This window comes from Crocuta crocuta, unplaced genomic scaffold (assembly GCF_008692635.1).
Source record: "Crocuta crocuta isolate KB4526 unplaced genomic scaffold, BGI_CrCroc_1.0 scaffold124, whole genome shotgun sequence".
Lineage (NCBI taxonomy): Eukaryota > Metazoa > Chordata > Mammalia > Carnivora > Hyaenidae > Crocuta > Crocuta crocuta.
The window spans coordinates 11,319,507-11,383,567 of NW_027551573.1; the positions used below are offsets into that span (position 1 = coordinate 11,319,507).

Consider the following 64,061-nt stretch of genomic DNA (forward strand, 5'->3'; position numbering starts at 1 on the left):
GATTATTTTTAACTGTACAAGTCAGTGACATAAGCTACATTCACAGTATTGTGTTATAAATCTTATTTTTGAGAGAGAGAGCAAGTGGGGGAGGGGCAGAGAGTGAGCAAGAGAGAGAGGGAATCTGCAGCAGGCTTCAGGCTCTGAGCTGTCAGCACAGAGCCTGACACGGAGCTTGAACTCATGAACCATGAGATCATGACCTGAGCTGAAGTTGGATGCTTAAATGACTGAGCCATCTAGGCACCCCACTCTGTAATAATCACCACTATTTCCAGAAATTTTTTTATCATCCCAAATAGACTATCCACTAAATAATAATTCCCCATACCCTCCTCCCTTCAGCTATTAGTAACCTCTATTCTACTTTCTGTCTACACGAATTTGTCTAGTTTAAGTACCTCATATAAATGAACTCATACAATGTTTGTCCTTTATTATCTTGCTTATTTCACTTAGCATAATGCTTTCAAGTTTCATCCACATTGTAGCATGTATCAGAATTTCATTCCTTTTTAAGGTTGAGTAATATGCCATTGTATGTATATAATGCATTTTGTTTATTCGTCTGTTGATGGACACTTGGGTTGTTTCCACCTTTTGGCTATTGTGAATATACTGCTATGAACATTGGTGTACAGGTATCTGTCTGAGTCCCTCCTTTCAGTTCTTTTGCATAGGTGTGGAATTGCTCAATCATATGATAATTTTGTTTAACTTTTTGAGAAATCACCAAACTATTTTACATAGTGGCTGCACCATTTTATATTCCCACCAGCCATGCACAAAAGTTTCAGTTTCTCCAGTGTCACCAATAGTTATTATTTTCTGGGGTATGTGTGTGTGTTTTACTCTCTCTTTTTTTTCTTTTTATAATACCCATCGTAATGAGTGTGAGGTGATATCCTATAGTTTTGATTTACATTTCCCTAATGACTAGTGTGATTTTGAGCATTTTCTCATGTGCTCACTGGCTATTTATGTATCTTCTTTGAAGAAATGTCTATTCAAACCCTTTGCCCATTTTTGAATTGGGTTCTTTGTTTTAGGGGTCAAGTTTTGTTTTAATGCCCAAATCTTTCTGCTCTCCAAAAGATCTTCTAGGATTTTTTGATATTTATTTTGATACTTTATATCTGGCATTTCTAGAAAATGCTCCACAGAAAAATGTTTTCTGTTTCTATGATAATTGTGTGACATGTGTGAAAGATCTTTCTTTGTAATAGATGAAACAGATAGTGATTCCAAGTTGCTTCCCATGTATACGGGCTGTTTTTAGAGAGTGCTCTTGCTGTTTCTACATGGCAAACTTCCAGAAAAGGATGGTTGAATGGACTAATGGACATGATTTTGGGGTGAGTCTCTGCAAGGTTCCAGTGATAGACTATTAACCTTCACTTTTCTTTGGTTTGGAAAATTTTCTCTCTCAATCGAATATAAAACATAAAACGAACAAAAACACCTTCACTCTCATATATGGTTTCTAATTAGACCTGCAAATGAAAATGTCATTTTGTAAATTTCACATGTCATCATTAAGTGAATCTGCTTTAGCTCCAGTGACAGCAGCTTAGACACAAAATTTTTTGTGCACCTCTTCTGTGTTGAGAGATACATATATTTGGTGCTAAGATAAAATGGATAAATATAACTTCAGCCCTTCATCAAGAAGTTCAGAGTTAAAAGTTTTAAGTCTAATTTTGAAGTTATAAAAATATAAAACACATAAAAATGTCAGTCGTGTTTGTAACAAAAGAATCAGTGGAACATATCTGAGAACAATTATTGGTTTTTATGGTAATGCCAACATGTGAGTGTGATTAAAAAGAACAATAGTGAAAACAATAGAATAGAGCTACCATTTATGGAGTACTCACTTTGTCCCAGGTGCTATGCCACATAATTTAATAATTATAAATATTATAAATTATTATAAATCAGGAAAATGAATTGCAACTTAAGAAGTTGCTCAGGGTCACATCTGTGGAAAATGGCGGAGTCTGAACACAAAGCTAGGCTAGTGTGACCCCAGTCCCATAATAGAAGTATCATAGCTTGTAGGGTGGAGGACAAACAAGGAAATGCATTTAAAATAGCTTAATATTATTGCAACTGGCCAAGAAAGCAACATGGGCATCATCTGGAAAATAGGGGTTTTAAGTAGACAGAAAGACCTTTTTAAAAAAACTGTTATGGGAATATTACATAAAAGTGCAGAAAGCAAAGTGCTCATTTCACCTTCCTGATCCATGCAGGTGTCCTCTCCAAGTGTGTTGCAGGGTTTCTTTTCAGATGTAAATTTTGGATTAAAATATTTTGTTCATATTTTTACTAGCTTTTATTTTGATTACTATGGGCTCCTCATTGGCCTTACCATCCTTTCCTGAACAAAATACCTCCTGAAGAATCTCCTTCCCTAAGAGTTGTTACCATGCCCTCATCTCTCTACTCTATGCCTTGATTGTTTCCTAAAACCTGTCTTTAATAAATGTTACTTCTTCAGATGAGCTCTGAAAGTCTCCAGTGAATCTACCTTTGCGTACATCACAGTTTTTGTTTCTTGACAAATATACTTTTATGACTTTTGTCTTATACTTCATTTGTGGCTTTTTTTTTTAACCCTGTCTTTTTCAATTTATAGGAATTTATGGCCCTTTTCTGTAGGTTGAAGCCTAAAGACTGTTTCTAGAATCTCTCTTTTACTGGACCAATTTTCTTTTCTTTTTTTTTATTTTTTTATTTTTATTTTTTATTTTTTTTTAACAGTTTATTGTCAAATTAGTTTCCACATAACACTCAGTGCTCATCCCCACAAGTGTCCTCCTCCATGCCCATCCCCCCCCTCCCCCCACATCCATCAGTCCTCAGTTTTTGTCAGCATTCAAGAGTCTCTCATGGTTTGCCTCTCTCCCTTTCCCCCACCATTTCCACCCTTCTTCTCCCCCTTGTTCCTCCGTCAAGCTCCTCCTAATCCTCCTATACGTGCAAACATATGATATTTGTCCTTCTCTGCCTGACTTATTTCGCTCAGCATAACACCCTCAAGGTCCATCCATGTTGCTACACATGGCCAGATTTCATTGTTTCTCATTGCCATGTAGTATTTACTGGACCAATTTTCAATTTCTAGAATGGAAAATCCAGTTCTTTTGGATTTCTTTCCAGAAATCTACTCTTGGATTAGTCAATCATGACTAGTTGGGTGGTTACCAGAAACCCATGGTACAGACATGACTCCTGGGAGTCTACCAATGTAGACTGTGGTAGGGGCATTCCTGGAAGAGGCAGAATGTTTACTAACCAGGCACTCATCTGAGAGGTACCTGCTACATTCTGTAGACCAAGGCATTGGAGAAAGTCATGGCATCCTTGTAAACAAGATGGAGAAACATGAGCTGAATCTTGGGGAGTTGAGTGCAATTATAGGCAATTGAATAACCAGATCTAAAAAGGGTGGAGTGGTATTTGCCTGGAGGAATGTCATTAATGATGATCTCAGGGCTCTGCTCATCCTGTCCTGATTTTAGCATTTCTCTCAATGAGCGATCCTTACAGTCCAAGTACCTACATGAACAAAGGCCATGGTCCTGGCCTCCTTGGTACTATTAGGCTGGATTAATAAAGTTATAATCATATGTCACTTTTGGCCACACTCAACTTCCCTTCCTGAATATATCATCCCCCAGTCTTTTTTTTTTTTTTTTAATTTTTTTTAATGTTTTATTTATTTCTAGGAGAGAGAGAAAGACAGCGTGAGCAGGGGAGGGTCAGAGAGAGAGGGAGTCACAGACTCTGAAACAGGCTCCAGGCTCCGAGCTGGCAGTCAGCACAGAGCCCGACGCGGGGCTCGAACCCACGAACCGCGAGATCATGACCTAAGCGAAAGTTGGACGCTTAACCGCTTAACCGACTAAGCCACCCAGGCGCCCCTATCATCCCCCAGTCTTAATGGGAGGGCAGTCCAGGGGGTCCCTTGGAAATGAGTGGCGCAAAGAATGGGGAAATGGCTGGAGTTCATTCAGCTTTTCTCCTTGCTTCCAGCCCTTTCTCTCTTCCCTTCTGGGATTCCATTTGGTGAATATTGGTCTTCTGGATTTTATCTGTTCTTTCACACTTTCTTTCTTTTTACCCTATGATCTGGAAGATCTTTTTCATTTTATCTTATGTTTCTAATTTAGAACATTTCATTTTAGTTATTGTATTTTAAATCTCTAATTGCTTTTCTGATTTTTTTTAAATCAGCCTCTTCTGGTTTTATAAAATTTTTCTCAAATCTCTTTGAGTCAAGTTTTCTTCTATTCCCTAATTACATTTGTTTCCACCAGAATTTGTTTTTCACATTTAAATATCTTGGTCTTTCACTCTCAAGCTGCTAGATCTGCTAAATCTCAGTGATCTTTGTGTGTCTTGTCATATTTAAGAAAGAAGATCCATGCAACTGGGCTATATCTTTCCAGTGAGAAATCTGACTGGGTGCTCTGGGTGTGAGGTGCGGGAGGTGAGTGGGAACTTATTTTGAGACTGAAGGCACCTGACTGCCAGAATGAGGACTTTAATGTGGGACATCAAGTTGAGTGCTAAAAACCTTAGATTCTCCAATATGGATTGTTTAATTTCATTTTTAAATGTTTATTTATTTTTGAGAGAGAGACAGAGCATGGCCGAGAGAGAGAGGGAGACAAAGAATCTGAAGCAGGCTCCAGGCTCCGAGCTGTCAGCATAGAGCCCCATGCGGGGCTCAAACCCACCAACCGTGAGATTGTGATGTCAGTTGAAGTCAGACGCCCAACCCACCGAGCCACCCAGGTGCCCCTTATGTTTGTTTATTTTTGAGAGAGAGAGAAGGAGTGTGACCTGGAGAGGGACAGAGAGAAGAGGGAGACACAGAATCCGGAGCAGGCTCCAGGCTCTGAGCTGTCAACACAGCTGGTTGCAGGGCTTGAACCCACAACCGTGAGATCATGACCTGAGCCGAAGTTGGATGCTAATTCAACTGAGCATTGGGTACCTCTGATTGTTTAATTTCTTTAAAGAAGAGCTGTCAGGGATTTGTTTGTTTTTGCCTGAGGGTAAATGCCAGCTGCCTGCACTTGCTGGGTATGTGTACAAGGGACTGGGGGTGGAAGCAGGTGGTGGAGAAAAGCAGGTGGGTACAGTTGATCCACCATCAGAGCTTGCCCAGGTCCCCTCAGGCTGACTGGCTGCCCTTGTCTGCAGCCCTCACAGCACCACTCTCTACTGTGTCCCTTACCTATGAACCCTCTCTGATCAACTTCCTGGCTTTCAGATATGTGTCCACTCTCTCATCCTAACCGGATACTCCCTTACCCTAATCTCCCTCAGGTATGGGTTTATTCCTTTGTGTACTTCTGTTCCTTTAATACTGAGTCAAGGCAGAGAGAGCATGTCTGGTTTATTAATAAAGGTAAAAAAAAAAAAAACCCAAACATTTACTGTTTTTTATCTCACAAGTAATATTTCAGCAAAACCCCCTATAAATTAATGAGATACTTCCATTATAACATATCTTTTTATTGCTTAAAAAAGTAAACAAGTACTATACAAAAACATGCTCTTTATAAAAATGTGAATATAAAAGAATGTAGACTGTAAAGGGAAATTGGATATTCCCTTCTTTTTATTTCCCTAACCCAATTCTGCTCTCTGCCCAGGAATTAATTGCTGTTAATAATTGGGTGTATATCCTCAACTTTTCCTAATGGATTTACATATCTGGGTCCATCAGTTTGGTTGTCAGGGTATTTATCATTTTAATTTAGACAAGATCTGGTTTTATATGTTGTTCTGTGAATTTTAACTTGGCTATATGTCTTTTCATGACAGTGGATGTGGAGCTATCGTTCTTTCCCCTACTGGTTGACATTTAAGTAGTTTATAGTTTTTCTTTTTCTAAAAAGACAAAATCTATTACTTTCCCGTTTCACACTTTACACCCAAATTAAGAAACCCTTGTCATATCTGTAAAGAATCCCAGTAGATTAAACTAAAAAGCCTAATTGGATGAAATATAGCAAGTTGAACAGATCATACTATATGACAATATTTAGAAGTACAGTTTTAAAACTCCTTTGTTAAAATTCATGTTATCCTATCCCAGATAATAAATGGAACAGAATCAAATCACATTTATTTTGCTCAGAGTTGAGGCAAGTCAGCTTGCATTGTCATCTCTCAACCATACTAATAACTGACACCCAGATTCAAAATGTTCTTGTTTCCCCTCTACTTTTCTTTTCCTACTATTTCCTGCCTATTTTTCTTAGTTTATTCTCCATGCTCTAAACTCTTCATTTACTGGTCCTTGTTTTTATCATTGCTCTTGAAAGTGGAATCAGTTTAACTTCAAGAGGACCACCAGATTGTTAATTTCCAGATGAGTCCCATTTATAATAATGTATAAGAATATCTATTGACAAAATACACATTTTGGGGATCTCCAACCCCTACTCGCCTTGGAGAAAGGTCACATTCTCCACTTTTGAAGAGGTAGAAATCCTTTGATTGGCTAGTTCTGGCAGGTCTTTATATTATTCCATGACAAATAGTTTTGAAAGTTCTATGTTTGGCTAGCATTGACGTTCTTTGGCACTCTGGTAGAATTATATTTTTTCTTCATTTTCATATTTCTTTATCTATAGAAGCTGTTCACTGGTGTCCATCTGCAAGGTTGGGTCAGAACTCCAGCTTACACTCTACTTTTATCAAAAAGAACAAGAGTTACAATTATTTATGCTCTGAACTACAGGCAGGCACTGTTGTATGCATTTCACATTCACTATCTCATTTAATATTCAAAACAATCTCACACATTAGGTTTAGAGAGGTTAAGTTGCTTGCTGAAGTTACACAGTAATTAAGTGCTAGAACTGGGTGGTGCCTTGCACCAAAACCTGAGCTCTTGATCTCTGGGCTCCAACCCCCACTTCACTGATGAATCCTCATGAGCCCATGGGAAGGGATACCTGAAGGCACTACCTACTAGAAGAGTGATCATAGGCCAGATAATGGCCCCCCGAAAGGTAGTCACACTCTAATTCCTGTAACCTATGAATGTTACCTTAGATGGCAAAAAAAAAAAAAAAAAGACTTTGCAGATACGATTAAGTGAAGGACCTTGAGATGCAAAAATTATCCTGAATTATCCAGGTTGGCTCTAACTGTAATTACATATATCATCATAAAAGGGAGGCAGGAGATCTGACTCACACAGGGAGAAGCAGATTCGTGGAGGCAGAGAGTGAGTATTGTGGCCATTAACCAAAAAGTGCCATGAGCTACTAGAAACTGGATGAGGCAAAGGATAGATTTTACCCTGTACCCTCCAGAGGAAGCACAGCCCTGATGACACCTTGCTTTGGTCCACTGATACTGGTGTTGGACTTCTGACCTCCAGACCTGTGAGACAATAAATTACCCTTGGTTGGAGTCACTAAATTTGTGGTAATTAGTTATGACAGCCATAGGAAACTAACACGGTGATTTTGTAATCTTTCTAGGCCAGTTTCCTGATCTGCAAAATGAGGACATTAATGGCAATACCTAGGACTTGAAAAAACTAATGAATGCAAAACGTCTGACAGGGTGCCTAGTACAAAGGAAATGCTCAACAGAAATTAAGTATTCTTATTACCAATTGGCTCTGATAAGAACATGTATGGGGTGCTTTGGAAACATGGGATGGAAGGGCAACTAACCCAGTCTCTAGTTTGTATGATGTACATGACCATCCAAGTAAGGTTAACAAGAACAAGACATTTTAGACACAATGAAGTTGAAATTAATTAAAAGCTATGTGGCATTTATTGACCATTAAAAATCCTCCATCTTCAATTTTTAAGAGTAACTGCAACCATCAGAGAAATACTTTTCAGGTGGTCACTTGTCCCCTGATGGATTCCTCAGCAACTTTCCTATTTGTCTGGCTTGGATTCTGAATGGTCATTCCAGGACACATTAATTAATGAGACATAAGAATAAAAATTGTAAACTGGGACTTGGAAGTGTAAATTCAGTTGCCTGTTAGGAATGTAATCAACAACCATCACACTTTGCTATGCTGTCCACAGAAATGAGCAGAGGGCAGGCCCTACTGGTCTAAGTGCCTGGGGTCCCAGAGAGTGATGGATTATTTCTCCCTGAGGGCTGCCCTGGAGCAGGGCCAGAGCATTTGCCTTTGAGCTATTTCCATTTGTTCACCCAGCTCCCAGAGACGTCATCACCTGCACTGTGGGTTGTTGTGGGCTAGTGATGGAGGAGTTAGCAGCATGGCCTGGAGTGGCTCTCAGTGGGCTGGAGCCAGCTGACACACGCCACTTAGGTTTCCAAGGAGCCAAGCTGTCCCCACTCACGCACGGCTGATGCACTTGTGGCTAAATGCGTTGCAGCTGGGGCCCTGTGCCAGATTCAGGGCAGGAAATAGAATGCCACCTCCATCACCAGGGAAACAATGGTCTGCATGCATGATTTAAGCCAGGGCCAACGAGAAAGCTCAAAGGGAGGGTCCACAGAGGAAGGGAGACCAGAGGGCGGCTTGCAAGGGTTTTGTCTTGGGTTGTAACTGCTGACAAGCCACTAACTGCCCACATATTTAAGTTTATCTGAGTATAAGATGGAGGCAACAATATTTACACATCTCACTGGGGACTTATGAAAACAATATTTCTGACAGACCACTGGGGCTCCATGGATGGAAGGTGGTATGTAAGTGCAGATGATAAACTTACTGTGTGTTTGTGCTTTTAGCAGGTGCATTAGGGGCATGTAGACCCTCCAAAAAACACTTGTAGAGTCTGATCAAAAACAAGCAACAATAAAAGCTAATAGTTTTAGGTGCATGGATTTGTCTTTGGCTTTGTGCAGGTTTGGGGGAACTGCATGTATAATTCAGACCTCAGAACCGTTTTCAAACTTACTGCTGTGATTAGTGCTAATAGGTCCTTCTATCATCTGAGAAGCCTGTAGTTGGGGATTGTTCCCAAATGTTTGCCAACTTTTCTCTAAAAAATTCCCAAGTTAATTTTGCTGTGTAGTTTATGAGTTGCACGTGGCATCTGGGACATTTGGTTCCAAGTTGGAAGGGTCCAAAAATCTGTATAAAAAAGAAAGCACAAAGAGGACTTGTTTATCTTCCCCCTTGGGGTTTGCTACTTCTGAGGAATCCTTCTGAGTCTGTTTTACCTCCCTATGTTCTGTTCATTCAGGGCCAAGCAATTGATCTCAGACCTCCTGATAAGGTTATTAAATGTTGTTTTCTATCAGCCATGGACTCAAGGGAGTCTATTACTCTGTTCTTGGTTAATTAAACCTCTCTGGTGTATATTGTCTCTCTAGTAATTCCTGTGAGTTCAGGTAAATGGTGATTATTATAGGAAAACAAACTTGTTTAATTATACAAATAATGCACATTAAAAGATACAGAATAATTGTTTCAAAGCAATATGGAAAATAAAGATCATCTACAATTAACCATACTGACATATACGCATATTTCAGACAAACAGGTGATTCTAATGTATGTACTTGCTGTTGTCCGACCTACTTTTGGGATGAGGTCTTCACCTATTGAGTCTGAGGAGAACATCATAGATCCTCAGTCTCCTCATGGAAAGGGGTCCTGCTTCTATTGTATGCTGAAGGCTGCAGGGGGGCGGTGAGGACCTTAGAACTTCAGTCAGCACTGGCTTTCAAAGACTTTCAAAGACTTGTTCTCTCAGATGTCACTCCACTTCCTTAGCACTCCTGTGTTTTGGCAACGGCTGTACCCCAGAACTGGTAAACACTTGCTGATTTTAGCTTCAGTGTAGATGATGATCCTGCACCCTCCCAATCCATTTGCACCCTGTTGTCAGGTGCATTAGTCCCCCCCCGCCTCAGCCCCCCTTCATGCTAGCAGTACTTGATTAAGGCGTAGCTTACCTGCAGTACAATGCACAAATCTTAGAGCCTATTGAACACAGCAGACTTGTATCACACGTGCATACACCGATGTGACCACCACTTAGGATATAAAACATCTCCAGAATCCTCAAAGTGGCTTTGTGTCTCCTCTGAGTCAGTGCTCCCCACCCCTAGGTATATATTCCATACATTCTTAAACACTAATTTTACCATGTATTTCTTACCTAAAAACATTCCATAGGATTGTTGTCCCTATATCTTGCTGCTTTGGGTCCAAATGTTGCTGCCCAATTTTCTGGGTCCACTCTCTTTTGGGTCCTGCCTGCTGAATCATCTGGCCCTCCATCCACACCTCCTGGCCGGAGACCAGCCTATGCATTGTCTCTCCCACCTGCCAGGCTCCAGCTGAAACTCTATTCACACTGTGTCCTTTTGAGAATTGCCCTTTCCTTGGCCTCCCCAGATCTCACCTATCCACCAAGGCTCAACTTAAGTCCCATTTCCTCTAAATCTTCCCTTTTTGCCAAGTGTTTTGCATCCTTCTTACATCTGAATTAGTTAACACTGTATAACTGAGTTTCTGCAGAGACTTGGGGACATGGAAGCCCAGCCAATATGCCCTTCCTACTTGTGATCCCTGCTGAGCATTTCTGTCCTGCAGCACAAGGTTTCCCAAACCCTCCTTTCTTTTCTCTCCCATTCTCTCGCATTGTGGGACTGACCCAGTCTGCCACTCTACAACCCCAGTCCCTGCTCACTATCTATCTCTCCTCTTCTTTGCTTCCCTGCTTTTGGCACTATGCTCCCCAGCTCAGCCAAATCCTCTCTTCTAGACCTCAGCCCCTATCTTACCACCCATTCTTTGGATTTGACACAAAAAATTCCTGGAACCAGGCTCTCTTCACAGGGTAGGGATAGACTGAAAGGAGAGAATCTGAGCAGATGAAGAAAGAATTCTTTTTATCAGATATGGTAGGGCTGGAAACTCTGATATATCTTACAATTTTGCCCCATCACATCCGCAGCCTTTGAGTCTAGGAGTTAGTGACTACCTCACTTTCTCTGTTGTTCCAAGGAGTTATCTTTGCTCCTGCCCAGACTTTCTGAATTTCCCATGGCATATGGAGAGTTCTGAGCTCACAAGGATTAGCACAATCAAGGGATTTAAATAAGATATTGCAGCTGATTGCTTAGCACTGGTCTACCTTTGATAAGGCTCAGAAAAGTGAGCTCATATCAAAAGCCTACTCCCCCTTCTCTGACTCTTGTCAGTCAGGCCAATTGAGTCAGGGTCCCACAGTGATGAGGTGGGGGAGGGAAGAGGAGTTTAGAAACTCTGCCCACTGCTGCAAACACAGGCCCTAGAGCTATAGAGCCAGGTCCAAGGCCCAGCATTGCATAAACTCTCACCATGAGCTTCAGTCTCTCCCTGGGGAAAATGGGGAACATAATCCATCCACCTCAAATAAGTGTAAATGTGAACACGTGTCAGAGTATTTTGCAAGAGGAGACATCTTCCCCATGTGAACTTGTAGAAGGGCCAGCAATGTACCATGCTGGTATGAAACTGTTTGGCCTGATTCTAACTTGCATATATAATTGTGTTTTTGAACTGACAGTTGGCTAATGCAGCTCCCCAGAGACAAAGTCAGGTTCTAGATAGAAGATGTTTTAGTTAGATTCCTTTCAGTTGTAAGCTGACTCAGAGTCTGGCTGCCTGAATTTATATAGGGAGTCTTGCACTGACTTTGGAAAGTGGCTTTATTACTCCAAGCCTCAGTTTACTTGTCTGTGAAGTGGGGATAATAGTCCCTTCCTCCTATAATTGTTGAGGCACAAAAGGTAATTTATGCAAAGTTGTAGCATAATGCTGGACACATAGACATGCTCCGTAAATATTAGTGCTTTCGTTATTTCCTAATAAGTATTGCTTGGTAAGTGTTGAGTGAATGAACGAATGAATGAATGGTTTCTGGTCTGGATTTGGATCCTGAAAGTGCTTTTTTGTTCTTCTCTAGTATTTTCAGGCTGGTTCCATCTGAGTAGGCAGGGAACAATTTTCAGTAGGCATGGGGGAAAGGAATTGATGAAATACAGAAGCTTCAAGCAGAGGTTGGAATGTTGACCACAGAAGACAGTGACATCCTGGAGGTGAACCCACCAGCCACCTAAAAGCTGGTAGGGGATGTTCCCCAAGCTCAGGCCAGGTTTCCATATAGCTGTCATTTCTCTCTCTGCTTCTTCAGAGAGGCCAGCTTGACTTTGGTTTTATTCCCAAGCCCAGTTCCTAGATTCATCTTGGCAGGACTGTGGCTGTTGTTTTAGTATCTTTTTGGGTAGCCAGGTGACACCATTGGAGACATTATTCTATGAAGAAATAAGCAACCAATATTGTATCTGGGGGGTCCTAGACCCTTTGCCCCCTCCTCATCTACTCAGACAACTGTCAGAGCCAAGCCTGTGGGGCAGAGCCTAATCTGTCTACACACACACACACACACACACACACACACACACACACTTGTGCACGCACATACACAACCCTCTTAAACCCACATTGTGGGGCCAGAGTTCCATAGCTACTCTGAGGGCAACAGTTTTGCTATCTGGTCCTGTCTTTGCCATTGACTTCCTATATGACCTTCAGGAAGTCCCTTCCCCTCTGTGGGCTTCAGATTCTCCGTCTACAAAATGAGACCATTGACCTGAGGCAGCAGGAGTAGGTCATGCTTTCTCCCTCACTGCAGCTCTAGTCTCCAGGGCTCTGTATGTCTTTGTTGCTTCCTGAATAGTTTTACTTGAAGAGGGAAGAGCTGAACCCTCCCAACCTGGAGATAACTAACTGAACTCCTAGCCAGGGTGCAAGCAGCCCCTGCGAAGAAAAGAAGGGTCCCTTACTCTGGCTGATCAGGCCCTTCCTCTGTCTTGGAGGGCTGCCTGAAGGCAGTGATTCCCAGCTCCTCTCCTGGGCCCCTTGCACTAGGGTCCTGGGTTTTGAAATCAGGTCAGTTCTGCCCTAGGCTCCCTCCCTTTTTTCCTCCCTCCTCAGACCACACAGTGTTTGTTTCACAGCTGGACACTTCACTAAGTGATGCAGGAAGTAGGCCCCTGGGAAGCAGATACCACCCAGCAAACCAGATAACGGAGTGAAGCCTCTGGATGCCTCTGGGGCCTGGGGCAGGGTCAGAGATAAGCGGAAATGCCAGGCTTATCGCTGCAGGCTGAGTTCTAGAGAAATCATCCTGGCTGGCCAGCCCACCTCATTCTCAGCACTCCGAGGCGGTTGGGCATCTCTAGGCAGAGTAAACACTGAGTTGGCACAGGGGCCGCAGCCGCAGGATGGGGACTCTGTGCCCCACTAGGGCACTTCACAGCCCCAGCGCCAGAGGCCAGCAGCGGGCGTCAGATTACATCCAGATATTTGCGGTAAGGGCGCTCCAGGCCGGTCTGCTTTGAAGTAGAAGCCTGAGGGACAATTGTTAGGGTCATGCGACTAAGGAAGCCTTGGTGACAATTATCCCCCAGACGTAGGTCCTCTTGGACCAAGAAGCACAGTCAGCAGGAAGCTCTGGTTGATGGATACAGCCCAGGGATGGGTCAGCTTGGGCCTCCCCAAGTAAGGGTGTAGCGGGCAGACAAGACCTGGTGGCCGCTAACCCCAAATTTGTCCAGGTTGAACCTGTGAGACTTTCTGGGGTTCTGTTTCATTTCCGATTTCCTTTCCTGAATACGCTCAGCTTAATGGAGGACAGGTTTGCACTTTTTGAGTGCACATCAGCTAATGGTGCATGCAAGGGAGGTGGCCTGGGTGGGCTGGTACTTGGGGGAGCTGATTTAGGACTCGGAAGATGCTTCCTTTCCCTCCTGTCACCCCACAACGAGGTGGCTGGACACACTGCTGTCCTGTTGGCTGACCATCTGGAGGGAGGATGGTTGGGTGATGGTGAGTGGTAATCTCCACGGTTTTCATGGACTTACGTGTGCCAGGCACAGTGTGAAATGTTCATTTACATGAGTACTAGAACAGCCCTGTGCTTACGGCACTGCTCTGTGCCCTTTCACAGGTGAGGAAAGCTGCATTCAGAGAGGTTAAGTAAGTTCCAGTTATGCACTGGCCAGGAGGGGCACTTTTCTGTAAAGTAGAAAAGCATACCTTTCCTCAAGATATGTGGCCTCCATTTTTCAGAAAGCTGTCATATTTGATTACAAGACCCTTGCTAGACCCTTGCTGCAGCATGCTGCAACGCTTGTTATGAACATACACATCTGCAAAGTGTAGGACACGTTGTACATGTTGTACCCTGAGCTCTGCAAAACCTGCTTCCCAGAAGCAAACACAGGGGAGTCTTTCAGTGGTTTCTCCTGGTATTTGCCTCCACTTTCCTCCTTGTCAATTTTGTGCATTGTCTGTTCCTATTAAGAGAAATGATTCAGCTTTGTCACTCTTCCACTTCCCCTCTCCCATCCTTACAACATCACTGTTTTAACTTCATAAAGTGTTGACCTCATTATGGTATAGTAGTGTAAACAATATTATGTAAATGGTATTGAAAAATCAATCATGTACTTTAATGTCCTTCTTTCAAAGGGTGCTTAAATTTTTTACATCTCCACAAGTCTTTTTTTTTTTTTTTTTAATGTTTATGTATTTATTTTGAGAGCACGCAAGCAGGGGAGGGGCAGAGGGAGAAAGAATAAATCCCAAGCAGGCTCCATACTCAGTGTGGAGCCAATGAGGAGGCTCAGTCTCACAAAGGTGAGATCATTACCTGAGCTGAAATCAAGAGTCAGAGGCTTAACTGACTGAACCATGCAGGTGCCCCACGTTTCTGCAAGTCTTAAAAACGCTCCTTTCTGTCCTTTGACAATGTGCAATGTCTTCAAATTTCTAATCTAGAATATACTCCATTCAGCCTGTGTCCCAGTGTCCAGTTGTTTTAGGACTGAGAAGTCTGATGTCATCCTGATTCTGGTTCTTTGGTGCATGATTTTTTCTTTTACATTTTGGGGAGCTTTTATAATCTTTTATCCCTGTGTTAAAAATTGCATGATGACTGTACTATTTCTTTGATAAATTCCTACCCTCTTTCATTTCTCCTGAAACTCCAGTTAACTAGGTGTGGGGCCGGATCCATTATCTACTCTCTTTTCTTTCTCTACATAGGGCTCTTCATCTTTTAACTCTCCTTTCTGGGATATTATCTTAATTTCATTTTTTCATCTCCATATTGGATTTTAAAATTCTAACATTCATGGGGTGTCTGGGTGGCTCATTCAGTTAAGCATCTGACTCTTGATTTTGTCTCAGGTCATGATCTGACAGTTCATGGGTTAGAGCCCCAAATTGCGCTCCACCCTGACAGTGTGGAACCTGCTTGGAATTCCCTGTCTCTCTCTAGGCCCCCCACCCCCCCACCTCTCAAAATAAACAAATTAACTTAAAAAAATAAAAATTTAACATTTGTATTTTTAATTTCTAAGACCTGTCTTCTATTCTATGCCTGTGCTTTTCCCATAACATCTTCTTTTTTAATGGATGGAATAGCATTTCACACTTTTCTGTGGCAACTAATGAGAGCCTTTTTGAAACTTTCTTCTGTCTCTTGTTTTCTCTGTTTCCTCCATGATTACATTTCTGTTTTGGGGCACTTCCTTTTTCATCTTGGGGGCTTCTTTGAATATATGGTGATCTTTTTTTTTTTTTTTTTAATCTGTGCATATTTCAGAGTAGGGCACAAAAAACTGGCTGAGTGGTTGAGGCTTGTGGGCTGGCTGGCTTTGTTGAGGATGAGGAACTCTCAGGGAACGCCGGTGGCAGTACATAGAGCTATTGTATTATGGACTACTGAGTTTCTCCAGAAACAGACCTCTGATCTCCATGGAGGGTGGGGGCTTTCCTGGCTATGCCTGTTCTATGCAGAAGTGGAGAAGGAGGAGAGCAACTACTTTGAAATGGACTCCTTAGCCTTGCCTTTCTCCTCCCTTCTTATTCTACCTGGGGTCTCGGGGTCCACGGGGGTTGTACAGGGAATGTTGGCTGTCACCAGAAAGGCCAAGGACGAGTCTTGAGTTCAGTGCACATTGACCCCAGCCTATGGCAAACAGAGGTCAGTCTATGTTTTTCTGGGAGTGGATCTGCTGTCCCAGGAAAGATGAAGTGTCACTGGATTTGCTACTCTGTACCTATCCAGCATGGCTGCCTCTTCTCTGGTCTGTGTTGACTTGACTTGAGTGGTGGAATTGCCCCCTCCTCTGGTCAGGTGCCATCGTCCATAAAGAATTGTCCATGGCTCTGGCTGTGCCCTGTACATCAAGGAGAGTTGGAGAGAAGCCATGTCTCAGCCCTCACAGGTCTCATTTCTCCTCAAGGCAGAGAAATGACAGGGATTCAAAGCTGGCCCTCCTGGCTGCTCCTTTTCATCAAAGAACCCTCAAGGAGTTCACCTGTCGGCATATTCCAAGCTTTATCCCATGAAGTCCCAGAGCTTACTACTGGGAATTGTCAGGGCATCTTACCCTGTACTTTGTTGTGGGAAACCCCACCTGCTGTCTCGTTCCATAAGTCTCCGGATATTCAGCCCAGACTCCTACACAGCTGGGTCCCCCTTAGTTCACTCCTTCCATACGGTTGTGTTGAGTACCCACCACCTGCCAGGCATGTTGGTGCACCTGAGGATTGAGGCAGGCCCAAGGACTGTTCTTGCCCCACGGGACAGCGAGCTGGTTCTGGAACAGTAGCAGATGCAGCTGCCACATTTCTAGAGAACCAGCTGCCTTGTAATCACTTACTGCTTAAGGGAGACCTAGGGGTAAATTCTTTTGTAATTTAAATAATTAGCTTTTGATATAGACATCTGTCTGGGACATTTGTTTTCCTTTGGGTTCAACTGGACTTTCAAGATTGGTTTCGAGGTTTTTGTTGTTTTTTAATTTTTATTTTAAAATTTACATCCAAGTTAGTTAGCATACAGTGCAACAATGATTTCAGGAATAGATTCCTTAGTGCCCCTTATCCACTTAGCTCCCCCCACAACCATCTGTTTGTTCTCCATATTTAAGAGTCTCTTATGTGTTGTCCCCCTCCCAGTTTGTATATTATTTTTGCTTCCCTTCCCTTATGTTCATCTGTTTTGTATCTTAAAGTCCTCATATGAGTGAAGTCATATGATATTTGTCTTTCTCTGACTAATTTCGCTTAGCAATGTTTCCAGATTTTATTAAGCCAAGGATGTAGGCTGCTCTGAAGACCCCAGCAGTGGCCTGTGGTGCACATTGGTGGAAACTCCCTCCTGTAGTTAATAAACCTTCCATCCTTGTAAGTCACAATGCTTCATAGTACTTACTTAGTAAGATTTTCTTTGGATGAGGAATGCCTGAAAAGCATGCTCCTCCAGCTTTTGTAAGTTTGGCCCGGTCAACCCCTTCTGGAAGCTGGGTCTGTCTCTTTAGACTGGTGGGGACTATATCCCACAAAGATTATCCATACCTGCTGTAGGACAGACATTTGGTTGGTGTTAGATGCAGAGATTTCTCTAGGCAGCCACTTCCCAAAGCGTGATCCAGGGACCCCTAGCTCCATAGAGAAGTATGGGGTGGTAAGTGCAGGGGAAGGAGTGATTCTCTGGTCAGGTGCTGGTTTCTTTCTGTAGCATATGAGGTCCTGCTGAGGCACAGCATGAATCCCCAAGAGGAGCTGGAGCACAGGGGTCCCCAAATTTCTTTTCCCAAAGAGAGTTTATTTGGGTCTTTGCTTTAAATTACAGCGCTTTAACAGACCAGCGTTTTTATGAGCATGTTCCTGATCATTCTACCAATGACACCCAGGCCTGTGCTCCCCAGAAATGGGTCTGGATTTCTATGCTGGCTGCTTAGGGCAGCTATCTCGATGGAGGGACAGGTAGTGAGGGGTGTTATGGTCAAGCTGTACTTGCGCAGCAAGTGCACCCATAGCTTAAAATAGCAAAATGATCTAAAGGTGCTTTTAGATGTCAGGTTTCCAGGTCAAAGTTTATTCTCATGATTGCTTTTATTCAGGAGGAGGAAGTGTAGCAAGACACTACTGAGGCCCTCCCTGGGGCCAGCATTGGCTACAGCTGAGCTAGCCTCAGGATACCCTAGGCTGGCGCAGCCTTGAGGGCCTGGAAGAAAATGGTGTCGGTCACTCCCTCCCTGGCAGCTTAGGGACTCTCTGGTGGCTCCTGGTACCCCACCTCAGGGTCAGCCTGAGCTTCTTCTTTGCTTTATTTATTAATGCTTCTGTAACAGTTCCATTTGAACCAAGGGTTTTGAGGCTAAAATTTTTGGAATCTACAGGAAAAATAGGCCCCCTTGCTCTCTAGGCTGCTACTATGTTTGTTCTAGTGTATAGGGATTGGGCACCTGATGCCTGCATGGTCACTGCTGGAGGAGCAGGGGTGAGGGGGCACCACTGGCGGATGTGCCCCAAAGGGCTCTGTGAAAACTTGACCTGAGGAACAGCACTTGGCAAGTAGTCTAGGCCATTTTCCCTCACTTCTATTTTTAGGTACAAGTGGCCTTTTGTGGGGAAGGACCTACAGATTCACCCCATATGCAGCTTAAACACATATTTGGGGCATCTTCAAAGAAAGGGCACCAAAAATTGGTTTTAATTTGTGGAAGCATCAAAATTTTTATCATGGCAAAAATCAGAATGACCTCACATTTATTTTTAGTTTTGCTGTTCATTGTGAATTCCCTGTGTTTGTGGCAGGTAGGATACCATCTGCTCTTCAGTGCTTTGGGCCTCTAAAGGTCTTATTCTGCCCTGGGATCCCCGAGACCCCCTTGTAAAGTCCAGCTTTCTGGTTTATTACCTAAAGGACCCCCTTTCTTCTAACCTTTAGTTTCAACTATCCAAGCTCCAGGCGGCCTTGGGCAGATTCTTAAAATATTTGCCCATCAGCACCCTCTCAGAGAGGAATGTTAAATGCTGCCATGATGTCAAAGAGGCCCCAAGGAGAAGGGCCTTGCCAAAGCCAGCCTGTCACTCATGGCCACAGCAGAGTGGGAGATAAGCAAAGGCAAAGGCTCAGAGAGAACCTGGTCCTCTAGGCTCTCTAGACAACCCGGGCGATCTATGTGGGTTGGTGCTGTAGGGTGAGGCTGTTAACCATCAAGAGCAATGAACTTCCAGATACCACTGCCCAAGTGAAAACTAGGAGTCTGTGGATTTTCTGATTCCTCATCCTTGTCAAGCCTGCTTCAGGATGTCCGGAGCCTCCAAGGAGGGTTTGGAGACCCGGGGGCTGCTGGTGTCAGGCAAGGCCTGTTTAACCACCATGGACAGAAAGCTTAATGTGCTAAACGAGAAGGTTGACAAACTCTTGCATTTCCAGGAAGATGTCACGGAGAAACTGCAGTGTGTGTACCAAGGCATGGGCCACCTGGAGCAGGGTCTACACCGCCTGGAGGCCTCTCACATCCTGGGCCCAGGTGGGGCTGACCACACTCCTCCAGCTGAGTCTCAGGCTGGGTGGCCAGAGATCCTGGAGCTGGTGAGGGCTGTGCGGCAGGATGCTGCCCAGCACGGTGCCAGGCTTGAAGCCCTATTCAGGATGGTCGTGGCCGTGGACAAGGCCATAGCTTTGGTGGGGGCCGTGTTCCAGAACTCGAAGGTGGTGGATTTCATCATGCAAGGGAGTGTCCCCTGGAGGAAAGGAAGCCTGGCTGATGGCCCTTCGGAGGTTGGTTCCTGCTTCCCTATCCCAGTACCCTTCTGGCTGAAAGGGAGACCCAGTGGCTCTGGTGGGGACACTGGCTGGGCATCTAGTCTTAGGAGAAGTAGGAGCTGTTATTCCCTTCCTGTACCACCTGCACGACCTGTGGATGAGGAACGGAGAGGGTGAACCTGAGAGCTCATAGGTGGATTTCCACACAGGTCATCGATTGGCTGCTCTTCCCAGGGAAAGGAAGAAGCAGTGCCTCGGTGAGGTCTGTGAGGCCTTGGCCAGTATCAGAGCACCTAGTTGGGGTGGGGGTGGGGGGTGGCGGGAGAATGGTCCATTAGGGAAAGGACAGTGAAGCTTATTGGACATTCTCGTGACTTCTTTTTGCTCATTTCTGTCCTTCATACCTGGAGTAGGTGGAAGCCAGCTAACCTATTAGAACCCCCTTTTAGAACCCTCACCTTCCTGTCCCCAACCTTGTGCTGTATCCCAGAGTGGGCAGAGTATACAGCTGCTTGTTGGAAGATGAGTGTTGACAATGACCCCTGGGGGACACAGGCCATGAAGGAGCCGAAGGCTGGGGGTGGAGTGTGGCATTTCTCAGAGTGGCTGTTCCCGAAGATTGCATAATCAAACCCGCTGGCTAATGGAAGTTTGGCTGGGGTGGGGGTGTTTGTGTGTGTGAGGTGTGTAGAAGCAACACTCTGTTTGGGAACAGCTAAGAGTCAGCCACTTAGCAACACTCAGACGGCCTGGAGCCACCATCTCAGATCCCTGCTGTTATTATCCACAAGCCTCTGGCATGAGATAAGCAGAGGTCTGCAGGAGGCTGTGCTGGACTCTGTGTCAGCAGTGAGGATTTCAGGGGTGAGGCTGTAGGGTTTGCCTTCCTTCCTCATCCTCAGCCAGGCCAGAGCTCACCTGGCTGGCCCCTTCCCCTCCCTGCCCCTCAGCCTTTTCCAGAGGATGCCCCTCCCCCAGTAGCTCCTTGCTTCTTGCAGCTCCCCTGTGAGTCTGGCTTGCAGGGGAGAGGTGACCTTCCCCCTTTTCACTGATGACCAACCCCACCTTTAAAGAAGAAAATAACTCTAATAAATGCACATGGTGAGAACATTCACATGATAAAAACAGCATTGTGTCGGGGCACCTGGGTGGCTTAGTCGGTTAAGCATCCGACTTTCGCTTAGGTCATGATCTCACGGTTCCGTGGGTTCGAGCCCCGCGTCGGGCTCTGTGCTGACTGCCAGCTCAGAGCCTGGAGCCTGTTTCAGTCTGTGACTCCCTCTCTCTCTGACCCTCCCCTGCTCACGCTGTCTCTCTCTCTCCTAGAAATAAAACATTAAAAAAATTTAAAAAAAAAAAACCAGCATTGTGTCCCTTCTCCTCCATCCTCCAGCCCCCAGGTCACCCTCCTCCTCCAGCAGTGATAGGTGTCAGTTTCCTGCAAAACCTCACAGACGGAGTCTGTTTATCTATAACACACCTCTTTGTTCTATTTTAACTCAAATTATTCACATTATTCTGGCCTTCGTTTTTTTTTAACTTAATATATTTTGGGCATTGTTTCATATTAAAATTATTTTTTCAAAATTTATTTCTTTAAGAGAGAGAGAGAGAGCGCGTAGGGGAGGGGCAGAGAGAGAGGGAGAGAGAATCCCAAGCAGGTTCTGCACTGTCAGCACAGAACCCAACACGGGGCTTGAACCCATGAACCGTGAGATCGTGACCTGAGCCAAAATCAAGTCAGATGCTTAAACGACTGAGCCACCCAGGCACCCTGGGCCTTGTTTCATATTTATACATAGAAAGCTTCCTCTTTCTGAAAGTTGCAAAGTGCTCCAGTTGGGGGATGTGTCTTAATTTGTTAACCAGACCCACATCATTTTTTTATATTATTTCTCATTTTTAGCTATTATATCTAATGATGCAATGAATATCCATAGAAGTGTGAGTTATCTCTACAATACACTCCTAGACGTAGCAATGCCACTTACGTATACAAAGCAAAACTGGCCTTCAAAGGAGATTTTCCAATTTGGTCTCCTGTCAATAGCATATGGGAATGGTTGTGGCCTCCCCTTTGGCTGACAAAGCACACCAGCCAACTTGTCTATTCTTTGCCTGTGTGATGATTGAAAACTCAAATCTTATTGTGCATGTTTTTTTTTTTTAACATTTTTGAAAAATTTTGCGAAATACAAACTCTTTTATAGGAAAATGTTCAAACATTTATAATAGAGATTAGTATCTTGAACCTTGTGGACCCACAAGGGGAGGCTGATGTTGTTGCATCTATCCGCACCTACTTCCCTGTCTTTAGATTATTTTGAAGCAAATCTGAAACATTGGATCATTTCCTCCAAAAAATATTAGCAGTTATATCTAGAAGATAAGGGCTCTTTTAAAAAATGTAATCACAAGGGGTGCCTGGGGGACTCAATCATTTGAGCATCCGACTCTTGGTTTTGGCTCGGGTCATGATCCCACAATTGTGGGATTAAGCCCTGTGTCGATTTGTTAGTGCAGAGCCTCTTTGGAATTCTCTTTCTCCCTCTCCCTCTCCCTCTCCCCTCCTCACATGAGCTCTGTCTCAAATAAATAAATATTTAAAAAACAAACAAACAGGGGCGCCTGGGTGGCTCAATTGGTTGGGCGTCCGACTTCGGCTCAGGTCATGGTCTCACAGTTCATGGGTTCGAGCCCCACGTTGGGCTCTGTGCTGACAGCTAGCTCAGAGCCTGGAGCCTGCTTCGGATTCTGTGTCTCCCTCTCTCTCTGACCCTCCCCTGTTCATGCTGTCTCTCTCTCGGAAATAAATAAAACATTTGAAAAAAAAAAAGAATTCTTTAAAAAAAAATACATAATCATGACACTATTATCATGACCAAAAAGTACACAGTAATTTAATATTGCCAAAGTCAGTGTTCAAATTTTTCTAATTGTCTTATGTTTTTTTCCCCTTACAGTCTGTCTATCTGAATCAAGATTCAAATAATAAAACTGGTTATATGCCTCTTAAACTTAATTCTTTTTCTTTAATTCATTTAAAAAAATTAAAACTTTTTATTATGGAAAATTTCAAACATAACCAGAAGTAGATAGAGTAATATATGTCATTGTAGTTTTAATTTGTATTTGTTTTATTAGAAGTTTGAGCATCTTTCACAGATTTAAAACCTTTTATATTTTTCTGTGAGCTGTCTGCTCATGTCCTTTTCCTGCTTTTCTATTTTAGTTTTTTGTACTTATTGATTTGTAAGAGTTCTTCATATATTAGTGAAATGAGCTCTATATTATATATGTGGCAGATATTTAGGCATTTCTGAATAGTGAAAATCATAGAACATTTTCTTTGTTCATTTTCTTTGTTTCTGAGTTCTTGCAACATTTCTTGTCTGTTCTGTTCAACTCTCATGTGATTGATCCCTCTTGTGATCTTCATTATTTTTTATTTTTTTAATGTTTATTTATTTTTGAGAGAGAGAGAGACAGAGACCAAGCAGGGGAGGGGCGGAGAGAGAGGGAGACACAGAATCCGAAGCAGGCTCCAGGTTCTGCGTGGTCAGCACAGAGCCTGACACGGGGTTCAACCTCACGGATCATGAGATAATGACCTGAGCTGAAGTCAGACCTCTCTTCTGGTCCTTGTGTTTAATACAGCTGTTGGTAACCATCTATAGGCTTGGGTCCAGCACCCCAATCAGACTGTCGGCTCCTTGTTGATCCATGACAAGAGGCTTCTACTTCCTTCTGTGTACTCTGGCCAGAGCAGGTGTCATAGGAAGTGTCAGAGATGGGTAATGAACTGAGACGGAGCCCCAGCTATTTAACATATTGTTGGTGTTGAAAACAAGAGACTTTCTAGATACCCTGTTCATGTTTCCTTAAGAGGGTAGGGACATAGTAATAATTTGTGGAATTGAATTAAATCCTAGCATTGACTCCTAAGTTTGAAAATTGTGCCAGGACTACGGAATTTAAGAAACAAATGAGCAAAGAAGAAAAAGAGAGAGAGAGAGAAACGAAAAAATGGACTCTTAATTGTAGAGAACAAACTGATGGATACCAGAGGGGAGGGTGGCAGGGGGTAAAGAAGAAATAGGTGATGGGGATTAAGGGACGCACTTCGCCATGAGCACTGGGTATTGTATGGAAGTGTCAAATCACGGTATTGTACACCTAAAACTAATGTAACACTGTATGTTAACCATACTGGAATTAAAACATTTTTAAGTGTCCAAAAAAAAAAAAAAAAAGGGAAAATTGTGCCTGGACGTCAGGAAGGTCCTCCTTGGGTTTTCTGAAATGCCCAGTGGTATTTCATTTCGGTTGTAACAATGAATTAGATTATTTGTAGAAGCCATGTGCTCTCTCATGAAGGACAGGGCCAGGCTCAGCCAGGGGTGGGCCCAAATCATAGGCAAGCTGTTCAGAAGACACCGGTCCTCTAGGATGGTGTTTAGGGTTTCTTCTTCCTCTGGATGCACTGGAACCAAAAGCCCTGAAGACACATCTCAGCTGTGTGTGTGTGTTTGTATGCTTAGGTGTGTGTGCACTGCCTACACCAAGTGCAGAGGGAGGCAGAGGACACTCTGAGCCCATCAAGGTCTGCCAAAGGACAGTTTGTTCGAGTGCCTCTCCGCCAGGGTGAAACAGGAGGCATCCCGTGATAATGCTTCCTGTTCCCCCAGCTACGGGGGTGGAGGGACAGAGTCTGCAGGAGGCCAAGGGTGAGGCCTCTGCTGAGTAGGGGGCTCCGGTCACATTGATGTGCTGGCGCCAATCATGATGACAGCAGCTGGCATTTATTTATTAGATGCCTAGCACATGCCAGGGGCAGGGCTGGGTGTTCCCATGTGTTGTTACCCTCAAGGGGACAGAGCTTGGTGTCCTGGAATCCCAGAGTGATGAACACGTAGTAGGATTGAACAAAGTGGGTACAGTGTAGGAAAAACATGAAACCAACCCTCATTCTCCATGCCAGGGAGACATTCTGGAGAGGTAAGGACTGTGGTGTCCCAGTTAGAGGGAACTGCTCTAGCTGATTTTTCCCATGTGGGCCTAAAGGTGCAAGGTCTTTGGATTTTTTTTTTTTTTCAGGAGAATCTGGGAACTTAGACTTCTTTCTAATCAGTTTTATTAAGATACAATTTACATAGAATAAATGGCACATACACACACTATGTACATTTTACCTACACAGTTCAACAAGTGTGTACATCCAAATCAAAACACAGAGCAATTCTAAGCCTCAAAAAGGTACCTAGAATTTTAATATAAAAGTCTCCTAGATTTAAAGTGTTGATAACACATTAAAAGAATTAAAATGCTGTGCAGGCCAAACAAAATGTGTCTCAAGCTCTTTTTGGCTCCCAGTTCAGGTGTCTGTGGCCAAGGAAATGGAAAGGACCTTCAGCGGTGAGAGAAGCTCAGGGGCTCAGCCCAGGCTCGAGGCTGTACTGTGACCAGAACTGCTGCTGTGATAGAGACCAGTAGGAGACTTAGGAGCTGCACCAGTCAAAGGCTTGAAACCTCTAGAAGCACCCGGGGCACCCAGCAAGGGGTCAGGTCATCTAGAAATATTTGCACTTAGAAACTTGAGTGCTCCTACCATTTCAGGAGTAAGACCACTGGCCTGGTGCAGACCACTTAGAGTTAAAGGGAGAGCTGCCGAGGGCTTCTCTAGGTCAGATTCCAAGTGTCCTTACACAATTGATCCATCCATCCATCAATCTGGCTCATTGAAGACAGATAGCTCCCTGTCTCAGGCAGGATAAAATCACCAGAACTACTGAACATTTACCATGTGCTGGGCACACTTGTCAGGACATTCCACAAATTAACTCCCCAATCCTCTCACTAACTCTATGAGGCAGATAATATTATCATCCCCATTTCACAGATGAAGAAAGTGAGATATAGAGAAGTGAAGGATCTCCTCTGAGTGGTAAAGATGGGGTTTAAACCCAGCAGGTCTAACTCAAGAGTCTGAGAAGCTGTGCTTCCTGCCACGCTACTGTACTGTAAAGGGGTGACCACAGGATATGCCAACCCAGCTCCCTGTCAGACACTATTCATTGATCACAGCACTCTCCCTACCCTACTCCCCCCCACCACCTCATTCCAGCTCCCAAAAAAACATGGGTTAATCTGACTTTAGAATCCAAGCAATAGCCATGACTGACTGATCTGAATTATGGTTAAATTCTTTTAATTATTTAATTTAATTATGGTTAGTTTTCTTTTCCATTCCTTGTCTAAGTACTTTGAGGTCCAGTCTGTTTAGAAGCCCTTGTCAAGTCTGCTCCTTACTGAAAACATGAGACACATTAGAAAGAACTTGATGACCTTGGATAAGTGTCTTTGTCCCTACGATGACAATAGTGATATCTACCCTCTAGTATTACTGTGAGAGCACGTGAAATAACCTAAGTACTTCTACCTTTAGCACATGGTAGATGTTCCACAAATGTCTGTGGACTGAACAATGATGGTGATGATGATGGTGGTGGTTTTTATGCTTGTTCTTTCAGAACAAAGATCGAGTGGAAGAGAAAGGAGCAAAACCAAAGCATGCCCTGAGCACCAGAGCCGTGCAGGCTGAGATCAGGGGGCCTCGGGAAGGTAAGTGGAACCTTATTTGCTTTATTCCACATCACATACATAACAGTCTCAGAATAAAAACACCAATGGCAACAATGTGATCACTGAAAAATTGTTGAAGCTGTGGCTGCTTTTTTTTTTTTAAATATTTTGTCCTTTATGCATATCCTACTATGTATTGCTGTTTTATTTATTTATTTTATTTAAAACCTTTTTTTAATGTTTATTTATTTTTGAGAGAGAGGGAAATAGAGTGCAAGCAAGAGAGGGGCAGAGAGAGAGAGAGGGAGACACACAATTTGAAGCAAGCTCTGGGCTCTGAGCTGTCAGCACAGAGCCCAACACGGGGGCTTGTACCCATGGACTGAGAGATCATGACCTGAACCAAAGTCAGGTTCTTAACCAACTGAGCCACCCAAGTACCCCTTATTTATTTATTTTTAAAGTTAATTTATTTACTTTGAGAGAATGAGAGAGAGCAGGGGAGGAATGGTGGGGGGGAGGGGCAGAAAGAAGGAGAGGAAGAGAGAGCGAGAGAGAGAGAGAGAATTGAATCCTAAGCAGGCTTTGCACTGACAGTGCAAAGCCCAAAATGGGGCTCGATCTCATGACTGTGAGATGCTGCCCTCAGCCAAAATCAAGACTCAAGAGTCAGACATTTATCCGACTGAGCGACCCAGGCTCCCTCTGTAACTGTTTTAAAGTCACTTGAAATAGCTCCTTCCTGTGTAAGCTATATCACAAACCTCAGGTCTATTTCACTTTGCTTTAAATCTTTATGGATTGCTTTTTATTAAAGTTTCATTTTCTTTTACAGTTTTGTGTAATATTGATGTGGTTCTAAAGTCAAATAGACAAAACAAGGCATATTAAGAGAAGTCTAGCTTCTGTCCTTGTTCTCTGCATTGTGTTCCCTCCCTTGCATTTAAAAAAGTTTTTGTCTTTCTGCCTCTTTAGACCATGTTCTAAGTGGTTATGAACACGCACTCGCATATCCACCCTTCCTAGATAAACAGAAGCACATGCTTTTTTCCACCTAGCTTTTTTTCCCTTACAGTATATCCTGAGATCACTCCATAGCCACCACATAAGGAGATATTCGCATCCTTCTATTTTTTAAATTAAAAAAAAATTTTTTTTTTCTGAGAGGGAGAGAGAGAGACAAAGTGAGCAGGGGAGGGTCAGAGAGAAAGGGAGATACAGAATCTGAAACAGCCTCCAGGCTCTGAGCTAGCTGTCAGCACACAGCCTGACGTGGGGCTCGAACCCACCAACAGTGAGATCATAACCTGAACCGAAGTCGGACGCTTAACCGACTGAGCCATTCAGGCGTCTCTTCATCTTTCTATTTTCATGACTGTGTAGTGTCCTGTGTGATGGACCATGGTTTAGGCAACCAGCCTCCTACTGATGGTCACTTGAGTTATTTCCAGTCTGCCTAGTATAAAGATGCTGCACAGAACAACCTTTGCATATTTGTTACAATATCTTTAACATAGAGTCCTCCCTATAGGAACACATTTTTATGCTGCCTATTTTCCTGTAGAAAGCCAGAAGTCGAACCTGCCAGAGGGGACAGTGGAGAGGCCGACCCCCATCAATGCTTCAGGGATAGAATCTGACCTTCTCACCCAGGCAGAGGCCCCACCAGGGCAGGAAGAAGGAGTTCCTGGCCCAGCCCAAGTGCCCCCTGGCCACCTGCCGCTGCCCACAGAGTTGGAAGCCAAAGCTCCTGGAGCATTCACTGAGAATCCTGGGACTGACCTGGAATTGTCTGCGGCACCCAACAGGGTCAGGGAGGCCCCAACCAGCCAGGAGGCTTCACCCAGTACAGAACGAGGATCATCATTCAGCAGGCCTGACCCCCAGCCTTCAGAGGCAGGCATGAGGCTGACTCCAGGGCTGCCAGTCCAGGCCAAGGCAGCTTACAGTGGTGGAGAAATACCTCCGAGGTAAGGAGTGCTCCTCCACAGTGGGCAAGGGAAGGGGTTAACCACAGCCCCTCAGCTGGAGCAGGGCCAAAAGACTAGCTGCTGTGGCTGAGTGTTCACTGTCAGCATAGTGCTGGCTAGCTTCCTGGAGGGAAGGCAAGAGAAGGCACAGGCAATGCTTTTGGGGATTTAGAATACTATTTCTCACCTGGTGTCCATTAGACTTACCTGAAAGGAATTTTTAAAATACCAGTGCCCAGATAGTCTAATTTATTCAGTCTGGAGTGAGGCTCAGGCATTTTCTTGCCCTCCCTTCCTTCCTTCCTTCCTTCCTTCCTTCCTCCCCTCTTTCTCTCTTTTCCCTTTCTTTCTTCCTTCCTTTCTTTCTTTTCTTTCCTTCCTTCCTTCCTTCCTTCCTTTCTCTCTCTCTCTCTCTCTTTCTTTCTTTCTTTCTTTCTTTCTTTCTTTCTTTCTTTCTTTCTTTCTTTCTTTCTTTCTTTCTTTCTTTCTTTCTTTCTTTCTTTCTTTCTTATAAGCTCCTTGGGTAATTCCAATGAGGAGCAGGACTGAGAGCTACCAGCTCTTAGAGCAATTATAATAGCTACATGCTGGGGCCCACTGAACTCTCGTAGGTGCTGGCATTGGCCAAGTTTTTCACAGGCATCATATCTCTGTAGTCTCACAACATTCCCAGGAGGTGAGTGTGGTTGCCTTCCCATTTTATTGATAAGGAAATAGGCTGAGAGTGGCCAGCACACAGCTAGGAATTCACAAAGTTGAAATCTGAACCTAGGTTTTCAGACTCCAGAAATCTCCTAACTACTGCACCAGCCTCTGTCCTCAGGTCAGCATTTAATTAAGACACAAATACTAAGGTGGGGAGGAAAGGATGGGCTTTCAGAAGGAGGTTGGTATAGGCTGAATCAATCTAGATGGCTTTCAGGAGAATTATGCTTGGGGTCTTGAAGGTGGTGTTGTGTCCTCACGAGGTAGCCTCAGGACTAGCCCTCAGCCTTCAGCAGACACAGTGCAGAAAAAGCCAGAACCTAATGACTGCCAAGCTCACCCTAGCCTTGTGTTCCTCAACCCTGGGGAGCAGTACATTCTGGCCTCCGGGGTGGTCTGCTGAAGGGTACTTGTGCTTACCTGTCTTTTCTCAAGGGAGTCTGGTGCCGTCCTGCACCTGTCCTGGGTTGCCCTGACCTGTAACAGAGCCCCATCCCTTCCCTGGGCCTGGCACAGAGAGAGGAGCTGCTGTCTGTGTACTGTGGTGACTGGCAGAGAGGCCCAAATGATTTGTCTGCCTTTGTTCTGGAAGAAAATAAGAGCCTCTGGGAGACCTTAACCATCCAAAAGGAGGGAATCCTGGCAGGCATCCCTGGATCCTGGCCAGGGCTGTAAATATGCAATCTAGGGATAGGGATGAACTTGCCATGAACTTGTTAGAGGCCCCCAAAAAGATTCTGCCTAAGGGGGAAGGTTTCTATGTCAGTTTCAGCCTTGAGCTGAACTTTAGGCACACTAGACCTCCCTGGGGCTCAGGAAGTGAAGAGATCACTACCTGTTCTTCTTCAGCCAGCACGTGGGTATATTTTGAGAAAATAACTCAAGCATCAGCTCTGATCGGCAGTGGCTGCCTGTCTAGAGGATCCTGAGACCCTAGCTGGAGTTGGAGGGACACAGTGCTATAATTGATTAGCCACGCCTGCCCTCTGTCCTGGATGTGCAGTGAAGGAGGAGGGAAAGCCTTTAGATACTCAGTGGCATGGGAATGCATGTCAGTACATTTGGGACACCCCATGCCCTTCCAGGTATGAAGACCAAGTGGCCAACAGTGACTCATGGCCTTATCAGCTGGCCACCTGACCACCTGGATACTCTTCCAGCAACTGGCTTCCTGAAGTTTCCTGTGTCCTTCAGTTGAGATGAGGCCTGAGCTAGGCTTGAATGCCACCCTTCCCACCCTACCTTGTCATCACCGACCCATATTCACTCCCGAGGGCCACAGTGCTGGGGGGATTCTGCTGCCTCTTGCCCAAGGCTGGCTGTGGACAGGCTTGCACAGAGTCAGGTGCATCCAGGAATAGGCACTGCTTTCAGACGACCTGATGCAGCTCAGGGAGGGGCTGGGCCTTTGACTGCTAGGGAAAAGCCTTACTTTTTTTCTCATTATGGTAAAAAAACACATAATGTAAAATTTACCAACTTAACCATTTTTAAGGATGCAGTTCAGTAGTGTTAAGTGTATTCAGGTTGTTGTGACACAGATCTCCAGAACATTTTCATCTTGCAAATCTGATCTCCATCCTAGATCCTGGAAACCACCATTGTACTTTCTGTCTCTGAACTCGACTACTATTTACTTGAGTACCTCATATAAGTAGAATTATGTCAGTGGAATCAGGGTTTTTGTGCCTAGCTTATTTCACTTAGCATAATGTCCTTGAGGTTTATCCAGTAATAGCATGTAACAGGATTTCCTTCTTTAAGGCTGAATAATTTTCCACTGTATGGATATTACACATTTTGTGTATCCATTCACCTGTTGATGGACACCTGGGTGGCTTCCACCTTTGGCTGTTGTGAATAATGCTGCTATGAACATGGGTATATGAATATCTCTTTGGAACTTAAGAAGTAGGACTGCTGGGTCGTATGGTAGTTTTATTTCTAAATTTTTGAGGAACCATCATCCTGTTGTCCACAGTAGCTGGACCATCTTGGGTCTCACTTTGCGACCCTTTGAGTTTTCCCCCATTTGTGGAAACTCAGCACTTTTGTGAGGTATCAATGTCTCTGTTTGACAAAAGAGGCAGCTGATGCTGACCTTGTTCCAAAGTCATCCAGCAACATGGTCTAGAGCTAGGACTGGAAAGGAGGCTGCCTGGCTACCTCCTGAGACTTAGTTCATGCCAGACCTTCACTCCCTCACCCCCTCACCCCCACCTCAACACACATAGACCCTGGCAGTGGGGTTGTGAAGAACAGTCAGAGAAGGGGCAACTCTGAGAAGGAGGGTCCAAAGCCCTGAGGGTCATGGCTCCCGGGTTCAGGATCCTTCCTTCTGAATGTTTTCAGGGCTCAGAGGGCCTTCCTGACCTCCAGCTGGGCTCCCGAACCCCAATGCCACAAGGTCTGGGTAATGAAAATGGATAAAGTGGGCCCTGTGGCATCACCAGGGTGCAGCAGGGTCTGTGGGGAAGTGCAGCTGCTTCTCAGCTCTGCCAATGTGCCCAGCTCAGCCAGGCCTATTTGTTCAAGAGAAATGAGAAGTCTAGTCTCTATGAGCAGTTACCTGATTTTAATAAAATATGTCTGACTTGGGGCTTCCAGTGTGATATTTGACTTGCTTCACCCTTTCTTCATTTAATTGAAAGGGAAACTGAGACCTAGAGAGGGTGGGAAGAGCCCAGGTCTCCTGCCTCCAGGCCCTAGTGCTCCTGGGGCAGAAGCAGGTTTCCAAGGACTTCAGAGGCAGCTGGTGCCCACCATCCAACACAGGTTACATCAGCCTTCCTTGGACACTCATCCGTTGGAATTCTGAGAGCAGATGGTATCTTCTCACTGAATCCAACCTCTCTCAGGTGTCCTGTCTGTGCAGAGGTAGTCAGGGTATCTAGAGAGCCTGGGGTTGGGATGTTGTTGTTCCAAACACAGTCTACCTTACTATTACAACAACCCGAAGGACCCTTTTTATGGATGAGAAAACTGAAGCCAACAGGCCATGATCATTGAGTAGTAGCAGCAGGCCTTTGAGCCCAGGTCTGTGGTGACTCAAAAGTCCTTGCTTTTAAGGCCATATTTTATCTCTGCTCCAGGATCTCCATCCACGTGCAGGAAACAGACACCCCTGGGGAGCTGCTTGTGACACGAGGGGGCAGCCTCAGACACACACCCCCTGAGGAGGCTCCAGCAGCTGCCTATCCAAGTGAACAGGACACACCTGGGCCCAACCCCCAGACCCCGGCAACCAAGTCAGAAAAACAGATCCCAAAAGGAGCCAGCAAGATTTCTCCGCTGCGGAAGCAGAGCAGCAATGAGGGAGCAAAGGCAGAGGAGAAGCAGGGACCTGGGGTTGAGTCCACCATGGGACCAAGAGGGGCCAGGAGGAACACGGGAGACCATGCTGGAGCCCCGGGCCGGCATCAGGACAAAGTCCCAGGGACAGAACACCCTGAGCCTGGAAAGGACTGCGCAGCCGGAGGTGTGGGCAGAGCTGAAGCAGGAAGTAGGACCCCCCTGGGGGCCGAGGCTGGCAGTGTGGTTCTGGGTAAGTGAGCCCATTGCTGTGTGCCCAGTAAGTGGGTTTGGTGGGCCTGCACCCAGGGGGCCTTTCTGCAGCTTCTAGGATGAGGGAATGTGGGTCTGGGTGGGGCATGTGGGGTCCAAGACTTGGAATATCCTGCCAGTAACTGCTGGGGCTAAAGAGCAAGGCCTGGAGATGCAGCAGGCTGGATTTGGAATGACTGTAGCAGCTGGGGAGCCGTGTGACTCAACAGGGTGGATTTCTCCAAGCCACCAGCCCAGTTGAGCTCTCCACCCTTGGTGTCATACTAGATTGAGCCACAAAAGGCTCCTGTTAAAAAGAACTTCTATTAACTAGTGGACCCAATATCAGCCACCATGCCCAGTAGTGAGTACTCATCCTGGGGCATGGAAGGGTGTGGTAGGCTCCCAGTGGTGGTGGGAAGCATCCTTGTGTTCATGTGACCGAAATGCCCTCAACTCTTCCAGCATTAGGGTCCTACCTCCTTGGTCTGATCCCTCATCTCATGTGGCAGCAGGAAGGCCACACTTTGCTGGTTTCCTGCCCTGGAATTTCTGGAAGTCCCTGAGGAAGGGCTACAGGTCATCTGGGGCCTCTTGCCACTTCTGGGCTCTACAGTTGCCCTGTCATAGTGACATTTCTAGTTGCTTCCTCTCTACCTGTACAACTTGGTACAAATGTGTACAAGGGATTCCTTTAATTCTTGAAACACAGCTGAAGGCAAGCAGAGACTCCAGAATCTTTTCTGAGGCTTGGGTTGGTGATAAAGCCAATGTGAACTCAGGTCTGTCCGTGTGCCAAGATACATGCATTTGTGCTGGTGTTTACTCCCACAGGCCTGCTGAGTGGGGATAAATGGAAACACAGGAGTGGTCATGGAACGTGCTCAGGGCCACAGAGTCAGTGCTGACAGAACCAGGATCTAACCCTGACTGGCTCCAGAACCATGCATGCAAACCTCGTGGCTCTACAGCCACTCTGAACAAAAGGCACTTAGTGTGCAGCAAAAAACTGCAGACCAAATTCTAGATTTGGAATCCTTGTGACACACACTCAGAATCTAGGCTTCCCAGCTTTCCTTAGGGTCCCAGAAAAACAGCAGCTGCAGCAATAACAGCCCATACATATTACTGTTGTGGTCCCCAGCCCAGGGTTTGCCTTTGCAGATGCAAAAAAAGAATGAGCAATATTCTCTCAAGGCAAATTCAAAATTCTACTCTGGGGAGCAAAGGGCTGCTTTTACTAAGATAAACTAAGCTGTGTTTGCACTGCACCGGGTGTACGGTTTCAGAGGTATGAGAGTTGTGGGTGGAACACTCTGAGTGAACCATGTCAAGCCCAGACAAAATTTCAACCCAGGCCACTGACTTCCCACCACAGTCTTTACTGCACAAACCAACTTAAGTCATTGTGTATGCTGTTCTGTTTCATTCCTTTACTTAATTTCATGCAACGTTTCTAGATTCCTATTACCTCTGAAGGACAAGATTTTTAAAAAACTCTCAGACACTTTTATCTTTCTAAGTGCTGGTGTCCCGTTTCCCCCTTCATACCTCGGATACCACCAACCCACCCCCAGGAGCCCACCTGCTACAGGCTACATCACAGGCTACTTGCCCGGTCAGGAAATCAGAGGGTGCAAGCAGAGGAAGGGTGGGTGTTGGTCTCCAGCTGCCTCCCTGTCACACCATCCTTGCTGATGTCCACAGTCCTGCCTAGACCTTCAAACATAGTCCCATCATTAAACTCTCGATTACCCCATTCAGGTGTGCTTTCTGTTTCCTGCTGGCTATACTGATCCACCCTGGATCCGCTCTTAATTTCAATGAGCACACTGGATGTAACTTCAGTCTTTCAAAGAGCACTGTTGTAAGTGATGAGAGACCTGGGTTTGAATCCTATCTGTCACTGACTCACTGTGTGATCTTGGGCCAGTACCTCACATCTCTGAGACTCAGCTTGCTCCTCTGCTGAATAGGTGACTCCAATGAGGTGTTCCTTGAGAAGGGCAAAGGGCTTGTCTCCAATGACTTAGGAGGCTCACAAGCTGTTGTCTCCCAAACAGATGACAGTCCGGCCCCACCAGCCCCTTTTGAACACCGGGTAGTGAGTGTCAAGGAGACCTCGACATCAGCAGTTTACACAGTGTGCCAGCATGACGTCTTGGGAGGGTAGGTGGGCTTTCACCTTGATGAGGGGGTGGGAGCAAGAGGGTTGGGGGCAGAGACACTTGGAGACCTGAGCTGACATGTTGTTGGATGCTTCTCAGGAAGGGGTTGACCAGGAGCCAAGGCCAGGAATGGGATATATACCACACAGTGTACCAGTAAATGGATAGTCCTTAGAGAATGGGTAAAGAGAATACCCCTAGAGTGCAGGAGAGCCCACATGGTGTGAGATGAAGTATAGGGTGCAGGAGGCCCACACAGTATGGGCATGGGAACCATGCACTAGAGTTGGTAGGGCAGTCTGAGTGGTGTGGAATGAGGGTGATAGTCCCCAGGGTATAGATAGATACTTTATGAGAGGGCGAAGAAGATCTTCTGTAAGTTTCGGTTTAACCAATGTGGTGTTGGGGTGATGAATATAGTACCTCTGGGGTGCAGGGCAATTCCATGGTGATTATGGACAGAGGGCAGGACTAGAAACCCCAGGGTGCAGGATGGCCCACTATGTATGGAGTGAGCCTCTTGGGGCATCAGCCTGATTGTGTTTCTGCAGGGGCCGGTTTGGCCAGGTCCACAGGTGCACGGAGAAGTCCACAGGCCTCTCGCTGGCAGCCAAGATCATCAAAGTGAAGAGCGCCAAGGACCGGGTGGGGCATCTGCCCTGGGCCAGCTGGTGCCTTGGGCCAAGTTCAGGGCTCCTATAGTTCCTTACTGATCTCCCTGGCCCTACAATGCCCCAGGCCCCTGCATGCTTATCAGGAACACTGCCACCTTCCCTGCCTCTTTTCCATGACTCCCACACTCTGCTCAGCACATCACCTCACACTTTGGGCAGCAGGGTCCCTCTGGGCTTCCAGGCTTCCTTCTTGGGCTCAGGTTTCCTATCTGTGGAACGGTTGGGTCTGTTGTAAGAACCTGGTTTGGGTGCTGAGTTGGAAACCTGATATGAGAGTTTGAAAGGAGGAAACAGGGTGGGCATGCAACTTGGGTGGGCATGTGTCTTGGGAGGCATAGCCGGCTCATCTTCCTGACCCATTTCTTGGAAACTCCTTTCCCATCTGACTCTGCAAGGAGGATGTGAAGAATGAGGTCTACATCATGAACCAGCTCAGCCACGTGAACCTGATTCAGCTCTATGATGCCTTTGAGAGCAAGAACAGCTTTACCCTCATCATGGAGTAGTGAGTAACCCAGGACCTGGATCACTATCTTCTCTGTGGGCCCAGACTCAGAGCTAGGGCTTGGAGTCGTGGTTCTAGGCAAAGCTCTCCCTTTCCCCTCCCCTTTCTGGGACATCTAGGAAATATCATCACCTCCAGTATGGAGCATGGAGGACAAAGCTATTTGTCATAAATCAACAGTAAACCTAACTGACCTGTAGATGTATGTTGGTTTAGCATACACGGTTTGTAATAATTTTGATTTAGGTGTTAACAATTGGAAATTGGGAAATTTCACATTAAAACCCAGATGTCTTGCTTTTCTTACAAATGTGGACGATCTAGTAATGTTGGACTGCATTTCAGCTAGAACTGGTGTGCTGGAGCTCCTACTTGCTGATTCTGTAGACAGGGCAGCCAGTCTTCCATTTGACACAGTCCCCACCACTCCCAACCACCCTTGAAGCTGAGGCCAGGGCCTCAGAGGCCATTTATTTTTGTGCTTGTGTTGTTATTTTCCTTCTGGTAGGGTTTGTTGTGTCATGTCATGTCATGTCATGTCATGTCATGTCATGTCATGTCATGTCATTTCATGTCTCTACCAAGAGGGAAAAAATAACACTGTAGGCAAATGAGTTTATAATCTTGGCACAGAGTATCCAGAGTGAGACTGGATTATCAACATTGAAGACAATCCCAGACTTCCCTTTGGCCCATCAATTCCTTTTTATCACCTGCACTCTGAGCTGGGAACGGGCCAGAACAAAGATCTCTATAAAAACCCCAGATGGCAGTGGCACCCTCAGGCTTACATGAGTTGGCCTCTTTTGACCCTTGGTGATAAGAGTGGACAAGTCCTCTGGGAGCCTTGCTCAGGCCAGTGCCTGCCTCTCTCTTTGCCCTGGCAGTGTGGATGGAGGTGAACTCTTTGACCGGATCACAGAGGAGAAGTACCAGCTGACTGAACTGGATGTGATCTTGTTCACCAAGCAGATCTGCGAGGGTGTGCATTACCTCCATCAGCACTATATCCTGCACTTGGACCTCAAGGTCAGGCTCCACCTGGGCACAGGGCGGGTGGGCCCCCAGGCTCCTGAGCTTCTGCTGCTTTCTTACCTTAAATAACTCTATCAACAGATCATCCTGGCTTCCATTCCTGGCTCTCTGCCATTTCCTAGTTCTGGAGTAAATGAGTCATGCTGCCTCTCCGAACCTCAGTTCTCCCATCTGTAAAATGTGGATAATTGTAACTCTTTAAGTGTTATTTGAAGATTAAGTGATACAGTGACCTTCTTTTCTTTAAAAATATCTTTAGAGAGAGGCAAAGCAAGAAAAAACGATTAACTATACAGAAGAAAATGATGGTTACCAGACGGGAGATGGGTGGGGGATGGGTTAGATGGGGGATGAGGATTAAGGAGGGCACTTTTGATGGGTACCAAATGTTGTATGAAGTATTGAATCACTAAATTGTACACCTAAAACTAATCTTATACTGTATGTTGCCTAACTGAGGTTTAAATAAAAACTTAAAAACATTTAAGATTAGTTTTTTAAAAATTAAAATAGGAACATATGCTGTGGTAACAAATATAGACAGTATAGAAATGTATAAAATACACAGTAAAAGTTCTTCCTATCCAGTGTCCATGCTAAGAGGTCTTCTCTATTAGCACAAGTATATACAAAAGTGATCACGCTATATACATCCTGTTTTTAAACTTACCTTTTTTTTTAGTTAACAGTACATTGTAGACATCTTTTCTCATTCTCTTTAAAGGGCCATGTGATATTCCAATGAGTGAATGTGTTACACTCTTTTTTGTCTACTAGGAGCATCCTAGGAATGTCATGCCTGGCTGGTGGTAAGCACTTGATACATGGTGGCCATTTCTGTGGTTTCTTACTCTGCTGGGCCAACAGGAGGGTGTTTCTCTACCACTCCTTTCAGGAATTTCAGTGGCTCCCCACAGAAGGTGGGAAGTAGGTTGGCCAGAACTTTGTAGGTACACATGGCTTCTTCTGACCATCTTTTCTGATTGACACCAGCCTGTAAAGTTGGATTGCTTAGAAAAAATGATGGAGGGGCACCTGGGTGGCTCAGTCGGTTAAGCGTCCGACTTCAGCTCAGGTCATGATTTCACGGTTGGTGGGTTTGAGCCCCACGTCGGGCTCTGTGCTGACAGCTAGCTCAGAGCCTGGAGCCTGCTTCAGATTCTGTATCTCCCTCTCTCTCTGACCCTCCCCTGCTCACGCTGTCTCTCTCTCTCAGAAATAAATAAAACATTTAAAAAAAAATTTTTTAAATGATGGAGATAGTAGGAATTGACCTTTGGGTTCCTGGATCACTACAGCTAATTTCAGGGCATCTGGATTAGCTGCTTTGTGAGATTGGCAGTTGGGGGAAGCTCAGGCTTCTGCTCTGTGGTTCTGGGTCAAAGACCTGCCTTTGGGGCAACCCCTATGTCTCTGCAACAGGAGCTGATCATTGCAAAGGCCCAGCCAAGAGCAGGGCTTGTGTTGGTTCAGTCCCTACCTGGCCATAAGATCTTGCATAAGTTCCTTGATCGTATTGATTGATCTTGCATAAGCTCTTCAGTTGCAAAATGGGGAATAATAGTATCTTCCTCTTAGGAGTGTTGTATGAATTAAAGCCCCAGAGATGCTGTCTGATACGATAACCATAAGCTCACATGAGGCTATTAAACACTTGGAATGTGGCTAGTGTGACTGAGGAACTGAACTTTAAATTTAATTATTTTTAATTCATTTAAATTAAAAAAACTGGCACTTAGTTTAGTCATTAGTGAACTTTTAAGTATATTTGAGATGACATCACTATGTGAATTTACTTTTCACCTATAAGTTTCATGAAATCTCAATACTATTAATTCATGAAATCTAAATATCTAAATTATTTCTGATGAAAATTTAGTATCTGAATTGAAATGTGCTGTAAACATAAAAATCCACACTAGATTTCTAAGTCTTAATATGAAAAAACAATGGAAAATAGCTCAGCAATATTTTTCATACTGATAACCTATTTAAATGACAAAATATTGGACATATTGGGTTAAATAAGATATATTATTAAAGTTAAGTTTTAGAAAATATTTTAAGATGAATGAAAGTAAGAACACAACATACCAGAACTAGAACATATTAGGATGCATCCAAACCAGGAGGAAATTTGTAGCTACAAACACTGGTATTAAATACGAAGACATATCTCAAATCAATAATTTAACATCCCACCATAAGAAACCAAAAAAAGAAGAGCAAGTTAAACTCGAAGCAAGCAGAAGAAAGGAAATAATAAAGATTAGAGCAGAAATGAATGAAACAGAGAATAGATAGAGAAAATCAGAAGCACCTGATGGCTCAGTCATTTAAGCATCCAACTCTTGATTTTGGCTCAGATCCTGATCTCAGAGTTAGTGAGATAGAACCCAGCATTGGGCTCCATGCTGACAGGGTGAAGCCTGCTTGGGATTCTCACTCTCCTTCTCTCTGCTTCTACCCTGCTTACCTGCTCATTCTCTCTCTCTCAAAAACAATAAATAAACAACAACAACAACAACAAACCAATAGAGAAAAATCAATGAAACCAAAACATGGCTCTTTGAAAAGATCAATAAGCAAAAGATCGTCAAATCTTTAGCTATATTGGCCAAGACAAAAGGAGAAAATACTCAAATTACTAAAATCAGGATTGAAAGAGGAGACATCACTACTAGCTGTAGTGATGGAAATTGTAGAAAGAAAAAAGGATTCTAAAGGAATAATGTCAAAAATTGTATGCCAACAAGTTAGATAATTTAGATAAAATGAACAAATCCTAGGAAGACACAAACTACTGAAAACTGAAAAAAGTTAAAATCTGAATCAACCTGTAACAAGTAAAGAGTAGGAGTTAATATCAAAAACCATCCACAAAGAAGAGCATAGGCCCAGGTGGCTTCATTGGTGAATTCTACCAATTTAAAGAAGATCTAACTTATGTGTTTTTTCAATGTTTATTTACTTATTTAAAAAATTTTTTGTTTTATTTATTTTTGAGACAGAGAGAGACAGAGCACGAGTGGGGGAGGGCCAGAAAGGGGGGGAGACACAGAATCTGAAGCAGGCTCTGGGCACAGAGCCCAGTTTGGGGCTCAAACTCATAAACTGTGAGATCATGACCTGAGCTAAAGTCAGACACTTAACAGATTGAGCCACCCAGGCACGCCTGAAGAAGATCTAATTTAAAGAAGAATTACTATCAGTTCTTCACAAACTCTTCCAATAAAAATAGAAGATAAGGGAACACTTGTTAACTCATTTTATGAGGTGAGTCTCATCTTGATACCAAATTGGACAAAGATGTCACACACACAAAAATACTACAGACCTATATCCCTTATGAATATAGATGCAAAAACCTCAATAATATATTAGCAAACTGAATACAACAACATATAAAAAGGATTATACACATGACAAAGTGGGATTTATCCTAAGAATGCAAAGTTGGCTTAACATGAAAGTAATCAATGTAATATGCCATATCAATAGAATATAGGACAAAATCACATGATCATTACATAGATGTAGAAAAAGACTTGAAAAAATCAAATAACTTTTCATGATGAAAACACTAAATGAACTAGGTATAGAAGGGAACTTTCTCAGCTTGATAAAGGCCATCTATGGAAAACCCACAGCTAACATTATACTTAATGGTAAAAGGTTGAATGCTTTCCCCTTAAGATCAGAAACAAGACAAGGATATCTGCTCTTGCGCTGCTATTAAACATTGTATTTGAGGCTCTTACCAGTACAATTAGGCAAGAAAAGAAGTAGAGAGTATCCTGATTGGAAAGGCAGAAGTAAAACGGTCTCTATTCACAGATGACATGATTTTGCATACAAAAAATCCTAAGAAGGGTGGAGGGAAACTATTAGAACAAATATGCAGGTTCAGCAGAGTTAAAGGAAATAAGACAAATGTATAAATATCAATTGTATTTCTATATACTAGCAATCAACAATCTGTGATTAAAATTAAGAAAATGATTCCATTTACAATATCATAGTCCTCCCCTTATCCCTGGTTTCATTTTTTGTGGTTTTAGTCACCTGTGTTTGACCACAGTTCAGAAGCAGATGATTCTCTTTCTGACATACAGTTAGAAAGTCAATAGTTGCCTAACACTCTATCACAATGCCTACGTCATTCACCTCACTTCTTGTCATCACATAGACATTTTATTGTCTCATTTCATTCCAAGAAGGCTGAGTACAGTGCAATAATATATTTTGAGGGGGGGGCACATTCACATAACTTTTATTAGTAAGTACATTTTTATAGTTGTTCTGTTTTATTATTAGTTGTTTTTATCTCTTACTATACCTAATTTATAAGTTAAATTTTATCATAAATCTGTATATAGGAAGAAGCATAGCATATATAAGGTTTGGTACTATCTGTGGTCTCAGGTTTCCACGGAAGATCTTACAATGTATCCTCCATGATTAAGAGGGACTACTATAATATAAAGTCAAATAAAATACTTAGAAATAAATTTAACAGGTGACGTGCAAGATTTATGTTCTTAAAACCACAGAACATTATTATTTTTTTCTTATGTATTTTTTCTTTCATAGTTTATCGTCAAGTTGGTTTCCATATAGCACCCAGTACTCATCCCAACAAGTGCCCTCCCCAATGCCCATCACCCGTCTTCCTCTCTCCCCCACCTCCATCCGCCCTCAGTTTTTTCTCAGCATTCAAGAAATCTCTCATGGTTTGCCTCCCTCCCTCTCCCCCACTATTTTCTCCTCTTTTCCTCCCCCATGGTCCTCTGTTAAGTTTCTCCTCAACCACTTATAAGTGAAAACATATGGTATCTGTCCTTCTCTACCTGACTTATTTCACTCAGCATAGCACCCTCAAGTTCCATCCACATTGCTACAAATGTCCAGATTTCATTCTTTCTCATTGCCATATAGTATTCCATTATATAGATAAACCACATCTTCTTGATCCATTCATCAGTTGAAGGACATTTAAGCTGTTTCCATGATTTGGCTATTGTTGAAAGTGCTGCTATGAACATTGGGGTACATGTGCTCCTATGCATCAGCACTCCTGTATCCCTTGGGTAAATTCCTAGCAGTGCTACTACTGGGTCATAGGGGAGTTCTATTATTAAGTTTTTGAGGAACCTCCACACTGTTTTCCAGAGGGGCTGTACCAGTTTACATTCCCACCAACAGTGTAGGAGGGTGCCTGTTTCTCCACATCCTCGCCAGCATCTATAGTCTCCTGATTTGTTCATTCTAGCTACTCTGACTGGCATGAGGTAGTATCTCAGTGTGGTTTTGATCTGCATTTCCCTGATGATGAGGGACGCTGAGCAATGTTTCCTGTGTCTGTTGGCCATCTAGATCTCCTCTCTGAAGAAGTGTCTGTTCATGCCTTTGCCCATTTCTTCACTGGATTATTTGTTTTTTGGGAGTTTGGTGAGTTCCTTATAAATTTTGGATACTAGCCCTTTATCTGATATGTCATTTGCAACTATCTTTTCCCATTCTGTCGGTTGCCTATTAGTTTTATTGATTGTTTCCTTTGCTGTGCAGAAGCTTTTTACCTTGATGAAGACCCAAAAGTTTATTTTTGCTCTTGATTCCCTTGCCCTTGGGGATGTGTTAAGTAAGAAATTGCTGCGGTGGAGGTCAAGGAGTTTGCTTCCTGCTTTCTCCTCTAGGGTTTTGATAGTTTCCTGTCTCACATTAAAGTCCTTCATCCATTTTGAGTTTATTTTTGTGTATGGTGTGAGAAAGTGATCTAGTTTCATTCTTTTGCCTGTTGCTGTCCAGTTCTCCCAGCACCAACTGTTAAAGAGGCTGTCTTTTTTCCATTGGATTCTCTTTCCTGCTTTGTCAAAGATTAATTGGCCATACACTTGTGGGCCCAATTCTGAGTTCCACAGAACATTATTAAAAGAATTTAAAGAAGACCTAATAAATGGAAAGACATCCCATGGTCATGGATTGAAATACAATATTGTTAAGATGACAATACTCCCCAAATTGATCTATAGATTGAACACAATCTCTGTCAAAAGTGCAGAAATCAATGAACTGATCCTAAAATTGAGATGGAAATTCAAGAGATGCAGAATAGCAAAAACAATCTTGAAAAAGAAAAGCAAAGTTGAAGGATTCCCAATTTCAAAATTTACAGCTAAGCTAAAGAAATCAAAACAATGAGTTATGTGTATAAAGATGAATAGATAGTTCAATGGCATACAATTGAGAGTTCAAAACCAAACCCTTATATATTTGGTCAATTGATTTTTTTTTGATAACTGTGTCATGACAGTTCAATGGGGAAAGAATAATCCTTTCAACAGATGGTGCTAAGACCCCATGCTTGATATGCATATACAAAAGAATACACTCTATTATACACAAAAACTAAATAGATTGTAGACTTAAGTCTAAGACCTTAACTTATAAAATTCTTAGAAGGAACCCTAGGAGTAAATCTTCATGATCTTGGATTATTAGGTGATAATTTCTTAGATATGACTCAAAAGAAAAAGCTAGGAAAGAAAGATAAATTAGACTTTATAAAAATTAAAAAACCTTATGCTTCAAATGACATCATCATGAAAGCAAAATGATAGCCCACAAAATGGGAGAAATATTTCCAAACAATAAATTTCATAATGAACTTGAAATCTTATACATCAATAATTGAAAGACAAATTTTAAAATGGGCACAGGATTGGAACATTTATCCAATAAAGATATACAAATGGACAATAAGCACATGAAAAGTTCTCAACATCGTCAATCATTACAGAAACACAATTCAAAACTGCAGTGAGATACTTTGTCATATTCATTAGACCAGCTAAAATAAAAAAATAAAAGTGACAGACAATAAGAAGTGTTGGCTATGATGTGGAGAAATTAGAACTCTCATACATTGCTTGTGGGATTGTAAAATTGTGCATCCACTTAGAAAGCAGTTTGGTAGTTTTTAAAATGTTAATTGTAGCATCACCATATGACCCAGTAATTTGAACTTTAGGTATGTACTCAAGAGAACTGAAAACATAAGTTGACACCAAAACTTGTACATAAATGTTCTTAGCAACATTATGCATAATAGTTCCAAAGTGAAAACAGCCTGAATATTCACTAACAGATGAACAGATAAACAAATATGGTACCTCCATACAATGGAATATTATTCAGCTATGAAAAAGAATGAGGTACTGATACATACTACAACATGGATGAACCTTGAGGACATTATGCTGAGTGAAAGAAGCCAGATACAAAAGGCCTGCATTTGTATGATTCATTTATATGAAATGTCCAGAATAGACAAAGCCACAGAAACAGAAAACATGTTAGTGCTTGCCAAGATTTAAGAGTGAGGGAGATAGAGAGTGATTGCAGATAGGTATGTTGGGTTTTTTTTGATGTGATAAAAATGCTCTAAAGTTAGACAATGAGGATTATTACATAACTGTGAATATACTAAAATCCAGGGAATTTTACACTTTAAAATGGTGAATTTTATGATATCATCATTATTTATATTTATTATTTATATTCCAATAATGTTATAAATATTAAGTTCGCTTATTTCATTTTACTTTTTTAATGTGGCTGCTGGAAAAATTTTAAATTATACATGTAGTTCACATTATATTTCTATCAGACAGTATTTTTCCAGACCTCATGAAGAAGACGTGGAGACTCTAAATCTCTTGCTCCTATCTGAGGCATTGCCTAATTCCATTGCAAGATAAATAACAATAAAACCTTCTGTTGAGAGAAATAGTATCTGACATTTGCTTTGGAATCTATACAGTGTTTTCGTGCATATTATGTGATTCAATTGTCAAACGTCCAGGAAGAAGGCAGGAAGTGGTTCTTATTTCCATTTTATAGATGGAGAAACTGAGGTTTCAGGAGTGGGAAGGGAGTCACCTAAGGCCCACAGACCCAGGTAAAAGACCCCTAGACCTCAGGCACTGGGCCTTGGGTCTCCAGGGCCTTTCTACTATAACCTTCCCCCCCACTCCCGCCACGTGTACCAACCCCTACCCCTATCTAAATTTGTTTTGCACAAGCAGCAAGCATCGTTCCGGGCTTCCTCCAGGCCTCAGAGCTGATATGAAGGACTTAAGAGGAGAAGCATGCCAAGACCACCATCTCCATCCCATGGGCCACAGCTGTCACCATAAAATGGCAGACTGACATTGAGCATCTCTGATCTCCTTGACCAGAATTCTGAAGCTTTGGTTCACACCTCTAAGATTATGATATAATTGGTTGGGGTTGGGGCCTGGACACTGGGACTTTTGAGGGATCCCCTGATAATTCTAATGTGTATCCAGGCCTTGGAACCATGACCCCAAGCCAGCAGTCTCAAACAAGCATTTTGTGGGCCAAGTCTGCATCACAGAGGTGTTCTGTTTGATTCCCACACTTGGATATATGTTTAAATTTGAGTTGTCAATTAAAAGCATGGAGTTTTCTCATAAAAATATGTATTCTGGCTTCTCTTGAGGACTGAGAAACTCTGGCAACTGGGCTTGCATTCCTGCAACGTGACCAGTGGTTGGAGCTGCTTTTCACAGAGCAGGAGGCCACCAGTTCTCCACAGTCTACACAGCTCCTTAGCATCTCACACCAGCCTACTTTGTTTTCATGATCTATATGTCCCTGTAGGGCTGCCCTAGGCCATTCATTGTTTTGGAGGCTGGGAAACTGAGGCCTATTGATATAAGCATGGGAGTTGACCCCTTCTTAGCTGTTGGTTGAGCTAAGCAGATGTCTCTTTCTTTCCCAGCCGGAGAACATACTGTGTGTCAATCAGACAGGACATCAAATTAAGATCATTGACTTTGGGCTGGCCAGAAGGTAAGGGGGTTGTTTTGACACTTTGACAGAACTCCTTGGTGACTGCTTGTGGCTCTCTTGGATGTGGTTATTCACAGTTCAGACAACTTTTGAATTTTGGGACTGACACAGAAAACTCTTTCACTGAGAGGCTGGTGGCCTTCGTTGTGCAGATAGCCCTTGTGACTACCACAGAGGTGGCTTCATGAAGACTCTGCATGACTCTGCTTGTCCTTAAGAGGTTGTGGGATTAATTGTACTTCAAACCCCCAGTGTGAGCAGAGAGGGTGGGATGGTTCAAGGAGTACCGCTGGGTCAGGGTCCTCAGATCAGTTCTACTCATCCCCCAGGCCTCGGGCCAGGAAGTGCTGAGCTATGTGAGAGCACCTTCCCTGTCAAGGAAGTGAGTGGTTTAAATAGGAAGGTGCATATATAACAGTGTAGGGTGATGTTGGGGTACGTGGTTCGGGGCCACTCAAGACTGGGTTAAATTCTGGTAAAGTGACAATAAAATGAAATACCTGCTGACATGGGCAGTTAGGGAGGTTAAATGAAATAATACATGGACAGTGTAGACCCATCCTATGAAGGTGGTTAGGTTCTCAAGTTTGAGTGCATAAGGTAAACATCATATATCATTTAGAAAATATCTTAAAGTCCCTTCAAATGCCCAAAGCCTGGTGAAGGACAGTTTATCCATAGATAGTTTTACAAGCCTGTCCAGACCAATGTATGGTGAATACAGGGCCTCTGCAGGGTTCTGGTCCCTGGCATGCACACCCACTGGTGCAGGTTTTTAGCAGTGGCAGTAGCAGACCCTTGGCATTGGGGAGGAATGTCCCCCAAACCTTCAAGCACTCGTAGTCTACAAACATGGCAATAGTTGTATGCCCATATCCAGGACTCCTCTAGAATTCTATTTCCACCAAGAATGACATTTCTCTGGGAATCACATATTTTCTAGGTAGGTCTTCATACCACAGCTGAATTTTCAACTCTTTAAATTTTCTCTCACCCTGATGGTCATTTTCCACAAAGAACTTGTTTTTGTCACTTTATAAGCTTAATGGTGTCTTCCACTCCATCCACAAGGGGAAGAAAGCAAAGCCTTGTCACTGTGGAGACAGAGCCACTTGCCTGCGCTCAGCCTGTCCAGACCTGCCTCCCACAAGTAGCATTCAAAACCACAGTGGCAATCTTCCTGGGTCAAGTGGTAAAAGTTACCTCTTTCCAGGGGTGAAAGATGCATTTTCAGTGCTCACATGTTGGATAGGAGGCCACAGGTAATGTCATGAGAGTAACAGCAGAGGGAAGTTTGTATCATCCTACTGTACCTTCAGGATCTCCATTACACAATGTACTGCTTTTCATGAACAATACTAAATCCCCCAACCCAAATGCTTCAAAATCACATTTAATCCATAATGTAAACAATTGCTTAATATTTTCATAAATAATGTCTTATAAAGTCGGGATGCATCCTAAACACTTATGTGTCTTATATAGTAGAGCAATGTCTCTGAATCTATTTTGTATTATCACTGCCTGGCTTCCAAGGAGACTTTTAAGACATTTCTCTCCTAATTACCAGGCCCCTCCTCATGAAATTTAATGCTGCAATTGTCCTTTGTATCTTTTTATGTTCTGTGGCCCTTTGGAGAGCCACAAACCATTGTAATAGCTAAGGCTTTATTGCCTTTCCAAGAACCAGTGATCACCCCCTTGAGGCAATATTGTCTTCATCAGGAATGTACACCCTCCCAGATGTGTATGTAGTACCCTCCCAAATACCAGATGTCCAATTGCCAAATGAGTATTTACAGTGACACACTGTGAATTCAGAGCAAAGAGTAACCAGCTGAGGCTCCTGGGTTCTGGGAAGTCTTCTGTGAGCAGCTGGAAAGGAGGGATGGACAGAGTGTTGTTATCTGCAGACAGTAGGATACTTTAACAATCAGCTGTGGGGGTTAAGGGGATGGGAATGGGTTTGATTTGTAACCTTTACTAATTTTGACTGATTTCAACGTACTAACACCACGTCACTGAATACAGAGTTGGGAGGAGATGTGCACCCATGAGAAATGGCTCCAGCACAACACTGCAGGGGGTGAGGGTGGTGGGAGTAGGAAAGGATGGTGTCAGTATAGGATGTACACTGCACATGTTCAGGCTTCCCACGGGGAATGTGGGAGCAGGAGTGGTTAGGGGGAGGGAGATATAGTGAAGATGAGGGCCTTAATAGAGAGTCCTGAATTTCATGGCTAAGCTGGAACAATTTACTATAGGCCATCGAGTGTTACCTGGTGGGGAGATGGAAAAGGCTGTAGGTCGGGGTGCCTGGGTGGCTCAGTCGGTTGAATGTCTGACTTTGGGTCAGGTCATGATCTTGTGGTTTTTGGGTCAAGCCCTGCATCAGGCCCTGTGCTGACAGCTAGCTCAGAGCCTGGAGCTTGTTTCAGATTCTGTATCTCCCTCTCCCTCTGACCCTCCCCTGCTCATGCTATCTCTCTCTCTCAGAAATAAATAAACCATAAAAATTTTTTTAAATTGAAAAAAAAAGAAAGAAAAGGCTGTAGGCCAACTTACCAAACATCAGTTAGTCAAAATCTATCCCCAAACTCTGAGATGTCCATCCAAAACTGTCTGATAAATTCATTAACATGGTCAAAGGCATTGATGAAAATAATTTTGCTGAGGGACCAGAGGCGGAGGGCAAGTTCAAGAAAATAAACATGCGGAACCACATTTAAGAGAAGGCCACCCACATAAAACTGCTGGGTGCTGGGTAAGTGCAGGTGTCTGAAACACATGGTCCTCAGGAAACCACACTCAGCAAAGCTGTGCTGACAGTCACAGCCTCTGGCTGTAGGAAAAAGGAAAACATCAAAAACATCCTCAACAGTCCAGTAAACTGGCCATTGGGTGAAAGGATCATTTGGCAAATTGGGTTTTGCCAAATTGGCTTGCTTCCTGGGAAGCATGTCTATCTAAGAGGAACAATCTGGGGGGGGGGGGGAATGTGCAGGTTGAACATATTTTATATGTCACAGGAATTAAATGTTTGTAAAGAGGGAGGAAAAGCCAATTATTTTTCCTGTAATACAAACAATAGAAAGTAAAGTTATATTTTTGGGTGGAGCTATTGGAAGGTGCTGAGATTTTCAGTGGGGTCATGTAGGGGGCACATACGGATCTTCACAGGCTGTGACATCCAGCAAGAAGGACCAGCATTAACCCAGGTTGAGCAGTGAGAACCATCAGTAGGTCTAAGTAGGGACATGTCATGGGTCAAGGATAGGGACAGAATGGGGAAGTATCTTGTTTAAGCTTTGTCTCTAGAATGTTGCTCCAGTGCTCATATTGGAATCTAAGCCTATTTCATCAGATCCTTTGGCAGGCAAGAAGATGCCCACCCCATCCCCTGCGAGGCTGCAATCTCATAGGCGACCCTACGGTCACAGAGGGCCTTATGCTAGGAATTTGGAGAGGGGGTATTGGTGGATATTTTGGCATTTGGGCTTAGTTACTGCCACAGTACTGCTGTTTAACAAATGACCCCAAATTGCAGAGGCTTAAAACAATCATTTATTCTCATCTACACATTTGTGAGTCACTGGTGGTGGTATGGGGGAGGGGCATGATATTCTGGACCCAATTCACAGCAGCTCATGACAAGGAATCCTGTAAAGAGTTGTTAAAACACACCATTAATTAAAAAGTTTCTGTCTCTGAATTTGACCACTTTTGGTACTGTACCTAAGTGGAACTATATAACATTTGGGTTTTTTGCGACTGCTTTTACTTAGCATAATGTCCTGGAGGTTCACCCACATTGTAGCATGTGTCAGAATAGCCTTATATTTCAACACTGAATAATATTCCACTGTATTATTACCTACCACATCATTATCATGTATTATTATTTACCACATTTTACTTATGCAGTCCAGCGATAGTCATTTAACTTGGATTACTTAACTCCTTTTGTCTATTGTGAATAATGCAGATATGAACACAGGTGTATAAATATCTCCTCATGATTCTGCTTTCAATTTTTTTGGATATATACCCAGAAGTGGGATTGCTAGATCATATGGTACTTCTATTTTTAATTTTTTGAGGAACTGCCATACTGTTCTCCATAGCAACTGCACCATTTTGCATTCCCACCAGCAAGGATTCCAACTTCTCTACACCCGAGCCAATTCTTGCTATTTTCTTGTCTTTTGTTTGGTTGGATGTTTTATAGTAGCAATGATGTGCAGTGGTATCTCATTGTGGTTTTGATTTGCATTTTCCTGATGATTTGTGACATTAAGCATAATTGCTGGGGTGTCTGGGTTAGCGTCCGACTTCGGCTCAGGTTGTGGCTTTGAGCCCTGCATCAGGCTCTGTGCTGACAGCTAGCTCAGAGCCTGGAACCTGCTTCACATTCTGTATTTCCCTCTCTCTCTGACGCTCCTCTGCTTACGCTGCCTGCCTCTCTCTCTCTCTCTCAGAAATAAATAAAACATGAAAAAAAATTTTTTTAACTTAATTGCTTTTTCTAATTCTTACTGTCACCTCTCCAACAATAATGGTCACACCACCAGAGCAGACCTCCACAGACAGCTGCTATCCAATTTGTTTGTGTTTGCTCATGTGGCTGCATGCCAAATAAGATACATTGATCTTCTCTCCTTTGACATCATAATTACTTGGAGGAAGAGAACTGCGGTTTTCTGATTCTCCCTAGTGACTTAGGAAAGTCTGAAGTTGGGGCCTGAGGGTACGATGATTACCCAGTAAACCACATGTGGTGGGATGTGAGGTCCAGACAACATGGCAGAGAGGAAGGGTTGGAGATATGTAGCTCTGACCAGGAATTAGTCCCAGGAATTCTCTCAGGGCTCACTTCCATGGTCCTCTGCAACCCCTCTTCCCCAGGTACAAGCCTCGGGAGAAGCTTAAGGTGAACTTCGGCACTCCAGAGTTCCTGGCCCCAGAAGTCGTCAACTATGAATTTGTGTCCTTCCCTACAGACATGTGGAGTGTGGGGGTCATTACCTACATGCTGTAAGTGCCCAGGAGCCTGGCTCCCAGTGAGAATAGGGCCCATTGTTTTAGTTTGGGATCCTTAGAAGCAGTGAAAATTTGAGTGCAGAGTCATTTATTCAAGAAGTGTTCCCAGGAAACACCAACAGAGGAGTAGGGAAGTGAGAGGGGAGAAGACACCAGTAAAGCATGAGTTATTGAACCACTTACCATTGTGGGCAATTGGAGTTTAATCCTGTGGGAGAAGTCTGGGATCCATCATGGAACAGCCCCTCACAGTTATTCCATCTGAGGGGGGAGAGAGTAAGGGTGTTTATACCAACTCTTACCAGTTATTGCTTGTGAACTGGTCCTGAGAGCATTGGTTCCTTGAAACTTCTGGGTGGATAAAGCAGCTTCTACCAGAGAGAAAACTCTCCAGCAAGGAAATGCATTTGCTACGGTACAAGTGGGGCTGGAGTACACCAGAGTGGTGAGGAGAGGGAATGGACAGCGCAGAACACTTCTGCTGCATCATCTAACCTTGTCCCTCCTGCCCTGTGCTCCCTGTTTTCTATGGACTGAGGAAGCAGAGTTAGGATGGACTGAGAAGAGATATATGTACAAAGACTAAGAATCCTTGTCTGTGAATTCCCTTGGCCATTTCCTCAAAGGTCCAATCAAGTCACGCTTTGTTCCCAGACTTGTCATTATGGTATAATTGCTACCTTGTGTCCCTACACTTTGTATGTGTGTACTGTGCCACGTGGGAGAAATCTGAGGCCCGATGCCAGCCAGTTAAAGTGTCCTATGTCTCTATCCTCACTCTAGAGGGGCCTAATGAAGCCAATTTTCCTTTGGTCCCTGAGTCCTGGGGTAGTATTTAAACCAGCCAGGCTGTCTCAGAGACACACGAGGGTAGTTTTAAATTAAGTCAATATGTACTTCATAAATAGACATATTGGATTGGGTCTCAATTTATTCTTCACTTCAGTCTAAGGGGAAAATAGGTAAGTATGAATGGGGATATACTCAAACACTCTTCATGCCTCTAAATTTTTAGTCCCACCACTTCCCCCACAACAGAGCACACCGGACTATCTCCTATTGATAAGTATTGAGGGAACTTTTCTATTGAATTCTGGTTAGAGCTGCTTGTGCCTTGTAAGACCTCAATCCTGTCATTGCATGTTGGCAGATATGGCTTATACATACTGACAGTCCTTTCTTTCCTCTGTAGACTCAGTGGTTTATCCCCATTTCTAGGGGAAACAGATGCAGAGACCATGAATTTTATTGTGAACTGTAGCTGGGATTTTGACGCTGACACCTTTGAAGGGCTGTCGGAGGAGGCCAAGGACTTTGTTTCCCGTCTGCTGGTCAAAGAGAAGAGGTACCATTTATTGCTTGTAATTCATAGACCATTCTGATGGTAACCATCCACCTGGGTGCTATGAAGACCAGGCTGGTGCTGTGCTTTCTCTGGACCAGGTCTGTCCAAGATTTCTTAGTCTGCTATGTCTTTGGAACAAAAAAGGTAGCAGGGAAAGAGATGAAGGAAATTAAAAAATAAACAACAAGGAGCATAAGATCTAGATAGAGTTTTAGAGAGGACCACATATATGAATTAGTCCTTGGTAAGTTATCAAGTTATCACTTTAATAGGTTAATGTTGAAAAAACATTGAGATATGCAGATGTTATTCCCCAGAATAAAAGCAAGAAAACCTCATTTGTTGATAATGAAAACCTACTTAGTTTTCAGCAGGCATATCAAAGTCATGGGTGGAACCATGGAGTTTTCTGATACTCAGAGACTCAGACATGAAGAAATAATGGCAAATGACCCTAGGTGAGGCCCAAGAGTCTGGGCTCTGAGACAGCCCATAGTTCCCTGGCCTTGACTATTTTGTTCTTCTGAATTGTGAAAAGTTATGAGAGGTAAAATATTTCTAATTCAGATGAACAAAACTGACATTATTCTATGGAAGGAGAGACAAGCTTCTTTCAAGGCTCATGTTCTTTTTCTTCTTAAGAGCAATTCCAGGCCCTGCTGGCCTTCCTACTTCCTGCCTCAATTTCCCAGCTCTTTCTGGAGGAGGTGATTAAACACTGTGATACATTCCCTCTGTAGAGGGCAGGGAACATTTTTGCTGATGAGTTTCTTTTACTTTTAAGGAGGGGAATTTTAGACATAAGGAGTTCCTTTTTAGTATGTGGCATGAATCTGCCTGAATGATTAATTGGTTCCACTGACTCACGCTTCCTACCCAGCTGAACCAACTTCTGGACAACCAGAAAAGGCAACCCTAACTAAAAGTTTCAACTTCTGTTTGATTTCACAGCTGCAGAATGAGTGCTACACAGTGCTTGAAACATGAGTGGTTGAATAATTTGCCTGCCAAAGCTTCAAAATCCAAAGTTCGTCTCAAATCCCAATTATTACTACAGAAATACATGGCTCAGAGGAAATGGAAGGTATCTTTTATTTTCCTTAAACAAAAGTAGCATTTGTCTTTTTAATGTGTCCTTTGAAAGAAGTGTAGCTAAGTTTTCACTTACATTTTCATTCTAAATAGATTATTTGGGAGGAAAAAAAGTGTCTTATGTCAAAAGCTGTGATCTTGATTAAAGAATGCCACAGACCAAAACCAACTGGTATAAAAGTGGCATTTAGTTCATACTTATGTGGACACTTGAAAGGACAGAATGAAGTTTGAGCATATGTTCTCAGTGACAGTAGTAGGGAAGTGCTTGGAACTTACTGCTTGCAGCTTGAGATCTGATTCCTCCACATTTCAGCAAAAGGGGCTAGGAAAGCCCTATTGGTTTTAAAAGTTTCATCGTTTTGTTTACAACAGAATCCTTTGGTACCATGGACATAAAAAAAAAAAAATTGCCCTTCAGGAAAGTGGCTTTCCAACATTTTGATATCAACTCAGATCCTTGCTTAAAAAACAAAAATAAAAGCCTTTACCTAGAGAGCCAGTATAGAAAAATATATATACATACACACACACATATGAAACATATGATCCCAGCCTTTGCTAAACTGAGTGAAATGCACTCTGCTATTTTCTATTCTATGGTATTTGGTTTCATTCAAAAGAGTGCGGTCATAACCCACCAATTTGACTTCATGACCCACTGGTGGATTGTGAATACAATGTGAAAAATTCCATTCCAAGGGGCTCCATTTTTCATGAGAAAAGGGCAGGATGACATATTTTCTTCATAACTTGCTCCCAAATGCCGCAGAGTCATGGGGCTGTTCTACTAGAATTTTGCCACAAACTTGTTTCCCCATTAGGTTCTCAGTTTTGAACAAACCCAAATGGCTAAACTTGCTTAAGTCCTTGTGTTATTTCTTCTTAAAACAATTGGTCTTAAAATATACTTTTTTTCCTTTTTTTCTCTTTAACATCAAGAAACATTTCTACGTGGTGACTGCTGCCAACAGGCTAAGGAAATTTCCAACTTGTCCCTAATTCGCAACTTGGCTGCTTCCATGGGTCCCAGAAGTTATGGACTGGTGGTGAAGTGATGACTCAAGATTTTTTTTTTCTTAAACAGTTTATTGTCAAGTTGGTTTCCATATAACACCCAGTGTTCATCCCAACAAGTGCCCTCCTCCATGCCCAATCACCTTTCTTCCCCTCTCCCCCACCCCCATCAGCCCTGTTTGTTCTCAGCATTCAAGAGTCTCTCATGGTTTGCCTTCCTCCCTCTCCGCAACTATTTTTCCCCTTCTTCTTCCCCATGGTCCTCCATTAAGTTTCTCCTAATCCACCTATACGTGCAAACATATGGTATCTGTCCTTCTCTGCCTGACTTATTTCGCTCTCAAGATTTTTAATAATCCAGTCTTGTGATGCTATCAATTCCATTTATTTTGTAAAGAAAGCATATGGCTGTTGCCTTCCTTGTAGGTGAAAAGTGGCTGTAGGGAAAGTGACCCACAGACCTTTTTTTTCTGTCTTATAGGATCATACTAAGTTGAAATGCTGTGTTTACTTCTCAAGTACACCTACTTTTGGTGATAAATGTAGGCATGCTTTAGGTAGGTAGGAAAGCTTCCATTTTGTATATGTCAAATTTAAAGTCTAAGCTTACTCTGATTAAAGAACTCAGTAGACTTACACAGAGGTATGTTATGCAGCATTAATCTCCTCCAGTACAAAGAATTCCTAGAATTTTGATTTGCTCAAGTATGAGCTGACCTTTTGTTGTACTACCCTGCTCTAGTGGAAAGCAATGTGGATTTAGGGGTAGTGATCCTCAAATTTGTTTTAACTTGTGCTCTTTTGAGAATCAAACCATGCATCCTTTAATATTCTTTGAAACTTCAAAATATACCACCTGTCACGGATAAATCAGAACACTGATCATTTTGAATATGCTATTAAATCCATACACACCTCTACCCTCTCCTAAGTGGTCCTATTCTGGCATTGGTAGTCTTGTTTCTAATCTCCCTTCCATTATGAATTTATGGTCTAGGAAGTCTGGACACTGATTTGCAATATGTAAAAGAGAAGTAAGAGTGTAAAAATGGTTTTTAGCCTTCTGAGAGAAACACAGAATGATACTCATGAGACAATAAACTATTCTACTGTTTTATGGATAATACCATTTTCAATGCTGTCATTTAACTAACTTATAAAATGATTAACAAAACGTACTCTATTATTTGAAAGTAAAGAATGCCTTTAATTTCCTTGCTTGTAACCTGATTTTTGTGCTATTCCCACGAACTTCTCGAGTCAGCAGTTGTTTAAGTTCTAGAACACTTGAACAAGTGGACAGAGATTTATGCAAAATGTTTACTGTAGCACTGTTGCTAATGTCTGTGTGAAAACAATCTCATATGCCTATCAGTATGGATTTAGTTGAATAAATTTTGCCACATCTATACAGGGAAATAATTTGTGGCTGTTAAACATAGATCTAGATGGGGGCGCCTGGATGGCTTAGTCGGTTAAGCGTCCGACTTTCGCTTAGGTCATGATCTCACGGTTCGTGGGTTCGAGCCCCGCGTCGGGCTCTGTGCTGACTGCCAGCTCAGAGCCTGGAGCCTATTTCAGTCTGTGACTCCCTCTCTATGACCCTCCCCTGCTCACGCTCTCTCTCTCTCTAGAAATAAATTTAAAAAACCTTAAAAAAAAAATTAAAAAAAAAAAACATAGATCTAGATGTACTGACAGCTATCTTTCTGTTACAGGAAAATTATAGGATAGACAGATAGATAGCTATAGATAGATGCATCATCCCATTTGTGGAGAGACATGCATTAAAAATTTTTTTAATGTTTATTTATTTTGGAGAGAGACAGAGTGCAAGCGGGGAAGAGGCAGAGAGAGAGGGAGACACAGAATCTGAAGCAGGCTCCCGGCTCTGAGCTGTCACCACAGAGCCCAACTCGGGGCTGAATTGCAAAATCATGACCCAAGCCTAAGTTGGACACTTAACCAACTGAGCCACTCAGGTGCCCCTAAAATTTTCTAGGGGAATCTCCACTTTTCACTTAACAACTTTCTGAATAATTTGAATTTTTATTTTTACAATGAGCATGTATTGCTTTTATAAAAATTAGCAATGCAATGTCAAGTGTGGACTTTGGTTTAACACTGATTTGAGCTAACAATAAAAAGATATTTTTGAGACATCCAGAGAAATAAAATTCTAAATTTCATATTTAATAATACATACAATTTCTATTAATTTTGTGAGATATGATAATGGCAATGTGGTTATAATGCAGGTTAAATGATTTCAGGAAAAAACTAGATACAGTTAAGCAAGTGTGGCAAAAATCTTTGTTAACTATTGGGTCTGAATGATCTGTTGGGTTTCATTATACTGGTCTCTTTACTATTCTATACATTTGAAAATTTTCGTTATACTATTCTCCTTACTGTTCTATACATTTGATAAAAAGTTTTAAAATCAGTTAAATAAACACAATGAGAAGGTGTTAAAGAATGGAGCTTCTTTGGTTATGACGCCAGAAGAGTAGGATGACCCTAAGCTTACCTTCTCCTTTGAACACAGCTATATAAATATCAAATCATTCTGAATACCCAAGAAATCAATCTGAAGACGGAGAGAACAAAGCTGCACATCTACAAGCAGAAAATCACCCACCCTGTGGAAGGCAGGAACTGTGAGTTGATTTGGGAGTAAAAAGAGCTATGAGCCTATGAATGGGAGGGAACCCTGACTGTGCAAGTGTGTGTGTGTGTGTGTGTGTGTGTGTGTGTGTGTAAGAGAGAGAGAGAACACATGGGCAGGGATTACACAGGAAAAACTCTTCTTCAAAGTCAATGATAGGGAAAAAGGAGATGGCTTAAATAACATAATTTTTTTTATAAAAGTGAAGCACAGAGTCTGAAGTTTCAGAGGTCAGTGCCATGGCCGGGGTTATACCTGGCAGTGTTCCAGTCGGGGAGCAGGGAGGACACCAAGCAGTGGGCAGCATGGTCTGAGGATCACCTTGGTTTCATGGGGAGAGAGTTCCCTTGCTTGGAGTGCCTTTTGGGAGACGTGATACACGGCTTCTCCAGGGGCAAAATATCCTGCTGGGGTTTGAGCCACCCCATTCCCCAGCATAGGAACAAAGATGCGGATTGAGGGCAGTAAACTTTAGTGCTGGCTTTGTGCTGTGATTTACCAAACTCCTAACTGCTGCGTGGTTGCATGGCCATTTTCTGGGACAAGCTGTCACCAGCCACAGTGCAGTGAGACCCTCCTCCGGAGGATGACAGCAGGTCTGCACCATGGAGGTCTCTGAAATGTAAAGTTTTGAAACACAGCCATGTTTGAGTAAAACACAGGAGGGCTGTGCTGCCTGGCAAGCAGACAGCTTGGACACTGGGGTGACTGGGATCTTATGATACGGGAGGGGTGATTGCTTGTCTGAGAGCTTCCTGAAGGCATGAGCTTCCCACTCCAGAAATGAGAGTGGAGCAAAGCCATTTTCACCCCCTGCCCTCCAGCACTGACAGACCTCAGTGAGCTAAACAGTGCCACCAAGTGGAGACTAGAGCCGCTACACCAAGCCCTGCAGATGCATCTCCACTAGGGCAAATTGCCCTGAGAATAAGCCCAATAGGCCCTTCACCCAAGAGACCAGCACAAACCTCTGAGGCAAACCGAGTCTACTGATCAAAGTACTACAAAGCTTTAGTTCTAGGGGGAAATAGGATCTAGCTTCCTTTTTACTTATCTATTTTTATTTTAATTAAAGTTATTTATTCTTTAATACATTTTTAGAAAGTATATATTTTAAATATATATTACTAAATTATAAGTATATTTTATATATATAAAATATATATTTAAAAATATATTTTAAAAATTTTTAATGAAAACATTTCTTAATGTTTATTTATTCTTGAGAGAGAGACAGAGCATGAGTGAGGGAAGGGCAGAGAGAGAGAGGGAGACACAGAATTTGAAGCAGCCTCCAGGTTCCAAGCAATCAGCACAGAGCCCGACGCTGGGCTTGAACTCACAAACCATGAGATAATGACCTAAGCAGAAGTTGGGTTCTTAACCGACTGAGCCATCAAGGAACCCCCAAAATTTTAAAATTTTTATTCATCTTTATGAATGTAAGTATATATATTTGTTTAACTATTTTTTGGAGTTAGCTTCCTTTAACAAGCAGACCAAAATGCACATAGGATTTTTTTTCCCCAGGACAAAATGACAGGATGAAGGAATTCACTCCGAAAGAAAGAAGTAGAAATTACAACCAGAGATTTTAATCAATATAGATGTATTGAACTAAATATCTTAAACTTAAAACAACAATTATAAGGACACTACCTGGGCTTGAAAAAAAAAGCATAGAAGACACCAGAGAATCCCTTACTGCAGAGATAAAAGAACTAAAATCTAGTGGGTCAAAATTTAAAATGCTATAACCGAGATGCAAACCTAAATAGATGCCAAAACAAGGGTGGATGAAGCAGAGGAACGAATCAGTAATATAAAGATAAAATTATGGGGGAAAAAAAGGCTGGAAATAAAAGGGAAACAAATGTAATGGATCACAAAGGTAGACTTAAGGAACTCAGAGACTTTTTTTTTCCATAATTAGTATTACTTTACTATTGTTTTATTTATTGGTTTCAGGATAGACTTTAGTGACTCATTATTTACGTATAACACCCAGTGCTTGTCACAAGTGCCCTACTTAATTCCCATCACCCATTTAGGCCATCCCCCCAACTTCAGCAATTACTTAAATGTAATAAGATTCATATCATAGGAATACCAGAAGAGGAAAAGCAGGAAAAAGGGGCAGGTTTTTTTGAGTAAATTTTAGCTGAAAACTTCCTTATTCTGGGGAGGGTTACAGACATTTAAATCCAAGAAACGCAGAGAATTCCAATTAAATTCAACAAAAACCGGCCATCACCTAGATATATCATAGTGAAATTCACAAAATACACAGATAAGGAAAAAATCCTGAAAGCAGCAGGGGAAAAAAATCCTTAACCTACAAGGGAAGACAGATCAGATTTGCAGCAGATCTGTCCTTAGAAACTTGACAGGCCAGAATATATTCAACATGATGAATGGGGAAAATATGCAGCCAAATATACCCAGCAAGGCTGTCATTCAGTGTGGAAGAAGAAAGTTTCCCAGACAAAAATGAAAGGAGTTCACTAAACCAGCCCTGCAGGAAATACTAAAGGAGACTTTTTTTTTAATGTTTATTTTTGAGAGAAATAGAGTGGGAGGGGCAGAGAGAGAGGGGGACAGAGGTTCTGAAGTGGGCTCTATGCTGGCAGCAGATAGGCTGATGCAGGGCTTGATATCATGAACTATGAGAACATAAACTGAGCTGAAGTTGGAAACTTAACTGAGCCACCCAGGCACCCCAAAGGGGATTATTTGCATGGGAACAAAATACTAGAAAGGAATAGAGAACATCACCATAAACACCAGCATTACAGGTAATAGATGGCACTAAATTCATATCTTTCAATAATTGCTCTGAATGTAAATGAACTTAATGCTTCAATCAAAAGATACAGGGTATCAGAATGGATAATAAAACAAGACCCATATATATGTTGCTTACAAGAGACTCATTTTAGACCTGAGGATACCTGCAGATTGAAAGCAAGGGGATGGAGAACCATCATGCTAATGGTCATCAAAAGAAAGCTAGAGTAGCCATACTTATATCAGACAAACTAGATTTTAAAATAAAGACTGTAACAAGAGATGAAGAAAGGCATTATAATTAAGGGATCTATCCATCAAGAAGACCTAGCAATTGTAAATATTTATATCAGCTTGGAGTGTACAAATATACAAATCAATTAATCACAAAGAAACTCATTAATAATAATAGAATAATAGTAGGGAACTTGAACACCACACTTATAGAAATGGACAGATCATGTAAACAGAAAAATCACCAAGAAAACAAAGGCTTTGAATGATATCCTGGATCAGATGAGTTTAACAGATATATTCAGAACATTTTATCCAAAAGCAACAGAATATACATTCTTTTTGAGTACACACGGAACATTCTCCAGAATAAATCACATACTGGGTCACAAATCAGCCCTAAGCACAAAAAAACTGAGATCATATGATGCATATTTTCCAATCACAATGCTTAAGTCAAACACAAGAAAAAATTTGGAAAGACCAGATACATGGAAGTTAAAGAAGATCCTACTAATGAACCAGTGGGTTAACCAGGAAATTAAAGAAATTAAAAAGTATATGGAAACAAATGAAAATGAAAACATGACAATCCAAAACGTTTGGGGTGCAACAAAGACAGTCCCAAGAGGGAAGAATATTGCAATATAGGCCTAGCTCAAGAAGCAAAAAAAGTCTCAAATACATAATCTGATTGTTTCTTTACATCTAAAGGAACCAGAAAAGTAACAGCAAATAAAGCATAAAGGCAGAAGAGGGGATATAGTAAAGATTAAAGCAGAAATAAATGATATAGAAACAAAGAAACAAAATAATAGAACAGATGGGTAAAACTAAGAGCTCTTTCTTGGAAAGAATTAATAAAATTGATAAACCACTCTCCAGACTTATCAAAAAGAGAAAGGACCCAAATAAATAAAATCACAAATGAAAGAGGAGAGATCACAACTAATATCACAGCAATACAAATAATCATGAGAATATTATGAAAAATTATATGCCAGCAAACTGGGCAATCTAGAAGAAATGGACATATTCCTAAAAACAATACAAATAACCAAACCTGAAGCAATAGAAATAGAAAACATGGAACAACTCATAACCAGCAAAGAAATTGAATCAGTAATCAAAAATCTCCCAACAAACAAGTGTCTAGGGCCAGATGGATTCTTAGGGGAATTCTACCAGACATTTATGAAGAGTTGATACCTATTCTTTTCAAATTGTTCCATAAATAGAAATGGAAGGAAAACTTCCAAGTGCCTTCTATGAGAATCAAATATTATCTTGATTCTAAAACCAAAGACCCCCTCCCCTAAAAAGGAGAATTACAGGCCAATATCCCTAATGAACATGGATCCAAAAATTCTCAGCAAGATACTAGGAAATTGAATCCAACAGTACGTTAAAATAATTGTTCACCAAGATCAGGTGAGATTTATTCCTGGGCTGCAGGGATGGTTCAATATTTGCAAATCGATACACCACATTCATAAAAGAAAGGATAAGAACCATATGATTCTCTCAACAGATGCAGAAAAAGCATTTGAAAAAATACACATCCATTCTTTCAACTTAAAAAAATTTTTTTTACATTTATTTATTTTTGAGAGGCAGAGTGAGACAGAACATGGGCAGGGGAGGGGCAGAGAAAGAAGGAGGCACAGAATTTGAAGCAGGCTCCAGGCTCTGAGCAAGCGTTCAGCAAAGAGCCTGACACAGGGCTCAAGCCCACAAACTGAGATCATGACCTGAGCTGAAGTCAGACACTTAACCGACTGAGCTACCCAGGTGCCCCTAAACATCCATTCTTAATAAACCCTCAACAAAGTAGGGATAGATGAACATACATCAACATCATAAAGGACATATATGAAAGAGCCACAGCAAATATCCTCAATGAGGAAAAAAAATGAAAGCTTTTCCTCTACAGTCAGGAATACGACAAGGATGTCCACTCTCACCACTGTTGTTCAACATAGTGTTAGAAGTCCTAGCCTCAGCAATCAGACAGCAAAAAGAAATAAAAGGCATCCAAATCAACAAGGAAGAAGTCAAACTTTCACTATTTGCAGTTGACATGATACTTTATGTAGAAAACCCAAATGACTCCACCAAAAAATTCCTAGAATACATGAATTCAGCAAAGTTGCAGGATATAAAATCAATGTAACGAATACAGAAATCTGTTACATTTCTATACACTGATAATGAAGTAGCAGAAAAAGAAATCAAAGAATCAATTCCACTTACAATTGCACCAAAAACAATTAGATACCTAACAATAAACCTAACCAAAGAGGTAAAAGACTTGTATTCTGAAAACTATAGAACACTTATGAAAGAAACTGAAGAAGACACAAAGAAATGGAAAACCATTCTATACTTATGGATTGGAAGAACAAACATGTTAAAATGTCTAACTACCCAAAGTAATCTACGTATCTAATGGAATCCCTATCAAAATACTATCAGCATTTTTCATAGCGCTAGAAGAAACCCAAAATTTGTATGGAAGCGCAAAAGACCCCAAATAGCCAAATCCTGAAAATGCAAAGCTTGAAGGCATCATGATTCCAGACTTCAAGCTATCCTACAAAGCTGTAGTCATCAAGACAGTATGGTACTGGTACAAAAAGACACATAGGTCAATGGAATAGAATAAAAAACCCAGAAATGGACCCATAACTATATGATCAACTCAACTTCATTCAACAAAGCAGGAAAGAAGACATCCAATGGAAAAAAGACAGTCTCTTCAACAAATGGTGTTAGCAAACCTGGACAGCAACTGCAGAAGAATGAAACTGGACCACTTTCTCACACCATACACAAAAATAAGTCCAAAATGGATAAAAGCCCTAAAATGTGAGACAGGAAACAATCAAAATCCTAGATGGAGAACACAGACAGCAACCTCTTTAACCTTAGCCCTAACTTCTAGACCTATCACCAGGATCAGGGGAAACAAAGGCAAACATGAACTACTGGGACATCATCAAGGTTAAATCTGCACAGCAAAGGAATCAGTCAATGAAACTAAAAGGCAGCCTATGGAATAATGGAAGAAGATATTTGCAAATGACACATCTCATAAAAGGTTATTATCCAAAATCTATAAAGAACTTACCAAACTCATAACCCCAAAAAACAAATTTAAGAAATAAGAAGACAGGTATTTTTCAAAGAAGACATCCATATGGCTAAACAGACATGAAAAGATGCTCAATGTAACTCATCAACAGGGAAATACAAATCAAAACCATGAGATATCCCCTCACACCTTTCAGAATGGCTAAAATTAGCAACACAAGAAACAACAGGTATTGGTGTAGATTCAGAGAAACAGGAACCCTCTTGCATTGTTGGTGGAATGCAAACTGGTGCAGTCACTCTGAAGAACAGTATGGAGGTTCCTCAAAAAGTTAAAAATCGAACTACCCTATGATCCAGCAACTGCATTAGGTCAAATGCAATCCAGTCATTGCATTATGAGGTATTTACCCATAGGATAATAAAATACAGATTTGAAGGGGTACATGCACCTCAATGTTCACAGCAGCATTATCAACAATAGGCAAACTATGGAGAGAGCCCCAATGTCCATCAACTGATGAATGGATAAAGAAGAGGTGGTGGGGGTGCCTGGGTGGCTCAGTAGGATAAACGTCTGACTTTGGCTCAGGTCATGATCTCATGATCTCACAGTCCATGGGTTCGAGCCCCATGTAGGGCTCTGCGCTGACAGCTCAGAGCCTGGAGTCTGCTTCAGATCTCCTGTCTCCCTCTCTCTCTGCCCCTCCCCAGCTTGCTCTTTGTCTCTCTCAAAATAAAATAAAGACATAAAAATGTGGTATATCTATACCACAGACTACTATAATATCTTAAAAAGGAAGGAAATTCTGGCATATGCTATGAGAATGAACCTCAAGGATATAATTTTAAGTGAAATATGCCACTCACAAAAAGACAAATACTCTTGATTCCATGTATATGAGGTACCAACCTAGCATAGCCAAATTCAGATATAAACATACGGTAATTGCCAGGGAAGCAATTAGGAGAGGGAGGAATAAGTTGTTTAATGGGTGTAATCAGCCACACAAGATGAAGAGAGCTCTGCAGATTGGTTGCTAACAGTGTGAATGTACTTAACACTACTGAACAATATATTTAAAAATGGTTAAGAAGGTAAATTTTATGTTAGGTGCA

General features: G+C 42.6%; 1 protein-coding gene across 2 annotated transcripts; it reads left to right on the forward strand.

The window, feature by feature from the left end:
- The first annotated feature begins 13,209 nt into the window (after positions 1 to 13,209).
- On the forward strand, positions 13,210 to 56,557 carry MYLK3 (myosin light chain kinase 3). Of its 2 annotated transcripts, XM_077751392.1 has the most exons (14): positions 13,210 to 13,344; positions 26,138 to 26,228; positions 27,754 to 28,159; positions 31,957 to 32,408; positions 34,471 to 34,576; positions 35,127 to 35,220; positions 35,645 to 35,754; positions 36,642 to 36,783; positions 42,166 to 42,240; positions 45,596 to 45,666; positions 50,572 to 50,700; positions 51,899 to 52,051; positions 53,003 to 53,135; positions 54,086 to 56,557. In XM_077751392.1, the coding sequence occupies exons 1-14, from the start codon at positions 13,258 to 13,260 to the stop codon at positions 54,143 to 54,145; spliced, it is 2,109 nt and encodes a 702-aa protein (XP_077607518.1). In that variant the 5' UTR covers positions 13,210 to 13,257; the 3' UTR covers positions 54,146 to 56,557. The 2 variants fall into 2 exon arrangements, with proteins under 2 accessions (XP_077607518.1, XP_077607519.1); XM_077751393.1 differs by lacking the exon at positions 42,166 to 42,240.
- Positions 56,558 to 64,061: the final 7,504 nt, after the last annotated feature.

Bases quoted from the DNA above. Each gene is read 5' to 3' on its own strand.
- MYLK3 (XM_077751392.1), top strand. From the start codon at position 13,258: ATGGGGACTCTGTGCCCCACTAGGGCACTTCACAGCCCCAGCGCCAGA. The intron at 13,345-26,137 runs GTAAGGGCGCTC...TTGTTCTTTCAG, and splicing joins ATTACATCCAGATATTTGCG to AACAAAGATCGAGTGGAAGA. The intron at 28,160-31,956 runs GTAAGGAGTGCT...TCTCTGCTCCAG, and splicing joins GGTGGAGAAATACCTCCGAG to GATCTCCATCCACGTGCAGG.